Here is a 72089-nt window from a genome sequence, read left to right as displayed (position 1 = left end):
AAAATTTATTATGGGCGAGGACTTGGCATAGAGGAGCCGAGGCTAATACTGTAAAGTAGTTTGAAGGGCTTTTTAATTCTTTTAATTTTTTTCCCCAAATAAGTGTTTGAATTTGTTGTGTCCTATCTTCCTTTAGACGGAATTCAAAATAAAAGTCTGGTCAGATGAACTTGGCTCCCCCTTGGTCTGTATGTCAGAGGCAACGGAAAAGGGTCCGCTACCTACCCTAGGGTAAACTCTGTTAGGATGACTTGGAAAGGGAAAAAAAGCAATAAAGGAGTAAATGTTTCCTGTAAATGAAGGAGGCTGTTAGAATTGCATTTGTTGGAAAAGCTCCTCTAGGATAGGAAAGGGAGGTATGAAAAGGTATTCAAGATTGTTTTCTATAATTGGGTGATCTTCGGTGCCCCCCAACAGCTGGGCTTGTTGGCAAACAAGAGGCTGCATGTGGAAAACATGCTCCAATCTGTGTAAACTAAGCAAGGCATAAAAATTAGCATCATCCCCAGGTTAAAAACAAAACGAAACAGGCAGAACACAGACCCTGGGAGATTCAGGCAGGATGATGTGAGTACGCGTAAGTAAATCTATTTTTTTAATGTAGCGTGTATAAAATATGTAGTATGTACTATATACTTATATTTAATGAATACCTTATCAATCAATCCTCTCTTGCTATTGTCTTTTTGTTATTGCCTTTGACAGTCTGTGTCTCAGTGACAATTTTGAGACAGCACCTATCCAAAGCAAGAATAAATAGTTGAATCAGAATTGTTCAGTCTCATGGGAGAAAATTAATTAGAGCCGTATATAGTTCAATAAAGAATTTCAGAGTTAGAAGGAAATGTGGATCTTTGCTTAAGTAACCTCCCTGCTTCGCAAGTGAATAGGCCCAAAATGTCAACTTATTCGTGGTCAGAGCTAATCTCTAGTTAGAACATATACAGATTGTTTATGGACAGCATGTGTTCTAACCGGGCAGTGGTTCTTGGACATTTTTGAGCATCAACCCTACCTTGGGTCATATAGTGAGTTTGTGGCAAACAGCTAAGTCCTAGGTTTTTGTGCCAGTTATCCAAAATAGCTGACTCTAAAATTTATAGTTTGATAGGTCTACAGCAGAAGCTTGCTTAATGGCCCCCTTTTAACCACTTAGCCAAATTAGACCCACCAGATTAGCCAGCACTCTCTATTTGCAGCATTAAAACCACTGCAGGATGAATGCTGATGGCTTCTCACCATGGAACTGAATGCTCACTGAGAACTAAGCTCATTGTAGCTTGCTCCTGAACCTGCTTATGTCATTGTACTTTTTAGTAGAACCATGTCATTTAATATAATATCACATAATCAGACAAAATATGATTGTAGAAAGGATTACGTCTATGAAAAAACTAAGTGCTTTGGGAAGATGTGATATAGGTGAATTTTTTTTAAAGTATGCTGTTGAAATAGAAGTGGGTAAGACAACTGTAAAATATTAGAAAAAGCTGTAAAAAAAATGTAGACAAGTTTTTGGCAGTCAAATTGCTTTGCAAATATCCTTAAGTTTCATCAGAGAAACCCCAAAATGGGAAATTGCAGAAATGCATTGTGGGTATGGATTATACAAAAGAAAGATGATATGGAACTCCAAAGAGAATTCAGACAGAAGGAAACAGCCTTGCTTTTGAATCAATAAATATGATGTGAATGTGTGTTAAAATAAATTTTTAAGTGTAACATCATTTCAGATCACTCCCCACTTGAACTCATGTTGGATCAACTGATTAACAAGTGGTTTTATCATGTCATAAGAGAGCTCTTTCACTCCTCTTAAATCTGTCATCTTGGCAGGATCCCAGAGAGGACCTTGTGGGCTTTGATTCTGGGTAAGTATGGGGTTGAAGGGATGAAGGATGGAAGCAATGGAAGGTGGTGGAGCTTTTGAAGAGGAAACTATGATAAATCTGGGTAGATCCCTCACAAATGATGTAGATTTAGAAGACAGCTGGCAAAAGTTGGTCAATAGATGATAGCATTGGATAAAAGCAGATTCAAATACGAATGACTCACTCAGAATGACTCACTTGGAGAACAAATGACACGTGTTGTTCTTAAGGGGAGTTCATATAAACTCATACACAGATTCCTTACAGGCAGTCTGTTCCCTCGTACATCTGCCCTCTTCGAGAGTATTTTCGGACAGGAAAACGGAGACATGTCCGGGGAACGTTATTTGCAAGGTTGCTTTATGCCTCCTTTTTATCTGCCTTTGCAGCTACAGGATTGTTCTCTGTGTCGGATTTGCCAGAATCTGATTCTCCCAAGCCATTAACTCGGAGAGGTCCCTCCCATTACCCTCCCTTAGTGTGCTCATAAAAATACTTTTGAGTCCCTGCAATGGAAGCATGTAATGCTAGACATGGTTTTGACTGTCCTACGAAGTCACCACTATAGCTTTTAAAGATGTAATTTGATTGATTGGAGCACAGTTCTTCTGTTGAAACCATTTTGGCTTTAAAAAGCTTGAGTTAGGGATAGAGGGATAGTGTTCAGTTTACATCTTCTGGTTTATGTCAATTTATGTCAGACCTTAATGTAATCTTTCCTTTTCGTATAAATTATGTGGAAGTTCTCCCTTTTAAAACAATGAAAGAAATGGACTTTTATTTTTAAATCCCAGAAATGAATATCAGGAAGGAGAGCTTCTTTCCTTAATATCTTTTTTGAATTCCCAGTTTCAGTTCTTCTGTTATTTAAAGGGAATATTTAAGACTTTTTCTGAGGTATTTTTAATTTTTTGATATCTGGTATGTTGTTATTTAAATTTTTTTATTATTTTGAGGCAAGAAGAGGAAAAATATTCAGAAAAAAAACCAGAAGAAATCCTGATTTTATTTATGATCTCATTATGCATCACATATCACTGGTAGATTTTGTTTTAATTTAAATAACAATGTCATTATATCCAAGGGATTTAGACACTAGTACTGTAGTGCCAAAATAGACAGGATATTTGCTGCAGTATTGCTTAAAATAATGAAAAATTTGAAATAGCCTGAGTGTGTTAACAAGAAATTGGTTTAATAAAAATGCTGAAAAAGCAAGTCAGTAGTTTAAAAGATGTTGTTATCCATATTCATTGATATTAGATCTCCATGATATTTTAGAGTGAAAAAAAACCAGGTTAGAAAATAAGAAGTAGGGTATCACACTATTTGTATAAAATTAAATATATACCTCTGCATATATACAGTTATTCACACATATATGTGATATATATCTATACACACACACATCTATCTATAGAGAGAGAGAAAGAAAAAGAAAGAGAGAGATAAATTTGAGAGGCTACACACCAAAATGTTAATAGTACCTGCCTTTGAGTGGTAACATTTAGTTTATTAATGTTACTATTTTAGCTACAAAAGAAATGAAAGCTTCTTGGAAAAACACAATGGATACCAGTTGGGGTACACTTGGAACATATTGGGGTAATACTGTGGTTGGTGGACCCAGCATTCATTTCCAATCTCCATCTCCATTAGTACCTTCCACTATTGAGGCTGGCAAGGAAGAGGCTTTCCCAGCTTCCCTTGTAACATAATTCTGGTGAGAAGGCAAAAATAAAAATGTGTTGGGGCCCAGGGGAATCTAAGAAAAGTCTGACTTTGATGTCTAGTGACTCAGCAGCCATCACAGGCATAAGGGAAAGTCAGCATCATCCCAGAGATGCCAGTCCTGGCAGCAAGCCTAGAAATTAAGGCAAGCAGCGGTCTGCTCTAGCCTTCTCGAGAGGAAAAAACTAACCTCCTTTTGTTTGCAGTTTGTCAACTATTCAAGTCTTTGCAGCTGAAATCATTCCTAAATGGTAAAAAATAATGAAATCACCTTTCAATCCTTCCACCCATCCAACTGCCCAGAATTTACCATCCAAGGAAGCATGTTCAACCCTGCCTCAATCTCTCTGTGTATATGCACACATACACACACATGTGTTTATGTTTAAATATATTACATGGGTATGTATAGTTATAGACCTTGTTTTCTAAAACTGGAAGTATGTTCTATATTTAAACTGTTCTATAACTTGTTTTTATTTTAAATAAAATGTAATAATAGCATGGCTATCTTTTTTGTTGGCTCATATTGCTCTATCGTATTCTTTTTTAAATGTGTTATTGACATATAACTCCCACATCATACAATTCACCCTTTTAAAGGAGGCAACTCGGTGCTTTTTGGTATGTACCATCATGCCAATGATGTTGTGCAACCATCATGCCAATCGGTTTGGAAACATTTTTATCACCCTCCCACCCTCAAGAAAACCCTATAACCATTGGCAGTCACTTCCTATTTCCCCACATCCCTGCAGCTCTAGACAACCACTGTCTTATTTTTTAGTTTTCTGCAGTTAGACTTAACATAATTTAATCATTTCTTTACTGATAGCTATAGGTCATTTGCAGTTTTTCACCATTACAAATAATACTGTGATGAGTATCCTTATAAACAGCCTCCTTCACACTTTACTACATTGTTTAACCTCTCTAGCTGCCTGTATCCCACCTTTAAAAGCAGAGGAAGGAATCTATGTCTGCTAGGAAATGTAGGTCATAGCCCACAGAGAGGCTCTTAATGGATAGAGACCAAATTAAACTCCATACCAAAAAGGTATGTTTTCTGGCACAGGCTGCGTGAGCCCATTTTAGTTCAGTCACACTGATTCCTAATTTCTGGTCTTCAGAACTGTAAGATATTAAATTTATGTCATTTTAAGTACCAAGTTTGTGGTTGTTACAGCAGCCACAGGAAACTAATACGACTGCATATATGTGATACATGAATGCATTATATGGAAATGTTTGGGAGGCACTGGCTTATTATGCCACCCATCTCAGGGGAAATATTTGCATATTTTCCAAAGAACTTTTGGAAACTCAGTGCCTTGACTCCAAAGTGTAACCTTATTGGGAGGATTCCAAGGCCATGTCAGGTGAGGGGAAAGACATTTTGAGTAGGAGCAGGAAGCTAATTTAGTGCCATTAAAGTCATAACCTTAGGGACACTGCCTTTCTATCCAAGGCACCAGTGGATTCTGAGGGGTTTGGGCTCCATCTTAATCATGTGACCTTGAACAGGTCAGCTGAGGTTCTCCATCTCAAATATTCATCTTTAAAATGAAGAAACTAATTCTTAGTTCAAAAGTAGGATTTGAATATTAAAGAAGATAATATATGTGAATGCATTATGTAAATTGCAGCATGTTATGAATTCAGCAGCATTATTATTATTTTCTGCACATGAGACCTTGAAGGTTTCAGGTTGAGGAGACAAATGCCATCCCAGCTTGGATGTCTGCCTACTCACTGGTTTTTATGAAGATGAAACAAGGTCAAAGAAATTGCTGCCATCCATGAGGGCAGATCAGGTAACAAGTATTGTGTGAAGTAACTCACTTCCTCCTTAGTACAACTCTTGGAGGTAGGTATCGTCACCCGCATTTTACTGAAGAATGATTATATTTCAGAGGCTTACACAGTCCTGACACATAGTAGTTACTCAATAAATGGTAGCTGATACTAAATCTGGTCCGATCCACTGGGCCCTGCAATTTCTGTCTCCATTTTACATTAGGCTGTTTTACATTGCTTACAGCAAATTTAAAAGGACCCTGATTTGAATCAACTGATAATCTCTCTGTAGAACTCATTTAAAACAATAAGTTACTGCTTTGACTATATTGCTAACCAGGCACAAGCTTCCCCTGCTAACTACTGACTTCCTGAGGTGGGTGAAAGAACAGAAGCAAGGATCTCGGTATTGCAGTTGTTTGATCTTCCATGAAGGTTCTGGGGAAGGAAAGTATGCCTGCTCCAGCCTCCAGCAGCATTCCTCAAGCTCCCCTTTCTTTAAGCTGGGAGAGGAACGGCTGCAGGCTGGTGCTCCCGTCACCCACTTTGTTAGTTAATTATCATCTCAGCTAGCTGGCTGTCCTCGGCTTTCCTGCAGGGCCTCTCTAGACAGCATCTTGGAGCTGCATCAATTATCTCAGTAATCCCTCTTATTATTCATCTTCAAAATACCCACTTAGTGGAAGTAAAACTCCAACCTCATGTCATGTCAAGTGACCTGTGTATAGGAGAAAGGCTTGGATTTCCTGGTTTGTGAGTAAGTATGCTCGGTGATTTGGTGATCAGTGATTCTGAGGAGATGAGGCAAGCACATTTTGGCACAGTGGGTGGTTTTTTAGAGGTAGAACGCTGAAGGGGATGTTAGTGATGCACTGTCAGTTTATAAGGAAAAATACCCCACATTGATGCATATCAAGAGAAATACATTAACTATGTCCTTAACAGAGACCCTAAGAAGGAGTTCAGATTCTAAAACCAGGGGAATGCTAGATGCTTGTTGATTTGTGAGAGGTGAAAGGGGGTGAGAGAGAAAGTGAAGCAAATAAAGATGTACAGGCAAAGGTATATGATATTAGGGAAGGAGCAGCGATATTCAAAGATAATGGTACCCCAGGGATTAGAGATCATGCACAAGAGGTCTGTGTAGGGAGACACTGGGTATGACCAGGTATATACTGGCATTCTTTATGAAGGTTGTAGCATTTAAGTGTTGCCTTTGAAAGATGGGGAGGGTTATTTAGCTGACACTACAGAGAGCACATAATCAGTAAAGAGAACCTTACATTTGAAAGCAAGAGTGCACATAGGAAAATACAAGGCCTCCTAAGGGGTTTTTCAATTTTATGATTCAGGGATTAATATACAGATCATTATATATGGGCAATTATTAATTAAATTCAGGGTTAGGCATGCAGACCAGAACTTGCCCACGGGAAAGGCTTTAAAAATTCCTGTGTAGAGACACATGTGCATCAGGGATTCATTAAATGAAAAGGAAATTGTTTATGAGATTAAACCCAAATTTAAAGGTGGAGCCAATTGGCACAAACCCCACATGGGCATATACAAAGCGAAGTATATCATTCAGGCTCCAGCCCTGTCCCAGACTGCTCCAGCATGCAGGAACACTGCGGTAATAAACGCACAGACCCTAGAACTACAGAGGAGCTCCAGGCAACATTGTCAAAGAGATTTCCTGCTGTGGAGACTAAGGACCAGAAAGCGTTTGTCCAAATACCTACTGCTTATAGGTAGCAAAGCATAGATTATACCCAGAGTTCTTGGCTTCAGGCAGCAACCCAGCTGTGTCCTCATCAGTCACTTCCTCCTGCCTGTACTAAGTGAAGATTTGAGCCCATTTCACTGTATCTGAGAATAAATATCCTCACCCAGTCTGTTTCACCAATAGGTAGATACCCAAGAAGGGTTAGGAAGTGAGGTCTTTGTCTTGTCAGAAAACTCTCTCCTCCTGATCTGACCTAGGATTCTAGCCATTCCTATAGTTATTCTTAAAAACTCCGAAGAAATATTGTCTAAATGTTATCCTTCCATATACCTCTGGAATTATTAAAGTAATTATTGACTATTAGCTCCTAAGAATGGCTGAGCCCATCAGATATTTATGTAGTGGTAGCTAGCTAATAAACAGAGAGGTGGATTTGAAATATTTTAACAGCAAATATAAATATTTTTAACATTTGAAAAATGACTGTGACACCGTAATCTAATAGCATTTATTTACTATAAAGTCCATCAGTCAGATCAATGGAGTTGCTTCAAAAATTTTTTTAATTGGGGGTTGGCAAAGACAGCTGGGCTTTCAAGAAGGTGTAACATTTAAATTAGGTGTCTGTATACTCCCTGTGGTGTCACTGTATATGCAGTTCTAGAAGACTCAGATCAAAAACCAGTACTTAGACTGGTTTCTCCTAACTGGTTGAAACAACCAAAGGATGTTCGTATGATTGTCTGCTGGGGAGGGAGAAGACACTTGCAAAGCTTCAAATATTTATAGTTTATGTTTTAAAATTTCTATTTTTACATCTATTTTATGTGTAACTTATTTACATATGTAACTTAAAAATAAATAAATATTTAGGTATTGAGAGATTGCTCAAAATTTTTATTGTGGGGGTGCATAGAGAGAATTTGAGGCTTTGTCCAGGGCAAGGAGAGAACTGGACTAGTATATGTAAGCCCACCTTTATTTTACAGAAATAGAATTTTATCACTGATTCAAGTTAACAGGGACATCTTATGGGCAGTGCCATAACAAAAGGTTAAGCATAGAGGTTGGAGCTGGCAGCACCAGTTTCTATCCCAGGGTGGTCAGCAAGCGTGGTGTGCCTGGGACTGTCCCAGTTTAGCACTGAAAGCATCCCATCCTAGGCCATCACACTTCCCAGCTGGTCACCATTCCCATCCAGCTCTGCTACCTGGTAACCCTGAGACTGTGGACAAATTACCTATCTTGGAACCCTGTTTCCTCATCTATGGAATGGACATAACAGGAGTACCTATTGTACAGTTCTTTTAGCATTGAGTGAGATAACTCTCACTGAGGGATTCAGGAAAGCAAGGAGAGGCCGCCTAGGGCCTGATGGACATAGGCTGCTGGATTGCTTGGTGCCCTCAGCACTTTGCCGGCTCCTGTTCAATGTTCTGGGGCCTCAGGACCTCAAACCTTCCCCTGATTCTCAGCATGTGTTGGTTAGTTGAGACTGATTGCCTTTTTGCCCCTGAATTTTCCCATCACCTTGTATTTATGGGAGAGGAACACTTCTCCAAAGGCATCTCACCTTCAGGAAGGCCCCTCTCACTGCACGGCCCTGCCTCGTCCTTGGGGGAGAGCAGAGAGGAGGCTGTCAACTGCAAACCCCTCCAGGCCTTTCTGCCATTCACCCATCATCTGATGGTGACAGACATGCTTTCATGCTCATCAGAGGCCAGGAGAACAGAGCTTCTCTTTCTCTTTTTCTCTCTCTCTCTCTTTAGAAAGATGAAGGAAAAACCATCCAATTCAGAGATTAGGACTAGAGTTGAAGCAAATTATCCATTGGTATGTCCATGGAACAGTAAAAAAGGGCAAGAATTTATTTTTTTCGTTTACCTACTTCTGTATCCCAACTGCAAACTGGAATTCTGCTGCACATTCTGTGAGAGCTGTGTGACTTTGAACAACTTAAAACTTTCTAAGATTTTGTTTTTTTCCCATTCATAACATGGAAAAAAGGATGCCACCTCCATAAAGTTATTGGGAAAATTAAATAAATTGTGTGATACAAATAAAGCACTTAGCACCAGGTCTTCAAGTGTTTTTGTTTTGTTTCTTTTTTTTAAGAAAAGTAAAATACAAATACAGGAAATTCCAAGACCTTCTTAATAGAGCACTGAGTCAAAACTTGTCTTTTCTATGTAAACAAACATATAAGAAAGCCTACAAACCACTTTCTGAAATATGTGTTAAAAATTGAACTGAAGAGGAAGAACACACTCATGTACATCTCATTTCATTTACTAAAGGGACCCCTGGAAAGGAGACTGTGCAGAATATGGGTGGGAAAGAGACAGAACAAATCCCAAGGGGCATGTGCCTGTGTTCTGGTGTTCCTGGAGGCTGGGACGAAAGCTGAGGTGTCATGTACTGGGGAACATTGTAAAATGCTCTCTCCAAACTCCGACTGTGTTCTGCAGTAGGGCCATGGAAATGACAAGGTGGTAACAGGCAGGTAGTTCCAAGTATAAAGATTTCACGTGTGGGGACCCAAGTGTGAGCAGAATCCAGCCTTCTCAGCACCTTAAACCACTGGGTCAAGGAGAAAAAGCAGCTAGTAGAGACTGTACAGCCAGCTGTTGAATGCTTTCTCACTCCCCTTGAATTTTGTGCCCCTTGAGAAAACACTGGAATATGCATGCTGACCTGGAGGCTATAACACATCCTCCCAAAGATTGAAAGAAGTTGCAAAAGCACTGAAAAAAGGGCTCAGTGAAACTTTAGGACTTTATAGTTTCAAATGTAGCTTAGGCTGCATCAAAATGTAGCTTAGGCATTTTAGGAACCAAGGATTTTAAGGAAGATAGTACAAGTCAAAAACCCATTCTTTAGGTCTAAGTAGTAAGTGAATGTATAGTTTCCATGCATGTAGGTGGAATCAGGAGGCGAGGAAATATCAGGTGACAAAGAGGAATGTGAAGATTGCCTGATGTGACAGTCCCTGTGGTGAAGAGCAAATTGCCACTTTCCCTTTCATTGGTGCTATGCAAAATACAAACAAGTAACCCTCAAAACTGTAAAACATGGGACTCCTTCCCTCTGGTCTCTGAGGTGGAGTATATAATGGGGTGGGGTAGGGATGAGTGTAGAAAACAATGGAATGAAAAAAGGTGAGGGGAAGGAAGGTGGAGAAGAAGGGAGGAAAGAAGTGAATGTGGCAAGAATAGGGATTTCAGGTTTATGGTTTTGGATTTTTTAGTATACAAACTAGATAGTGTTTTTAGCTTCCATTAGTGTCTCAGGGAAATACATAAAATAGTCTTAATTCTGGAATACCTGAAATACTTTGCACGGGGAGCAAACATCAAATACTTTGGATCGATGTACAGATAAACTGGCTGACATGGGTGGCAAATACCACATGAAACCTGGACAGGCTGAGTGTGTCTAACATCTGCCTGATTTACAGGGCTTAAGCACTTCCTTTAAGCGTTCTCCATCCAACTGGACGCATGGGTCAGAGATAAAAACTCCCAATTATTTTTAAGGATGAGACAACTCAAGCCCTTTGATTACCTAATGTTATATATCCTTGATGTCCCACCAGCTTTTTTCCAACATACCATGCTCCAACAGTTTGGCTTAATTTATATATTAACATAAAATAAAATAGCCCTTCTTTTAAAGTAAACATCCTCATGCGGGTTACTGAAGTGTAGCGCAAGATAAGGATTTGGTTAATTGTGCTGATGAGTCTCAGACACAAAGGACAGTATACTTCAGATTCCTTTCAGCTCTGCCAGAACATAAACAGTTCCTTGTTCATAAAATACTTTACAATCAGAGTTTCCCTTTACATGACTCACTCAGTAATGGATATTCAGTTGCAGTAGAAAATTAAACAGAAAATAAGATCAGTAATAACCTAGCACTTTCCTCTTGAGATTTCTATCCAAATCTCCAAGGAAATGTTCTTGTCACAGAAGCATTCAGCCACTTTTCCGTCTGTCAACAGATTTGACCAGACTTAACATACAGTAGAACAATTAAAAAATCAACTTTAAAAATAAAATATAATTAATTAATTAATTAATACAGATGGTATAGACAGTAAATATTCAAGTGTTCTGTCTGTCTTGTGGAGACAATATTCAATCTTTGGGGTAAAAACTTTAATCATTCCATTGTTATTAACCAATGCAATCTTGAACTACCTGGGCAATAGGTAATAGCTTGGACTTAGGGTAAAATGCTAACTCCTTAGGCGGACATTCATGGTAACCGTGACCTTGCCCTATGCCTCTCTCCACCATAAACAATCCTGCAACCTGCAGGTATCACCTGCTCCAGGCAATCTGGCTTATATAGGGCCCCCATTTCTCTGAGCACACTTGGAACGTCCTTCCTTCTGTTCACTTGCTTAGGTGTTTACTTGCTTAGCATGCCCTTCTGTTTCCTTCCCTGCCTTCAAAAGTTGGCTCCTTCAGAGCCAGTGCTGATTTCACATCCCACAACTTCCCTGACCCACTCAACATAAAGTTAGCTTTCCTTCCCTCCAAGCTAGTGAATTTCTCATCAGTATATTCAGTTGGAAAAGAAGACAAGCAAGAAACATTTACTTCCTTGCCACGTCTTCCTAAATAACATCCTATGTGTAGCTATGCCTTGTCTAGCCAACTCCGCTCTAAGAGGTTCAGGATTAAGAAGCATGTTCCTCACTGGACTCAAGTCAATTGACTAGCTGTGTCTACACAGAACAGCAGATGAGTCTAAGAGATGTTCATGCAAGAGCTAGAGAAAGGACTCTGCCTTGGACTCAGGCTGCAGCCTTATCAGGAAATATTCAAACCTGGCAATCCATAAGACTGTAACTCACCAGCCAGCCAGCATGATCAATTAGACGGAGATTATGAAGGAACAGACCTTGAAACTCTCTTTCTACTTAACAAGCAGATACAGACTTTATAATTCTTTAAGAGTTTTTTTTTAAGACCAATAAAAATCTTCTTGGGAGGACATAAAATCCACTGTGGTTTCTAAACTTACAGTTTATTGTAAATCACCTATTAGAACTGTACAGATACGTTTGCTGTCTCATACTGCACTAAGCATTTCAAACCAAAGCTGTGATTGCAATTACTAGCTGGTGTTTGTAAAAGCAGACAAATAATAGTAATCGTAGTTTTGCTTTGGGCGTTTCTTGGAAAGATCCAAGAGATTGCTTGCCATATGCCATTCTAATCCAGCTCACTTTGGTTTACTAGGGTTTTGTTTGTTTTCTAAATTCATGGGTTTGTTTCAGTGGATTAACAAGAAAAGAGATTTTAAAATAAGCCAGGACCAGACTGGATAGCAATAGGCTTTATGAACAGATGCAAGCCTTGCCTCATCATTTGCTTCCTTTTCCAGCCCAGCATTTCCTCCATTCCTCTGCCTCCGTGCACTTCCCTTAGTTTCTTTATTCTGCAAGGGCACTTGATGCTCATCACTTTCCAAGTTAGGAGACATGGCCTTGGCCACAAAGGTCTCAATATATCACCAGGTCATTCTTCTGTCCTGGTTTCAGCTTTTCTTAATGGTACACTTTACCAGGCAGCCTTTTCATACATCATTAAACAGCAGCTATAACGTTTGTGCCCCCTTTCTGATTTACCATAGATAGTAATGTTTAAGATCACATTAAACACCAAACATGCCCTTCGCCACTTGAGCAACCTACTCGTAATGAATAGTCAATAGTGCCTCTAAATTAAGGCCCCACAGAGTTTGAACCATAAGTCTGGTCTTTCAGAGGAGGTACAGTGATAATGCCAGATAATGGATTTGCTAGTCAATCTGAGTTTGGGGTCTCCTTTTCTTTCTGCTGGTGACATCGCGTCTAAGCTGTAAGAACTGTCTAAAAAGCCAGTTATGCAGTGATAAAATTGTCAACCATAGATCTGGAGCCATTTCAATCAGCATTTATTGAGATTGTCATCTAGGAGAGAAATCGGGAAGTTGCAAACACATGGACATCGTCCTCAAGGGGTTTGAAAGCAATTGAGGAAAAGAGAAAACCATACAAGAACACGGATAACTGCACCTACCTGAAGCAGATATTTGTAGTTGCATACTCGAGAAACCACACCAGGCTCACCCCTCTCTCTTAGTACCAACTTACTATGTTGAAATCATCTGGGATATCGCTATTGCCCTGTTAGACTGGGAGATGCCATTAGACAGGGGTTGTTTTATGCATCTTTGTATCCCTTGTGCCTGGAACAGTATCTGAAACACTTTAGAAACTGAAAAGTGTGTGTTGAACTAATCCAATCATGGTGACAGGTAGAAGGGAAGGGAGAAAAGTTTGGAGGGTCTGAGGTGGGAAGGTTTGAAAAGCAAAAAGATCCACCCAGGAAACACTTGGTAAATACAAAGAAACTGGTATTTTCTTTTTATGTTTCTTGTTGACAAAGCACATCACCTAATTGAAAGCAGAGAGCACACCGGAGGATAAGCAACTATAACGCTGAATGTGAGGGAACCAGCGCAGGTACACATCCTTGCATCCTGGCTTCTCCATTGAAATGATGCTCATGTAAACTCAACTCTCTACTCATAAAGCATTTCCTTATCTCTTATATAAGGCTTTTCCGTCCCCCTATCCTAGGCTTCTGGAAACCTGAAAAGAGGCAGTTTCTGCACATAGCAAATGGCATTTGTCTTGATCATGCATGCCTAAGCAGTTCTGCCAGAATTATTTCGATAGATGGGGTTGTGCTTGAAATATCCAGATCACATCTTCCAAATTTTATCTTTCTCTTTATGTGTTATTTGTTCTGCTGAAGTGAAAGTGCCTAAAGATGGAAATTTTAAGAGCTTCAGAAGGTTTTGGGGAAAGGGCGATTTTCCCCCAAAGACCCATGAGTCTATCAAATAAGCCTCGAGCCCTCCCCAGCAGGGTGGATTCTTTGCTAAAGTAGACACCTTCCTACATTTCCTGTAAACTCTCCTAAAAAGCATTCTGAATGCAAAAATTGGGGATCTACAGGCAAGTAAAATTTCCCTGAAGTCTCAAGTTTTATTTTTTAATGATTTTGCATTTTACTCCACATTATAGCCACATGCATTCTGATATGTGCTTGCTCTCCTCTGATTTTTGATCATATGGAAATTGATGCTCCTATGATATCCTATACTTGCCTCACTTTGAGAACAGAATTCTGAGAGCAGAAATTTCTTTCCCATAACATTTAGTTACTAAAGACCTATGGCTTTCTTTCCTGAGGCTAGATAGCCTATAACAATGCCCAACAACTATGGACATTTATAAGCTTTACATTTCTGTTTTCTCAATTGAATGACTGCCACTTCTTCATGAATACAGCCAATATTTATTGAGCATCTACTAGATATTAGGTGCTCACTTCTGTTAGGTGAAGGACTAAATCACAGTGTGTAAAACAGTCATGGTTTGTCTGTCTCCCTCAGGCTCAGGACAGAGAATACCCTGGACTAAAGCTCTATTGTGCCACCCCAATCCCCTCAAGGGGTGACTGGGGGAGCGACCCAGCCTTAGCGGTAGAACCTACCCACTCCCACTCCTGACTGTGTCTGGAAAATCTAAAATGTAGACCTAATTTTCAAAGGAGACAGAGTTCATAGGGTTTTTTTTTTAGCATGTAATATGTTCATTCAAGCACAATTTCATTAATTTTCCCAGGTGATTAACTTTATAGAATGCTGATTGGTGGCATATTTTCTTTCCTGGCCCTCCTGGGAATATCTGAAATACAGTTCTTTTACCACAGATGTATAATAAGATGTTTGATTAACAGAAAATGCTGTATAGCAAATGTACCCAGCAGGATTCCATGGAGGAAGGGGTAAGAAATGGTGTCCATATTTTTAACTGTTTCTACCCCAGTGTCTTTCTGGCTCCATAAATATTTAAGCATCGTGTAGGGCCAACCCCTGGAAATGCCTGGCCTACCTATCTATAAAACCATTTAACTAACATACTTGGGAAGCCTGGGAGTGTGCTGCTTCATGTTTCAGGTTGTGTTTTGCAGTTCTTTCCCTTCCATGAGAAATCCCATAGGGGTGGCCTCTGGGGTCCTTCCTGTGACTGGCTGCCCAGCCTCACCATCTGGGTACTCACACCTCCCACTGGTCCTGTGGGACATCCTGTTGTTGTGGAGGAGGCTATGGGTCCTTCTCACCCAGATAGTCCAGCCCACGAGTCCTCTTCAGAAAACTATTCCCGAGCCTATTGAAAGACTGAAGAGAAACTCACTTTATTTTTTCAGAAGCTCATCATTTTCTTCTTTTTGTTCTCTCCTTTATTTTTTTCCCTCTTTGGAGAGTTGCTTTCTGTGTCTCTTGGGTCTTCCAAGGGTCTTACTGTTTTTGATCTCCCCATTCTCCTTGTAGTATATTTCTGTATTATGTTTTTTTAATATACCTGCATGATCATTGACAATACTTTTATCATATTCAATTTAATGTAACAAGCAATCATGGAGTATATGCAGCATGTCCGACCCTGCGGTAGGAAGGGTGGAAGATACAAGGGTAGAACCTTCTCTCAGGTTGCTGCCTCCTTAAAAGGGGAAACAACCACACACAGCACTAGCTGAAGCCTACTGTGCCAGGGGAGCAAAAGTGCCATAAAAGACTTGGTGGCACCAAAGTCAAGGGATTATGTCCATCTGCAAGGATTGCAGATTGTTTCATAAGTTAAAGATTTGCAATACATACATAGATCAAATCATCATGATACAGTGTTATATGTCAATTATATTTCCATTTAAGAAACATTTCAGCTGAACTGGATCAGCCTTAGACTAACAAAGATGCGTGGTTTAGAATAGTGAAAGGGAAGTGGTGGGGAGAGATTTCGGGTAAGAGAGCCCAGGATGTATTTTAGAAATAAATGGTCCCTTGGGAATGAAGAATATGTGAGAGCTTTAGTCAAAAATAAACTTGGGAAGTTAAGCACTTACAAGGGAATTAAGAATCACAGCTCTAGTAGGGGGAGGGCACGGAGAAGGCTGTACAACACAGAGAAGACAAGTAGTGATTCTATAGCACCTTACTATGCTGATGGACAGTGACTGTAATGGGGTATGTGGTGGGGACTTGATAAGGGGGGAATGTCTAGTAACCATAATGTTGCTCATGTAATTGTAGATTAATGATACCGAAAAAAAGAATCACAGCTAGAAAAGTCTTGAGCTGTGCTGTAGAACGTCCTACTAGCATGGTGCACATTCTGGAAGGCAACTTCACCTGATTAGTCTGCTACAGGGTATATATATCCAGCTGACTTAAAGGGACCAGAGATCTCTCTCCTCTCCTTTTAATCATTTAGCTAGCAGTGGCTATCAACATACAAAGAGATTCCTACGAATGTGCAGGACTCAGTGTAGCAGTAAGATTGGCCAGGGAACTGTAGAGGATTGTAGAGAATGGCCACATTCCTACTAGCACATGCTCTCATATGCACAGAGCTGAAGAAGAATGAGACTCTACTGTCTGTTTGGTCAGGCTGGCTTCAAAACATAAAAATTTTAAGATACTCAGAATAGCCTTTAATCTTCCTTTATGTCATAACACGTTAGGGATAATCTTTTTAAAAATCCATCTTTCTGCCCAGATTTTTCTGTTTTCCTCTTGGCTTTTTCATTTTCCCCCACCCAAAATATCTTCTTTTGAACAAAACAAAACTTGGAAAATACAGAACTTGGAGAGGATAATGAAGAAAAGAAGCAGCATTTCAAGACAGAAGAAGAAAATAGAAGGGATGCTGTAAGCTTCAAGAAAATGTAAACACTTGATGAAGGACAAGGAGTGGCCCCTTCCAACTAGATGTCGATTCTACTCCAGAAGAATCCTATTGAAACAAGCCTTCTTGGTTTAAAACTGGATGGGATGCTTTTGAAATGTTGGACCTTGAGATTTCATTTGGCTTTGACAATCATTATGTCTGGCCTCTGCACATTGTGTTATCTTATTCCCTTAGTTGTCCTAGAAGCAGAGACAATCACTTTCAACAAGAATTTTTATTGTTTTCCTCACACTCACTTTAGTCAAGCTACCAAAAAAATACTTTCTTTTATGAAATTTCTCTTAGAAAACAATGGATTATAAGATACGAGGAAATGACCTCAGGCAAGTGAAAAATACTAGTAAAGCTGTAAAAAAAAAAACAACCTGAAGTTTCTTTGGAATTTTGTGTTCAGTCAAACCTCAGTCACATTCAATCTTCTCTTCCTCTTCCTCCAGCCAGCAGAACTAGGATGGTTCGTTTCTTCTCTCCTACTTATTACCCTGAATGAGAGCAGTCTCTTCCTCCTTCCCCAGGTAACTGTTGCAACAGGGCTGGTTTGACCCCATCTTCTGCAAGCAACAACCCCTAGACAAAAATACTTGGCCTTTGAGAAGAAACTGGTACGTCTGTCATTTAGAAATCATACAGCAGTGCCTCTGTCCCAACTGGTGTCCAAACCATATGCAAATCTGCTGTGCTTTTTGGGGGGACTGCAGAGTTTGGCAGAAGACAGCAAAGAGATGGCGAGAGAGCCCAAATCGTTGGCTGAACTTTGTCCTCAGCAACTCTCGCCGCTTTTTTTCTCTGGAAAAGGAGCTGGCAGGTGGCAGACTCTGCAGAGACCCAACAGCAGTCTGTACAGCTGTGCATGTTTGGCAAACAAATGTTTAATTTTGGAATTGATCATGGGCCAGCTTGACTGAGGGGTTTGGGGAGAAGAACCCGTTTTTGGTGCTCTGAGGAAGCAAGGTGCCTACGGAGGCCTATAGCCCAGATCACCCCACGGAGACACACGAACAGTCAGCTCCAGGCCACGCTTGGTGACCTCCGACACACCAGCCCAAGCCCTGAAGGAGGAAGAGGCCAGAGGAGAGAAGACTCCCTTCTGGTGAGAAACAGTAGCCGTGAAGAGAAGGGAGTGCTGAACACCCGAATTCTCCCTCACTCTGCCTCCTTTACAGAGAATTGGCATTGTGGCACCAGATGGAGTCTGCAGGCATTGCATCACACCTTCGGGGGATTTCAACTTTTCTAGGACCTCACTTCCCCAGCCCAGCTGACAGAAGACCACATGATCCTGTGGAAGGAATTCTGAGTTCCGTCGCGGGCTGCGTGGTGTTGTTCATTCCCGCAGTTCCACGCAAGGGCGCACGGAACATCTGATGCATTGGTGCCTCAACTGCTCCTTCTATACAATTGTTTGAGCTGCCCCGCTCCATTCAGATTTCTGAGGGTGGGATTTAATAACAGGTATAAAGTGATATGAAGTAAAAGTCCTCTTCTTACCCGAGAGGACCCATATCTGAGGGGGAGTCAACTGAGAAAGGTCCAATAGTAGTATCATTGGAATTAGCGCAAACAACTTTAGCATTATTCCTGAGGAGGCTAAGTAAAGAGTGGAAATCCCATATATCTGAAATGTAAACAACTGGAAAGCACGAATAATTAATTGGCATGATGGGGTGCAGTGGTCTGAATGTCTGTATCCCCCAGAGATGATGGTCTTAGGAGTGGGGCCTTTGGAAGGTGCCTAAGTCATGAGCATGAATAGTATTAGTGTCACAAAGGAGGCTCCAGAGAGGTTCTCTCGGGCCCGTCCAACTGCGTGAAGACTCAGCAAGGAGGTGCATTCTCTGAACTAGAAACTGTCAGCCATGATCTCAGACTTCTCAGCCCCCAGAATGGTGAGAAATAAATTTCTGTGGTTTTTAAGCTACTCAGTTTGTGGTGTTTTGTGATAGCGGCCAAAAATGGACTAAGACTTGGGAAGAAAGAACAGACTCTTTCCTCTACTCCTCTGTTAGGAGAGACCTAGTCTGTAAGCTGCTGGGCGGATGCACAAGGCAAGCCCCTGCATGAGTCAGGTGGTGAGGGAGTGAGAGGAGCTGCTTCAGAATTCACCCAGTCTCCTTCCCTTTTACATCTCTTTTACAATCTGGTGATAATTGATGCCCTTAATGAGGACAGAATTTCAATAGAGATCTCAAGTAATATCTGTGCCATCAAATAATGAATTACTTTCAGGAGAGTGTCAGCATTTGGCATAAATTCAAATCTCAATTGGTATATATTTTGTCACTCCTTGAAATAACCAACATATCTAAACTAACCAGAAAACTCAATATTTTAGAGGAATGGACATAGATGTTTTCACATACCTGTAGGAAAATTACAAGTAGCTATCTTGGCATACTTCTGTATTATACCACAGAGCTGGAAGAGAGTTGAATAAGTTAATTCAGTAACCAGACAGAGTTACTATCCAAGATATTTGATGACAAAAGTTGAGTTTTTAAAACTATCTTTTTTCTTCTTTACTTTTTTATTCAGATATTCAGTTTAAATGATTGCCTGTGAATTTCTGCTGGTCTTACTATCATGCCAAGTGTCCATCAGAATTCTTATTTTAGCAATCTGTCCTCTCCTTACCATTCCAATTTTGTTGGCACACTGACCATAATAAGAGAACAGTCTAATGCTCCCTGTCCAATTGCTGGTTTTGCAGAATAACTAAAATATGATCAGAATAGTGAGTACAGATGAGAAGCAGCTGTCAGTATGATGGTCCCAGCCTCTTGGGAGACAATCTGTGAAATATCCCTGGGAGTGAATTCCTTAGGACCCCTCATCTGTAGCTTTCGCAAGACGAGTATAGCACAGTGGTTTCAAGCCCCATCAAGCAGTGATGAGCATGCTTTTGAAATTTTGGGTCACAAAATTACACTGAAAGGTTAGCATGTTTGTGAATTGTATCAACTCCCATGTCTTCACATATGTGTTTTGTGGGACTACACACGAGTAAATTGTTGGGTTGGACTAGTGTAGCCTGATGAATGCAAAAACAAAAAAGGTTTTCTTTCCTTTTCTTACCTCCTTGGTGAACCTTTATGATCACCTACTCTCAGTTAGCCAGCAGCCCGCTTTCTACTGGTCAGTGTCAAACACTCATGATCTGAAACTATCTTGTTCATTGTTTGCTTTTTGCCTGCTTCCTACCATGGTAATGTAAGCTTCCCAACAGGATTTGGTTTTGCTCACCATTATTTGCCATGCTTGCAAATAAGAGAAAAACAAATGAAGGTTTACACAACTTTTCTTGAATATACATTAAATCTCTCTCAGAGCATCATGCACACATGATAACATTAGTTGCTTTGAGTGTCAGTAGGAAAGGAGACTTTAAATGTATACCCATTTGTACCCCTTGTATTTTGAAGCATGTGATTATATTAAGTATTCAAAACCAAGGGAATAAAGTTTTTAAAAATGGAGTGCTCTATTCTCGCATAGTTTAGACACTTCTAAAGGGTGCAATTATTTTTCTGTTCTTGTCATTCCTATGAACCTTTATGCTCTTTGGTTGTCTAGGGGAGTCCCAATCACTCTACACACTTATGTATTTCACCTCATCATCTTCAAATATTAGTCAAATGTAAAAATATTGAAAGACTCTGACCCTCAATTCAGATTATTCTTTACCATGAGAGAAAAAAATTGAATGAACCAATTACACGGGAAGGATGGAATTGCATAATTAAGAACATTCACAATGGTTTTACTGAACAGCATTAAAACGGTCCATTTTCCAATCATTCATTGCTTTTATTGGACACCATCCTGACTTAATAGAATGGTTCTTCTTAACGCTGTTAATTTCTGGAAGGGCTCCAAGGCAAATGTAATCCTGATACTCATGTTCTGGGAATACCAGTTGCGAAATGTTGGAGATGGAGTGTGTTGGGGAGGTCTTGCTGAAGATCAGTTTTGCCCTGAAATGTGACAGGATGTTTAATACCGCATCATGACCTGGCCAGTTTATCTCAAGATTTCCTCCCAGCCTCTTGAATGATATTCTGTCATACTGACCAAGATTCAGGCAGCTAACTCTGAGAGAGTAAGGAGAGAGACTAAAACCATACTACAGATCAACTATTTCATACTTTTCACTGTCTTTTTCCCCTACACAAGGGAGCTGTGCATGAGTGACTTAGGCTCATGTAATTACATCAAATAACTATACTTACATCAAGGATAAGAATATTAATAACAATACCACTGGACTAAGCAAATATCTGACTTCAAGAGAGGTCAAGGTTTTTTAATAGTTATGGTTGGGGTCAACCTTGCCAGAGACCAGTGTGGTAGGCTGGGTAATAGCTCTTGATGTCACTACTTCTTAAATGTCCAAACAGAAATCCAAATGTGGCCTCAGAGCCTCCGTCTCTTGCCTGCCATCCAATTCTCTGCTGCATCTTGGAATGTTTAGGTATGATCCTCGCTAAAATACGATGGGGTAAAAATATCCAACAAGTTCATGAAAAACTCATCTTTGGAAACCTTAGACTAACTAATAATTAAGTAGATGCATGCTAATTAATCTGAAGGAATCAAACTAATTTTTACTGAGACACATTCAATTTAACCACAATATATCTCTGGGTTTGTAACTGTAAACTACACATACTGCCAACAGTTCTTAACAAAACAGTGTTGATTCAGACATTGCTTAATTCAAAGTTGTATGTCCTTCCAGGTAAGGTAGTAAGTTCCCTTTTTTCCCTAGTGGGGGAAGTTTGCTTCCCCAATTAGAAGAGTAAAAATAATTCTAAAAGCAGCATTTAGCCTAAGTGAATAAACTCCTTTCAAATACTTTCAAGTACCCATTTACTTACAAGCAACAAATATGCTTGCTTAGAAGACACTGATAAAGTAGAAAACATCTCACTCTGTTCACTTAAAAGAAGCAGCACTTCACTGCCCTCATTTTTAAGGATTCTATAATTAAAACTTTTCTAAGTTGTTACAACATAATAAGGTTTTCCCAGGTCTTAGATATGTAGTATAGTGGAACATGTACACAACTGTTCAGCTTTCAACTGAGGTCATTTTCAACCTCTGTCTCAAAATCTTCTTCATACCCTGACCACACTGAAATCCAATAATGAAAAGACAAAATACAAAATCTCATGTTTCTCTGAAAACATATCAAAAGATGACATTAAAATAAAAAAAGGAAAGTATGGTCATTAGATGTTTGTTTTACTAGACAAAGCATCTGATGCCCTAAAATTCTGGATAAAGGACCCTATCTCCAGGCTTGTCACTCAAGACATTTTCCAACCCAAAGAGTCCAGGTAACAAACAATCAGAACTGATCCCAGCTGCCCTGGAGCTGTTATGTCTGCGTTGGTGCCTACAGCAAAGAATCAGTTCTGTGTTTCTGGAAGGATGGCCATGCAGATACAGACTAGTTTCCTGACCTTGGAAAGGGACCATAGCAGTGGTACAGCTCCCTGGGACTCCCGAGAGGGCCATTCATTCCTCTGCTTCTCTTTATGTACCCAAGGTTAACAAATCACACACAGGAAAATTGACAAGACCAATGGGTACATAAATATTTGTTTATTAAAATGTGCACAGCAGCCATTCCATTTACGGGTACAGGTTAATTAAATTGTAGATGCATGTTCTAAGAATAAGATTGATTTCGAAGTGCTTCATGGCTGTGTCCACATGCCCAAACCACTTTGAAAAACCATCCTTTTGAGTTTAGTCAGTCAATCAATCATTTAATGACCATTTTTTTCCAGATTTCCTTTAAATTAATCTCCTAACTCTGGCTGTAATTTTGAAACATTTGGAGTAGTAAAAATTCACTTCAATAGACTACTAAAATCATTTTGTTAATTGTTTAAATCAGACAGTTGTCACAGAATTTCAGATTTGGAAGAGACCCTGAAATTATTGAACCCAATCTCCCATCCTCTATAGAAATCCTCTCTCTCAGATTCTTGAGTTATTCTCTGATGGCTTCCAGCTGTGAGGAGCTTACTATCGATCATGAATACTTTTGTAATTAAGTTATTTTACTCGTTCCAGCTGCATATTTCTTTTAATTTGGGAGATTCTGTTTGTTGGTTGAGTGTCTTCACTACACTTTGCTCTCATTATTTGTTGCTTGTAAAATGATGTCTATAGGTGGAAAATTACAATAAGTAACGGCAGCTCTCTAGCATGCTCCCAGTGGGAGGAATAAGAATAAAAATTCCTTCAGAACACATTCTTTCATGTTCTCTGGGGAAGTCCAAGTCTGAAGTATGTGGCAAAATTGTGAAAAGAAAGAGGAGAAAGTCAAAAGATCAACAAATCCATTATCAATGGATATTTATTAAACAACTATTAATGCTCACAGAATGTATTAGCTACTCAGTGGAAATTGGCCTTTACTATTTAGTGATGGGTCTAGAATGGTTCCATGGGATTGTTTAGGTCACCTGGAGCTCTGAAATGAGTCTTAAAAGCTGATGAAGGTTTGGAGAAATGTAAAGGAAGGAAAATAAATTTTTCTGGAGCCATGTGACTCAAGGGCATGACAAATTGAATATAGAACCTGTGGAGAACAGAGAGGAAACTAACCAGAAGAGAGAGCAGGTTGAAAAGCAGAGGGACAAGGTGGACTGCCCAGGATTATCAAAAGCTTTGGGTACAGAGATAGCCAAGGTCACTGAGGCTTCCAGGAGGTGGAGGGAAAAAGCCTTTAGTAAGTAAGCATTCTGACATCACTTGTTTTAGAGATGGGATAAAAAAAATAAGACATGACTCACCCTTCTTGGTAAATTCATGAAATCAAACACAGATGAAAATTATCTTTACATGCCCATTCTATTCCTTATAAAGAAAAAAAAATAAGATTCTAAACATGGCCTAGCCAAATAATGCAAAGACTGGAGATTTATGCCAATCAACCTTTCTCTCAAAGAAACAAACTACATATATCATTCATACATTTATGCTCCCAAACTAAAATTTTTTTTAGTAGCATTTCTAGTTTCAACTTCAACTTCAATGTGAAATAGAGTGTAGTTAGAGGATTCAGGGAATACAATATCCAACTGTGAAAAAAGTATGTTAATTAAAACACTGGGAAACTTGGGTATCGAACTGGTCATTTACTGTGTAACTCGATTTATACATTAATCTGATAGCATGAACTAACATCTCAAGCTTTTTTCCTGTTGTATTACAATATCCAGCCAGGGTCTGATTAGTCAAGCAAGCCACTTTTAATATGTAAACTAACCTGTTTCAAACCTTTACATGCATGCATGTTACCTGTGTTTTACAATAACTAGGACCACTTCTACAGAAGAATGGAATGCCTATGACACATTCATCAGCTAGGAACTCTTCTATTGTTATCACTCTTTGTCAAATATGACAACTTACGGGCATTTAGCAAAGCATCAAGATTTATCACCTGATTCCCCTATTCACGGTCACCTGGATATTTTGATTTTCGGTTTGATGCCAAGATGTCTTCTTTCATTATGTACCATGGATGAGGCATTTGTGCTATACCTTCTACACATGAGTTTTTTAGGTTTTAGGCCTTCTCTCTGCCATAAAATAAGAACTGTCATGGGCAGTTTTTGGTCTATTTATCTCTGAATTACTGCCCCTCCCATTAGCTTTTCCATTAGTTGAGTAGAGGGGTTGATGGCTGCCTGTTTGTCCTCAGGAAACAAATATCTGAAACTGAAATGCTCTTCCCAGGAAGGGCTGAAGCCAAGCAAGGGAACGGTATTGTGGTGGTAACGAAGTGAGCAGAAGCACTGGAGTTCTGCAGGGAACATGCTAGAGGCCAGTCCTCCTTCTTAGCTCAACCATGGCCCTGTGCTGGGATTCATGTCTCCTCCAGATAGACACAGGGTCAGGAGAAGAGGAGCATGCTGACCAGCCCAAGACCTACTTAGATAAAAACTGCCATTTTATAGCTTCACAAAGAGGAGACATTTTTACATTTGAAAATGTTGGTTAAAGTATAATCAAGGATCCATGTAGGGACTCTGAATGCATTCTGCCCCACTGGGAGCTTTAATCAACACGTCTCCCCAGTTATTGTTTAAGCTGAATTTTTAACCATTTAAGTAACTCTTCCAGGGGTGTTTATATACTGACTAAGGGAATATTTTGTCCCTGTGGTTAATACCTCACTTCAAATTGAGGTAAACCTGGCTAAAGAGAGAGCACAGTTTAATGCTGCCTGCCACATTTCCTGGCTGGGTAAGATTTTCAGTTAAAGTCATCCTTCCCTCACTTCCGTTTTGCCCCAGGGAAGGGAGATACATACGCATTCAGCCCTGACAGGTAAGTGCTTGCCACTTATAAAATCGAATAAATAAATTCTAAATAAATATATCTGCAAATCGAAACCATTTTGAGCTACTTAACTGAGTGCATATCTAGTCCTTTGTACACATATTTGTACAAAGTGTTGCCTGTAATTTTAAAGATGCTTGCCTCTGGGAGGTTTCGTTTTTCCATTGAAGTCCCCTTGATTTACTGTACGCAATATGTTACAGCTTCCTTATTTGCTCCTTTGGGACAGTTACTGACAGTAAATCTCTATTAAAATATTCTTCCATATGGTTGCATGAAAATTTTATTGCAGTGAGCCTGGGGCTGAAGGTCACAGCTGAGTAGCTGCAGTTAAGTATTGCAGTCTATGGACTCGGAGGTACATCTGTTCTGGGAGCTGGAGTAAAATTAGAATTTTACTGTCAATAGCATTTCTCCAAAACTAGTTACATTTGTTTACTGTGGCTGGCTGGGCCTTCTCCTCTATAGTACCTAAAATGCATGTCATCCAGCCTAACACCCCTGCCTGGAAGTTTTAATACAGAATTTGCTGAACCTGAAGGTCATCTGAGAAGTCCCTAATGGATATTTCATTTATGGTACATGAAAATTAAATTTTATCTCCTCTAATGTGGTCTCTTGCTTGCTCACATAGGTTTTAGCTATAACTCATTGTTTGTTCTGAATGCTTCTTGGAAAGCAGACCAGCAGATCATACAAACTTAATAAATACTACCAAGGATGAATTTTAATCTGCATCTCCAAAGTTAATGAGAGAGGACTGAGGCAAAAAGTTTTCACTACTTTGTATCTCTGATTGCAAAGGGTGGGATTGATTGGACTCCATTTGCCTGAGATTGGGGTGCCATTAGTTCAAGTGTTGATAGATAGTACTCACTCCTGAAAAGATCAGGAAAACCAAGGAACTTTAGAAATCACAGTTCCCTTCTACAGATGTGTCTACGTCTGTGTTTGGTGGCTCTAAACACCACATTTAATGCTTGGGAGCTAGGGCCAGCCAAATGTCAATATTCAGTTTGTATTTGTTAGTAAAACAAAGGAAACAACCAGCCATACTTCTAAGCCTATCTTTCTCAGCAATGTGACATCTAGCTTAATCCAGATCCACCCCAGCCTCCCCCAGGTCAGACAGAGCACTGTAAGTTACAAGGAGAGATCTAATCCAAGAAGTTCTAGGTCTATGGCCACATCTCCATACTGCTCACCAGAATTTCCACACCAGCCTTCATTCAGGGATTTGGTCAGTAGATTCAGAAATTTGAGTGACTCTGTATTAGATGTCTTCTTTGATGCTGATAATTTTCAACCTGATTTCTGAGACTCCATTTATTATCTTCTATTACTTTCAGAAGTTTGTGGAAATGTTCAATTTTTTTTTTAATTCATATTTCTAAGCATGACTTACCCTATCAAACTTTTGGGAGGCAGTAGAGGGAGTTCCAGGGAAAAGAAGTAGAATAGGCATTCGAGGACAGTAATTCACTGAGTGCCAACCATGGGCAAGTCTTGGTGCCTCTCAAAGTACTAACTCTTGTAAGTCTCACAAGGTCCCTGTGAGTTAGGCACAATTATCATCCCCATTTTACAGGTGGCAAAACTAAGATACAGAGAGATTAAGTAACTCAGTCATGCTGCTAGAAAATAGAGCTAGACTCAAGACAATGTGGTGCCAGTACCTGTGTTATTAACCATGGTGCTCTCTTGTCCCTTGTATGATAGTGCGCTGGGGAGTCGTCGTGGAGGTCCCAAAGGACTCCCCAACGGCAAATCAGCAATGAGAAAAATGCACAGAATGTGCTGTTTGTTCTCAGGATGTAGTCTTAAGTCCATTCCCTCTGTCATTTATGAAGACAAGGATTGTGCTCTTGATACCCAGCAGTGAGTACAGGAGCAAGCTAACCTTTAAAGGCTCTCATAGTATCTTCACAAAATAAACAGGGAAGCAGAGGAGTTCAAATTGATGGATCTGATGAACTAGGTAGATTGTCTCCCAGCAAGAAATTGTTCCTCATAAAATGAAATATCTTTCAGGAATGCAGGTTACCGCAGACTAAATCTCAACCTCACCCCTCACCACTTCCAGTCTGAACATCCCATCTCCCCTGCAAACACGCACACACGCTAGCCAGGCAGGAAGGAGACTGGGCCAACAGAAGGGGGGAACGCCAACAGGAAGGATGCACTGGGGGAAAGAGAGATATCTGGGAGGTAAGTCTAAGTCAGAATTCCTCATGGAGAGCTAGCAGCCAAACATTGGGGAAGATCAAATACAAGGAGTACATCCAGAGTGACCAGTGGTGGGACCAGAACCTAGCATGGAGCAGAGGGCTCGAAGCGGGAATGAGGTGCAAGAAGAAAAGAAGAAAGTGACTCAGGAGCAGCCCTAAGGCATCAGTGCCTCAAATCGGCAGCACACACGGCAGGCTTAAAAGATTAGATATTCACTCTCTTTTCAATAAATACCTTTTAAAACCTTACTTTGAAACAATTTTAGACCCACCTGAAAGTTTCAAAAAGAGAACAGAGGGCTCCCATGTAATTTTGGTCCACTTTCCCCCATGACAATGTCTTAGATAAGCATGATGATCAATACCAGGAAACTGACATTGGCACAAGCTAAGCTGGAGAACTTATGTGCATGTTATCAGAACAAATATTCTTTGGAGCATTATTTCTGTGCCTGACACACACCATGCTAGGGGTTGAGTGGCATCCATGGCCTTATAGAGTTCTCAGTTTATTGACAAATGCTTGCAGGCCAGCCACATACAGCTTAACTATACAATTCTGCAGCTAGTGTCTGGAAATCCTATTTCCTCACTGAATTGCCATGACACAGGAAAAGCACTAATCACATATCTCTGAGCATCTTTCATTTCACTTATGCACACAAAGACTGAATCTCAGTTCTTTGTCTCTCTAAGTTACAATAGTAAAGGATTCCCGGGGAGGTTTTTAGTGGAGGGCAGGTAGAAGAAAAAATTGTGGGGAGTTGGGGGTTTTTCTTCCTGACTTCAAAGGGCACAATTGGATCTTTGAACACTGTGAACTTTGGAAATACTATTTAGAGATCACCAGAGTGTTTCTGTGTATGTTGACAATTTAAATAGGATCCCTGAAAATGAAATTTTAGCTATTCTCTTATCAGTAATTACAAATACTTTTTATTTTTTATATTAAAAAGCAGTCACTATTAGAAACAGAGCTCATTCCTGCATTATTCAGTTTTGTCCCATTCTGAGAAAGTTAAAATGTATACTGCTATGTACATAAAGTCAGGATTTTGACAGTAATATATAACCAGATTCTTGGTAGAAAGAAGCGATGATTTTTTTTTTAGAATTGGTTTTAGGGTATCATTATGTAATACTCACAATTTTTTTTTCTAGAAGTCATTCAAATTATATATAAGAGCTTTAAAAGAATTGTGTAAAATGATTATAGCTAGTCCTGGAGAGTGAAAGTCAGTCTCTCTGTGTGTGTCCACTTTAAGTCCCATTATTTAGAAGTAGATGCAGTAATGCTAAGTAAATACATATTTACTAACCATCCACACCTCTATCCACACAGAGGCACCAGCTATGGAGATAACAAAAGGAACAGCAGGAAAACTCCCATTCCTCAGCTTGTGCTGCAAAGTTCCTTCTATTTGCTTATTTGAGAAGGGGGAAAAGATCATTTTAAAGTTAAATTGCCTAGTGAACCCATCTATCATTTGCAAAAAAGTAATGAGCTGGAGCCAGAAGCCTAAGTCGGCTTCCTTCCCCTTTCTCATGGCCGAGATGTAGGACATAAAAAGCAATTTTACTTGATGTGTGATCAAACGATGGATTAAGACTTGCAAGGAGTCGGTGATCAATTGTCTGATAATATGTGACAGATCTTGTCAGATTGACAAAAATGTACCCCAACCCAAAGGGAGAGGAGGCTCTGAGCTGTGAAGGTGCTTTCTCAAGCAATTGCCTGAGAAGTACAGGCCGCTGTGATATCAATTATCTTCTGTATCAACACCAAACAGGATTTCTGCTGTGAAAGCTGCCATCGTGGTTTGATGTGTGTAAGTTAATAACTAATTAGATGCATTTCAGTAATCACTTAACTTTAATTGGTTTTGTATCTTATTTTTCAAAGGAGGAAGGTATAGACTTGTCCTAATATTTTACCATAATAGTGTTCCACAACACATGAAATGAATTCCCCTCTTCTCTCCCCCACATTCTGACAGGCCAATAAAAATAGTATTAGGTGAGTAAATACAGAACATTTTTCAAAGAATCAGACAGTGATAAACAGCAATGAAGTCAAGCAACTAGCAGGCTCCTTGGTGAATCTGCCACCTGAAAGCTTTCTCTGGTGTCCAGGGAAAGCATCCAGCCTTCTCTTAGCAGGTGGGATCCACTCTTAGCATTAGCCCCTTTCCAGGGGAGAGGATGTAAAGGGAACGGTGAAGAGATGCATGGTTTATACCTCTCCCAGCCATTTCAAACTGGCACGTGAATACTGCTTCATCTCTGACTGGTTCCAGTTTAAGGAAACAAGAGAAAAAAATACATTTCAAAATCACCTGTACTTATTTTGGGAGTTCAGGAAAAGTATAAATCAGGATTAGATTTTTTTTACTGAGTCCCAAGCTTGGGAAGAAAAGCTTTGTTTTTACATAGAACCAGAGAAAGAACTGGAATAGGTTTTAACTTCTTCCCTAATGCAAAGGCAAGGAATTCTACTACTCAGCATTTTCTTTGGGTTTTGCTGTAAAGGAGGACACTGTGTTGAAGTAACTTTTCCTGTATAAACAAGCTGTGTCCCCATCTGGGAGACATTTACATTTGATGCTTTAGGTGCAATCCCAGGGAAGCTAAGGCTGAGCCTTAATATGTGTTCAGAGAGAAGATGTAGGGTAGATGGTTACAGGGTATGGTCAAAGGGGAGGTAAGTGCTGAAAACTCACCTCTACTGGTCACGGGGAGCTATATTCTGAAATAGATACATTGCATGGCATCTGAAAAATCTTGTATTCATACATTCATCCATTCCTACTGTGTGTGTGTGTGTTCTTACTATGTGCCAGAGCCATGCTAGGCCCTGAGGATTCAGGGATGGCCAAGGCAGACTCTTGCCTTCATGCAACTTGAAGACTAGAGAATATCTAGGCCAGAGATTTCGGTGTTTGTCAAACTGAATCCCATGGAGCTAAGTGGAGCTTTTTAAATGGGTGGAATAATGAGAGAAAGTTAAGCAGAAATGCTCCAGCCCATGTCCATCACCCACCCTCGATTTCATCCAAACAACTTCCACTTTGGTCTTTTTTCTATATTGGGATTCCCTATTAGATTCCCTTAAAAAAAAAAAAAAAGGTATTCTTTAAAATGAAAGCGAGAGACAATCATAATAAAAGCTGGTGATGGGGATGGAAGTGCAGCATGGAGAATACAGCCAATGGTTCTGTAACGTCTTCTAATGTTGGCAGATAATATCTACATTAGTTGGAGTGAGGATTTATAATGGGTGTAACTGCTGAAACACTGTGTTGCATATGTGAAACCAATATAATATTGTGTATCAACTATACTTCAATAAAAATATATAAATAAGTAAATAAAATAAATACTTAGTCGTCACAGAGGGGGTGAACTTCTGCCGCACACATACCACAGTGGACAGAGAATGGGCACTAGAGTCTGAAGACTCCAGGGTCTTTCTGACCAGCCCAGGCCTTCCTTATCAGTAAATGGTGCGTGGGGGTGGGGGAGAGAGAGAGAGAACCACAATCCAACTCTTTATTTTATGGAAAGAAAATTAAATTCTTGAGCCTGAGAAGCATTCCATGACATATTTGGTGACAGTCTGGAGAGTCCAGCCGGTCTGCTGTCAGGTTGTCATAACAGGTCACCCAGAGGGTCAGCTGCTGTCTCCCCCCTGCCGTGTGCTGCTCAGGATGGTAGGAACTTTTCCACCTGTGGAGACACAAAGGCTGGTGGCAGGTGCTGTGTGGCACAGAACTGCGGACAGGATGCCAAGCCGTACCCTTACTGTGCTTACCAGATGGACCTCAGGACAGCTTGCCAGCTGATTTCTGTGTTTCACCTTAGGTTTTGGGGATGTAAGAGGGCATCTTGGCCCTGAGCATGAGAAATGTTTGGGAGCTCTTGTGTTCACTCTCACAGCGTTCGCTGGCATTCTGAAGGGAGTAAACGCTTATGACCATGAAAGGCTGTTAGTTTTCCCCAGTGTATCCAAATTTTCCTCGAAGCAGGGTTTGAAACTTCTAGGATTCTGATGATGATCAGGGCCAGCATTAGAGTAGCCAAAATTACGGCAAAAAGCTGAGTCACTAGACTTGGGAGGAAAGGTCAAGATCTAAGATGAGGAGAACAGGTGAATCAATGGGTATAAATTTTCAGTTATGCAAAATTAGTAAGTTCTAGAGCTCTTCTGTACAACATTGTCCCTACAGATAACCATACTACCTTATACACTTTTAAAATCTGTAAAGATGGTAGATCTCAGGCTAAATGGTCTTACCAAAATAAAAACCTTCAGAAGCATGTAAGGTCATTTTCCTTTCCCTCTATCATGGAGGGTGGGCATGAGATGGTTTATAACTGAGAACTTTAGAGCCAGAGGGTGGCAAGTATTTGTTTATCTGGATTGAGAACAGAAGTCACCATGACCTTCAACGTTCTCTGCAGGCAACTGTGAGTGTCTATGTCAGCTGAGGCAGCTGGGCCACTGCCCATTGTCTTTGGCAGGCGGCTGCCAAGGTCCAGCCCCTTTTGTCCATTCCTAATGTTAACCATCCTTGTCTTCTCAAACTTGGGAATATGACACCCCTTCTTATGTCTACTCTGGAGTCAAAAAGCATAATGTCAAGGACAAAAATAAGATACTACTTTAGTGGGAACTTGGAGGAAAGAAGAGGAGGAGCCTGAAATATTGTGAAGCAAGGACAAAAAATCAAACTAAATATAAGAGGCCCCTTGCACAGGGCCTAAGAGGTTGTAACCATTCAATAAACATTTGTTGAATGAATGAGTGAAGGAATTCTGACCACGAGGTATCAGTCTGTATCAAAGTATGATTGGAAATGACTGATCTTCAAGCCCTATATCTCAGCAAGGTAGAACATTTCCTTGATGAAGGTAATGATGCAAATATATGTCTAGTGTCAGATGTATGGGCACAGAGGTAGAGAAATCTGAGATAGGTAGGAATGTAGTTCATATGGAATCCCCTCCTGGGTGTATCACATCAGGGGCACCAGGGTCTGGTGGAAAGGAACATTTGGAGAGCTTTCCAAATAAGATATCATAGAAAAGGATGAATGCTGAGAAGCTGTCTGACTGAAAGAGACTCTTGCCACAATTTCAATACAAATAGCTGTGGAAAAGATAGAGAATTTGGTGTTGAGCATTTGCCATCTTCCCAAGACAGAGTTCAAACAGGTTTGAATTACACTTATAAGAACATACCCTACTTGCAACCTTGAAATAGGCAAGATCAAATAAGATTATGAGTTTGACAGAAAAGAGGGTCTGATTTGCATTCAATTACTCTATTGGGAGCTACTGCGGGGATTCACTTAGGGTCAGAGGCAAGCTTGTGCCCTGCCTTCTGGGAGACCATAGCTGAAGTGGAAAAGAGGAGGAATTGGTAATTGCCTTTCATTTGGTGAGAAAAGCAGATTTTAGTGTTTGAGAAATAAGGATGAAGAACTGTTACATCCAGATACCAATATTCTCTGCAAGAATTAGTGGGCTAGAAGGTTCACAGACTCTTTGCCTTTGAAATAAGCAGTTTCTACTTCTGCAATAGGAAGTGACCTAGTTGGAGACTTCCAGAGAAAGCTCATGGGGGCTCTATCCAGGTTCAATATACGACACATTCCTAGGGGACCTCTAGCCAGTTGACCTAACTTTGTTCTTCAAATAAGAAAACATAGGCTTGAGTGACAAATGAACACATTCAAAATTAGTGGCATAACCATGGTATGAACCTGTAACTCATGATACTTGCTCCTTGGGTCCTTTTTCTTCATGGGATGACCTCCATAAAATTCAAGAAATATTTTTCATCTTACATATGCTAACCCTGATTTGAGCACTGTGGAATACCAAGAGACATATGATATTAACCTGCTCACAGGGAAGATGTTTGAACCTCATTAGGAAGAAAAGACACATGACGATTTTAGAACTAGAGAGCCTTGCAGTCTGATTCATGTGCCATGATTAGTGTCAGTGCTAGTCCCACTATACAGTAACTAATATTTGATTTTTGTAATAGCTATGTAAGCCAAAGAGCCCCATTTCAATAGAAATTGAAGCTTAGGTTAAACAGCTTGTTCATGGTCAAAGAGCTAGTATGTTGCAGAAATGGAATTTGAAAGTTGGGGCTTCTCATTTAAAACCAAGGTCTTTCCTGCTATATTTTGCTACCTCTCAATGTTATAAAACACTTGGTTTCTTATTAAGAGGCACAAGAGACATGAAACCTTGTCATCTCTAGGATCTAGCTGTTATAAAATTGATAAAATGAAAATTATTTTTTAAGCATTCAAAATCAGCAAAACCACCATTTAAGAAGTGAAATATCTCAGAAAAAAATTGTTGGTTTCCCTGACTTGGCATTCTTTGACAGGTGTCAAAATACCATGGAGTTGGAGCCTCAGTCTCTTTGCTGAATTTCTGCAGAATCAGAATATTCTGAGAACTGTTTGCTAGCAGTATTAAACCACAACATCATTGCAGAACTCATGGAAAATGAGTTGTGAATAGTGAATGTCCATTAACAGGGATGTTTTTTAGGTTCCAGATGTGTTCTGTAAAACAGCGAGGGGTCACTATAAAAAAGGGGAGAGGAAGCTCTACAAAAATGGGCAGAACCCATAAACAAAAACAATAATAAAGGAAATAAGTACATTAAATACAGCTCTGCAACTCTAAAGCTGCAATAGTAAAAGCCAGCCAGGCACAATTATCTACAATGAATAGCTTGGGCTAAAATCTAACCCCATGTATCTAGAAATACTGTAGTCAGACAAAGAAATTTATAGGAATACATTCTTTTTTAATTGAGGTGTAATAGACATACAGCATTATATTAGATTCAGGTGTATAAGATAATGATTTGATACTTGCATATATTGCAAAATGATCATCACACAGTAAGTCTAGTTAACATCTGTCACCACATTGTTACAGAATTTTTGTGTGTGAAGAGAACTTTTAAAATTTACTCTCTTAGCAACTTTCAAATATACAATAGAGTATTATGAACTATAGTCACCATGCTGTACATTATATCACCATAACTTATTTATTTTATAACTGGAAGTTTGTACCTTTTGACCCCTTTCACCCACTTTGCCCGCCTCTCACCCCCACCTCTGGCAACCACCAATCTGTTCTCTGTATCTATGAGCTTGGTTTATTTTATTATTATTATATTTTATTATTTTTCTTTAGATTCCACATATAAGTGAGATCACACAGTATTTGTCTTTCTCTGACTTATTTCACTGAGCATACTACCCTCAAGGTCCACCCATGTTGCAAATATCAGGATATCATTCTTTTTATGACAGAATAATATTCCATTGTGTGTATATGCCTCATTTTCTTTATCCATTCATCCATTGTTGAATACAGGTTGTTTCCATATCTTTGCTATTATAAATAATGCTGCACCGATATGGAGGTGCATATAACTTTTCAAGTCAGTGTTTTGTTTTACTTTGGCTAAATACCCAGAAGTGGAATTGTTAAATCACATGGTAGTTCTATTTAAAAATATTTTAGGAACCTCCATACTATTTTCCATAGGGGCTGTACCAATTTACATTCTCACCGACAGTGTACAATGGTTCCTTTTTTCCACATCCTCAACAACACTTGTTATTTCTTTTCTTTTTGATAATAGCCATTCTAATAGGTGTGAATTGATACCATATTGTAATTTTAATTTGCATTTCCCTGATGATTAGTGATGTGAAGCATTGTTTCATGTACTTTTTGGCCATCTGTACATTTTCCTTGTAAAAATGTCTATTCAGATCCTCTGCCTATTTTTCAACCAGATTGCTTGTTTGCTATTAAATTATACGAGTTTCTGATATATTTTGGATATTAACCCCTTATCAGATATATGATTTGCAAATATTTTCTCCCATTCAGTAGGTTGCCTTTTCATTTTGTTGATGGTTTTCTTTGCTGTGTAAAAGCTTTTTAGTTTGATGTAGTCTCACTTGTTTATTTTTGCTTCTGTCATCTTTGTTTTGGGTGCCAAATGAAAAAAATCATCACTGAGACCAATATCAAGAACCAGTGTTTTCTTCTAGAAGTTTAATGGTTTCAGGTTTTTACATTGAAATCTTTAATCCATTTTGAGTTAATTTTTGTGTATGGTATTAGATAGTGGTCCAGTTTCATTCTTTTGTGTGGGGTTGTCCAGTTTTCCCAACACCATTTATTGAAAAGACTCTCCTTTTCCCATTGTATATTCTTGGTTCCTTTGTCATAAATTAATTGACTATAGGACTACATTGTTATTTTAAATAATATTGTGTGATTTTACATTTTAAAATGAGGGTTAAAAATGTCTAAAAGAAGTGGAAATATCATGGTAGAACGGATAGTTGCATATACAAATATAATCCTTAATCACTTAGAAATTCATTACTTTTTAACTTGTTTTCCAAAATTACCCAAGAGATTTTCTTAGTCAGAACAAAACACATGGTTAAATCATAACATCTACCCACCAATTTATTATTGCTTTTGTTTGTGGGTGGTTGGAATATTTTTGGCCTCATGAAAAGCCAAAACTAATTGAACAAGCTCTCCAAAAATACTACACTGGAGCTGAAACCAAGCATGGAAAATGTTGCCTTGTAGAATGTGATTATGAATCACTAAAAGTGATACTAGAAATCCACATGAAATATTCACTCTAGCAACAAATGGGAGATATGAAATGCATGAACTGGAAGAGCATAAATAGTGTCAAAATTATCTGAGAGTCAGGCAACATCAAAGATAAAAGAAACAAGGGTAGAAATTGCTGCAGCTTCTGGATTATGGCACAATATGAAATGATATCCTCATAGTTACAGAATCCAAGAACCGTTATTTGTACATTCTGGGGCTTACCAGTTGGAGCACCTGAGCTGCACTGGATTTTACCCTCAGACTAGATTCCAGCTCCAACTTGCATTTTCACAGCAATAGTAACCCAAACAGGACATCTGGGTGCACTCCTTTTGACATGGGCCATGTCATTACCAACATTTTAAAGTAACTAAGTTAAAATAGTTATGTCTACAATAGGTATCCTTGACCACCATTTCATTCCTCAGCTCATCTATGAGATGACTCTCCAGACTTTTTTTTAACACCTTCTTAGTAAACATGTTGGGAAGACACCTGCTAAAAATTTCATTTATTTATTCAGTAATATAAAACTCTGGAGTTCAAAACCAAGTTTTTAAGCTTTATCAAAATATTCCAAGTCAAAAAGGTGTACTCAACTGTCTGGGTCAAAAAGTTATAAGCTTTCTAGGAGTATAAAAGCCAAATGTTATCTGAAAAAATATATATAAAATCTATATGAGGGAAGCTACAACTTTGATGAAAGAAGATGAGGTAAATAAATGGAGAGATATTTCACATTCATGGATAAGAAGACTCAATATCATCAAGATGTCAGTTCTTCTCAACTTCATCTACACATTCAATGCATTATGCAATTCCAGTCAAAAGCCCAGCAAGTTATTTTGTGGATATTGAGAAACTAATTCAGAAATTTAAATGGTAAAGTAAAAGACCCAGAATAGCTAATTCATTATTGAATGACAAGAACAAAATTGGAGGATTTACATATACTACTTGACATTGAGACTTACTATAAACTACAGCAATCAAGGCAGTGTGGAATTAGCAAAAGAATAGATAGATCAATGGAACAGAATGGAGAGCCTGGAATTAGACTCATATGAATATAGTCAACTAATCTTTGACAAAAGAACAAAGGCAACACAATGGAGCAAAGATAGTCTTTTCTACAAATGGTGTTAAAACAACCGGACATTCACATTCAAAAAAATGAGTCTAGACACAGACTTTACACCCTTCACAAAAAGTAACTCAAAATGGATCACAGACCTAAATGTAAAACACAGAACTATAAAGCTCCTAGAAACTAACATAGGAGAAAACCTCACTGGCTTTGGGTAGAGGGATAACTTTTTAAGTACCCCACCAAAGGCATGATCTGTGAAAGAAATAATTGATAAACTGGACTCCTTAAAATGTAAAACTTCTGCTCTGTGAAAGACAATGACAAGAGAATGAGAAGATAAGCTGTAGACTGGGAGAAAATATTTGCAAAAACACATCTGATAAAGGACTGCTACATAAAATATACAGAAAACTTTAAGAATCCAATAAGAAAATGAGCAGCCCAATTTTAAAAGAGGTGAAAAACCTAAAAGATAGTTTATCAAAAAAGATATACAGATGGCAAGTAAACATGTGAAAAGATGTTCAATATTTATTTGTCATAGGGAAATGCAAATTAAAACAACAATAGGACATGCCACTACACACCTGTTAGAATGACCACAATCTAAAATACTAACAACACCAAGTGCTAATGAGGATGTGGAGCAACAAGAATGCTCACTTATTGCTGGTGGAAATACAAAATGGTTCAGACACTTTGGAGGACAGTTCAGCGTTTTCTTTCAAAACCTAACATACTCTTATCATATGATTCAGCTGTCACACTCCTTGGTATTTACCCAAATGAAATGAAAATTTATAACCATACAAAAAACATGCACAAGGATGTGCATAACAGCTTATTCATAACTGCCAAGACTTGGAAGTCACGAAGATTTCCTTTAGATGGTGAATGGATTCATAAACTGATATATCTAGACAACGAAAGGCTCAAAATAAATGAGCTATCAAACCATGAAAAAATAGGGAGGAAACTTACATGCATATTAATAAGTGAAAGAAGCTAACCAGAAAAGGCTACATACTATACAATTTCAACTAAATGACATTCTTAAAGAGACAAAACTATAGAAACATGAAAGGATCGGCGATTGCCAAGGACCAGGGAGAAGGAAGAATGAATGGGCAGAGCACAATTTTAGAGCAGTGAAACTATTCTGTATGATATTACAATGGTGGATACGTGTTTTTATTATTTTTTTCAAAACCCACAGAGCATGCAACAAGAGTGAACCCTAATGCAAACTATGGATTTCAGGTGATAACAAGGTGTCAGTGTTAGTTCATCGACTGTGATATATGTACCACTGTGGTACAGAATGTCAATAGTGGGGGAGGTTGTTGTGTGTATGGACAGGGAGTATATGGGAACTATCTGTACTTCCCACTCAATTTTGTTGCGAACCTAAAAGTGCTCTAAAAATATTAAGCTTATTAATTTAAAAAAAGGCCAAATGCTTGTGTGACTTGGGGAAGGAGAAGGAAGTGGTAGTGTTTAGTAGCATTGCCACAGGAGAAAAGAGGGAACCCATTCAACAAGAGATCTGCTTTTTATACAACTAACAAAGGGTATGAGACACAAAATGTCTATTTGCAGCACAAGAACTTGACTTGTATTTTTCATTATTGGGACGTACATATATATTAAAAAGGTGTATATAATATAAATACAACTTCAAGTTCTTAAAGCTTGGGCTAGAGTTCCCTGAGACCCTTTCAGGGGTCCAAAACCACTTTCATAACAATACTGAGACAGTTTTTGCCTTTTTCATTGTGCTGACATTTGTGCCCATGATACAAGAAACAATGGTGGGTAGAAATAGTGGGGCCTGAACCCAAGCAGTGGCACCAAACGAATTTGTAGTCACTATATTCTCCATCAGTACACATGTTCAGATAGAAGAATGCCAGCTTCACTTAAGAATGTCCTTGATAAGGCTGTAAAAATTATTAACTTTACCAAATCTTGACTCAGGAACACATAATGAGATGGGACACAGGCACAAGCAGTTCTGCGACCCAGGGGAAGTATGACGGTTGTCTTGAGGGGAAGCACTGTGTAGCTGTTTGTGTTGTGAGCTGAACTAGCTGCTTTGCTCAAATAGCATGATTTGTACTGGAAAGAACGACTGACAGACGACTATGATTATTTAGGCATGGACATCTGGCAGACATTTTCTTAAGCAGGAACCAAGTGAGCCTGTCACTTCAAGAAAAACAACTGACAGTATTGGTTGCAAATTGCAGAACCTGAGCTTTCAAGCAAATAATTAGAATTTTGGAAGACCTGTATTCAACATTATGGGCTTGATGGTTCCCAATATTTAAAGACTTTTTTGATGACATTGGTGGTTATTGATGAATGTGACTTTTTTTTATGTAGAAAGAAATGTGGCAATGTTTAGATCTGCATAACTTAGTGAACCATTAGTTTCCAAATGACCAATGCATGATGTCATAAAATAGTTCATGGGTAAAAGATCCATTCAAAGTGCAAGACAACCAATGGATTTCACTGTAACACTGTATTAAAAGTTCAATGATATAGTTTCAGATACTATACTACAACTAACCTTTTAGAAATTACCACTTCTCAAGTTTGGATGTAGTATCAAAGAATATACACAGTTAAATTTTTTTAAAAAGCTACTAAAATACTCGTCCATTTTCTAACTGCATCAAATTGCTTCATATTCTTCAAATTGTATAATTCGATAGACTCACTAGAAAGACAGAGCAGATATAAGACTCTAGCTGTCTTTTATTTAATCAGCCATTAAAGAGATTTGGAAAATGAAAAGTGATTTCACTTTCCTCAGTTTTGTTTTGCTTTGTTTGGTGTTTGTTTTGGAAAATAGTTATTTTCATAAAAATCTATTATTTATGTTACCAGGTAATGAGCTTATTACTATACTTTTCAAATAAATAAACACAAAAGCTCAGTTTTCATTTTGAATACAGTAAATATCATTAGCTAAAACTCACATTAACAGAAGTCCTTTGAAATTTGCAATAATTTTTAAGGGTATACTGGATTCCTGAGACTAAAAAGTTGAGAACCAAAAATTTAAAAAGATAATGAAACAGGTGTATGTACCTAATACACAAATTAAAGAATAAAACATGACCAGCACCTTTGAAACCACTGTATGTCCTACCCAGAATATAGCTCTTTCTCTTCTCCCAGGGGTGAGCATATTACATTAATCGTATATTAACCATTCTCTTGGTTTTCTTCATAGTTTATCTCACATGCGTATCTCCCTATATGATACTTAATATTACCTGTTTTTGAATTGCACACAAATGGAACCACACTGTCACAGTTTGCGTTTTCTTGAAAGCAATGCCTGAGAAAAGGACTTGGATGCAGGTAGTCTATTTTGGAACTGAACCTGGGAAGCAGAAGTGTTGGAGGGAGAGTAGAGAGAAGGGAGAAAGCAAATAAAAGTACATTATGGAGCAGATTATTGCTGTGGGCAGATGAGGCACAGCCCTATTGTGTGCCCTCTGTGAAAATGTGTAAAACTATTCAAAATTGGTCCACCAGACCAAAGGGAAAGAGATGGGGCATTAGTCACTGACTTTATCTCCATTTGCCTAATAAGGGTTGCTGTCAGGGGCTTAACTCCCTTGTGTGGGCTGAGTGGCTTCCTGTGATTCTGAGAGAAGCGTGAGGCAGAAAAGCCAAGGCCCCTCATTGCAACCTGTTGATGGCCCACTGGCCACCGCTGGAGCCCAGCACAGCAGCCTACAGTCAGGAGAGCTAAAGGGACAGCAGGAGGGCACCGTGTCAGCTACACTGTGTACGTTCTTTATGACCTTCCTTGCCTTCAGAGTCTGTTATTGAGATATTTGGGGTTGATATGAGTAGTTTTAGCTAATTTATTTCCATTGGTGCATAGTATCCATCATCTGACTCTTCTACAACTTAATTTTCCCTCTATTGTTGGACATTTGATATATTTCTCGACATGGGGACATTTGCTGTATTTCTCGACATGGGGACATTTGCTGATGCTACTTCAGGAAAACAAACATATACAAACATTTCCATGTCTTTACATTCTAGAGAAAAATTTCATAGGCAGCAGAAATGAGGTCTCCACTTCACTTCCGCATTCCAAATCTTGCCTGGATCAGGTTGGCCAACGTTAAGTCACATTCTGGCTGCAATGGATTCTGGGAAGTGCAGGTTTTTGCCTTCTGGCTTCTGCAGTACAAGAAGGTACACGAAGGAGCACCACACCTCACACACTGGGCAACTGGGCAACAGCTATTAAAACAAAAAAACCCGTTGATCCTGTGATTTTACTCTGGTAATCTATTCCACAGAAATACAAGTACTAATGTAGAAGGGCATATGTGCAATGACATTTATTGCAGAGCTGTTTGTAGTGGACTGAAAGTGAATGTTCTTTAAGAAAGGAATGTTTAAATATAGCGAATATAGCCTCGTATTGGAATATTACATAGCAAAAGAATGAATTAGAGTAATACCAGATGACTCGGAGTGATTCCACAATGCATTATTAAGTAAAGCAAGATACAAGAAGGACATGCATATTGCATAATCTATTTTGGGGGGGGGATAAAACGATGACCAACGAAAGGTGTGTGTGTGTATTTACATAAATATAGAACTGTATAGAAGGCCACCCACTGGGCTGTTAACAGGGATTCATACAGTAAAGTAGTATAAAGCTAATGTGGGGCAAAGAAGAGTAGGGAAAAAATAGTACATATAAAAGTAGTTCCCCTCAATGTGATTATTTTAGGAGGTTTGATTTTAAGAAAACTTTATTTTTTTATATTTGAATTTGTTACAACTATTAATTTATACATAAATCTATACATTTCTATGTTGTATTTATTCATATTTGTATGAACTATTGAAATTATTTCCATTGAAGGTATATTATTTACATAATCAGTATAAAACAATGAACCCATTTTAATATGGAAAGTAGGAAAGTTATTCTTATCCTTTAGGTGAGAAGCAATATTGTAAAAGCAATATTGAATATATGTTCAGTGCTATGTCTTCATATAATTTTTTCTGCACTAAGCTGTAAATTAAAAAATTGTACATCTCAGAGCTCTAAGCATAACCACGGATTTGAAAGAGTACATCTTTTGTTTAACATTCTCAATTATATTATTACTCCTAATAATTTATGAATGCCTGGTTTTCATATGGAAATTTTAAGAAGGAAAACAGGGTCAAGCACATTAGGATTCTCATTCAAATAAATTCACAGTTTTAGTGGAGAGGGATTTCATCAGTAGCCATAAAAATTGTTATGAAGAAAAAAGGACAAATGCGCAGTTGAAGCAGGTGGGTTTGCCACTAAGCAGATGGGCTTTTATTCCCTCCTTTGCATTCAAATCTTGCCTGGATCAGAAAACAGATCTCAAAAACAGAATGCGGCATGAACTCCACTGGTCAGGACTTGGTTCTTGCACCTCCTAGCTGAGATGTCAATGGCGGCTTTGGAACTGGGGGCCCGCGTCCTCTCCTCACAGAGACACCTGCCCAGGAGCCGGGGGCCCGCGAGGGATTCACGCCGGTGAAGCTGGCGCTGGCGGCACCAGAGGGGCGCGGGGAGGACCGGGCGTCCCCCTGCCGCCCGCCCCGGAGCCACATGGCGCCCCGCCTGACGACTGCACTGGACCCTGAATCCATTTTAATATGAAAACATCCCTTCTTTCTAATAGAACGGGGATAGAGGATGGTAGAGGGGACTATTGTTTTACATCATCCACTACTGTACTATTAGATTTGATACTATATCTAGATAGATAGACATTATATATATGTATATTATATCTATAACTTTGATAAGAATTTTTTTAAGTTAGTCCTTGTTTGAGCTAACGTTGATTCTTGCACCTATGCTCTGGAGCTCACCCAGTTCTACCTCCTGACTCCATTAATTAAACTTCTCTCCTATAGAATCAACCATCCTTTGCTGCTGACTTCTTGTCTGGAGGTCAGAAGCATGCTCACTTATCTCCTATTTTAGATCTTCCCTTAATGTTATGGCCTCTTCTAACTACTGCCTGGTCTCATACTTTGCTTTGTTGCCATGAGAAAGCAACTTGAAAGAGTTATTTGGCTCCCTGTCTCACGTCTCATTTGCTCCCCATCACCTGCATTTTAGTTTTTACCCTGACAAATGCTTCCACAGAACTCTCCCCACCAGGGTCACTTGTGCAATTCTAATTGCCACCTCTGGTCATCCTGGTGTCTCAGGAGCACTAACAACCCTCTAAACAAACATTTTCTTAAAGCTTTTCCATCCATTTGCTTGCAGAACGCTATTCTCCCCAGTTCCCTTCCTGATTGTTTTGTATGAATTTTTCTGGGCCTTTTGCTAGCCCCTCATTTGCCTTCCTTCAAAATGTCAGTGTCTCTCAGGGTCCTATCTCCCTTCCTTCTCACTTCATTCATTGTCCTTGGAGATGACATGCTCATGGCTTTGGCAGGGATGACTCAAATCTGTGCTTATGGGATGGATATCTCCCCAGAGTTCCTGACCCACGTGTCAAACAGCCTCTTGGAAACCTAGATCTCTCACTTACTCACCAACTATATATATGAAGGGAAGAATGTATTGTTTTCTCTTCAAAATATGCCCACATCAGTTTCCCGTCTTTTTGAATGATATCATCATTCAACTGTCCACCAGCCCACAAGAGGGAAGTTGAACTTATGAAGTCTTCATAATCTTGAGTCTCATCATATCTAATAACCAGGCTCATTTGACTCTACCTCCTAAATACCTCTCAAACCTTTCCAATTGCTCCCTGGCATCCACCTCTGCCTTACTTCAGCCAATTGCTCCTCCTTTGAACTCTGACAGTCTCTTATCCTTACCTTCAAGCCATCTTTCTGTTGCCAGCAGTGTAAACTTTCTTGAATGTAAAACTAAATAGATCACCCCATGCTTAAAATTCTTGAATAACTTCCCATAGCGTGCATGTCCAAGTTTAAACTACTTAGAATGACATGTAGGACCTGCCCCACATACCTCACTGCAATCATACTGAATTATTTACATTTCTGAAGTTTAACTCCAAAACCAAACTATGTCTTTGGAAAAGCATCCTTTACCATGCACGTACTTCTCTGACACAGTGTAGTGCTTGCATAATTCCACTTTGCCATCTGCTCTCCCACTAGACTATAAGTGCCCCCAGGGACTGTATTCTACTCCCAGAGGTAGCGCTTGCTGGGTATTTGCTACAAATTGATTGAACATTGCATGATATCATATTTGCATGGTCACATATTGAGTATCAATAGGAGAAAGTGATTTTTGCTGGTCACACAACAAGAAATAAGGCCGCATCAAGTAAAACCCCATTCTGGCCTGGAATCTGTGTTGCGTGCTCTTCTCACCACGTTCCAAGTCCTTCCATGTTAGTTATATAAACCTAAGCAAGAAATTTCCACCTTGGGCCCCAATTTTCTCATCCTGGGGCAATTTTTTCCAAGAAATAACTCAGCTCTGATATTTGCTTTAGCATAATGGTGAGTTCAAATCTCCACTCTGTCACTAAGGCAGGTAATTTAAATTGTCTGTGTCTTAGTTTTCTCATCTGGAAAATGGGGATAGCAATACTAACTTAATTCATAGGCTTCTTATGATTAACTGGGAAAATAATTTGAAGGGCTTAGGAGAATGCCTAGTCCATGATAAGCATTCAACATGTGTTAGCTATTAGTATATTCTCCATAGGTATGGAGCCAAAACACTTGAGCTCTTCTGCAACAGAAGTGGATGCTCAAAGTTCAGCTAACTGGCTATTTAAAAACAGTAGCTTAGGAATTGATTTTTGGCTGGCAAACAAAAATCATTCTCAGCTTATGGTTAGCCTACCAAATAACCCATAGCTCAATATAATATAAAGGGAACCTCATAACCAAAAATCATGTATTAAAGATCATTGTCAAAAAATGACAAATAGATATTATAATTTGGAAGGATTTTTTCCAACTATTTTGGACAATTTTAAGCTCTAAGTGTATTGCTAAGTCTATCTTACTTAAATCAGTGGTAAGGCAATTTTGAAAGTTAAGGCAATGCCTGATATTTTTTTACATTACTTGGCTGGAAATTTCTGCCAACTTTAACATCAGCTTTTCCCCATGCCTACAATTTATGTTTCCAAGAAAATATTTTGGAAAAACAATTTTTAAGAAATTATATAGAAGCTGAGTTTTATAACCTCTAGACTCATGCTCTTGATTTTTCCCTTTGGTGTCTATAATAGAAGATGGTTAAATGCTTATCTTTGAAAATGTGATGAAAATACATAGAAACGAGCATCACTCCCACATCTAATCAAAAGAGTAACAGAAAAATGTGATTCACCATAATTATACCAGGATACATGCCAGCATATCTAGATATGCCCCATCTTCAGAGCTGGCAATCTGCATTTCAAGTGCCCCAGACAATACTAAATCAAGACTGGCTTTGCCAGTGTCATCCATGCCAATATGTATTCAGAAGAAAATATAATCTGTATGTGTCTCATTCATTTATAAATCATCAAATATTGATTTAACATAGTTGGTGGATCACCAAGAAACATCTAAGTTGTTTTATGATTCCTCTAACCAACCACTACCCCAAAACAGAAAGATATATTTTGCCTTCCAGAAAACAAAACAGAACATTAAATTTTGAATCAGAGTTAGAAACTGCCAGCTCAGTCAGCTCCGAGTGGTGTTCAGTTTTGAGGTCCCAGGTTTTCCTTGCTCCTGCTGACAGGAGGAGGAATACAAAGTCAAAATAAAACAGAATCGACAGTGTCTGCCTTGACTCTCTACCAGGGTTGCTGGGCATGGCTTGTCCTGGAAGAACAAGTAGGGCAAACAGTCTGTTCTCTGTGCCCCTGGATGTTGGATTTGGCAAGAGGGCAGAAGCAGGAGCTACAGGAAGATGAACAGAGATCCAGTGAACAGCTGCCTAGTTAGGATGCTGACTGTGGGTTCCCGATGGATAATCTGGGCTTAGATAAGCAGAAGAGGTGTCAGGTGGTAACCAAGTCAGAATGTGTCTCCTGCATTTTCTAAATGCCCGAGGCAGCTCAGGAAGCAACGGGATGCTGCCAAAAACAGCACCTTTTTCCTTGTCAATACAATCACAAACATGAAATGCAGCTGAGTAACTGGTTGCAAATGGGAGATGGTGCTCTGCTGGGGTATATGAGATGGGGCACAAAACAACCCCCGACTCTGCCTGCCACTCAGCAGGGGAGTGCCAGAACTACCTGTTTGTTGAGTGCCAGCTCACTAGCACCTCTCAGGTAAAGCAAACTGCAGCTACCTCTGCTTTTAAACACCAAAGAAAAACACTAAAGACTACAGAAAGCACAAAGCAGAAGAGCTCGTGAATGCCCCTAGGCTGCCTGTGATTATCATTTTGAAGGATTGTTATTACTATATTTTTACGCCAGTGGACATATTGAACTTCTTTCCTTAGTGCCATTGGTGTCAGCAGGATCAAAGATGTGTGTACGCATCTGTGTGTCTGCACAGGCGTGGCAGGAGGTGAGATGGATGAAACAGGAAGAGGGGAGAAAAAATGAGCAACTGAAGAAGGAATGAAAGATGAGAGTGGATGGGATCCCTGATTTGAGGTTATGTGGCTCACGGAAGATGAATCATTCTATAATATAGTTCAAAGTAGGACCAGCACACATATTTCCTTCAAAGGCATTCTGCCCCCAATGAGCCACATTCTCTGAGCTTACTGAGGGAACCAAGAATCCCGTCTATCATGGGCAAGACTGATCTCAGGTATAGAAAATGTAAGGCATTGGACAGACGCAAAGCTGCACTTGCACTTTCAAGTGAGCTACAAGAGTAGTAATTAAAGCAGATGAATCTTTACTCACTTCTCTGATGCACTTTTTTGGTAGCTGTTATATGCCAGACATTGTAATAAGTACTGGGAATATGAAGATGAATAACAAGGTATAGGACAGTACAAAGGGGATGTGGAACTAACCCCTTTATAATACAGTGGATGTGCCTTATAAAAGACTGAAGAACACAGAGCAAAGAAAGAGAGGATAAAGGGTTAGTACTCAACTCAACCCAGGGAAAAGGGATGCTTTCTGGTAGAGAGAGCTTAAATAAATCTCTCTAAAGGATGTTTGAAGGAGATGGGAAGTAGAAATTAGCCAGGTTGACAAGGACAGGGGAGTTTACAGAAGAGGGAATAGTCATACCTAACGCATATACAATCTGTACCAAGGACTGGCCTGAGCACATTACATATATTAACTCATTTACTGTACAACCACCATATCAGAGAAGCCATATCATCATCCATATTCCTGTTTTACAGATAAGGAGAGTGAGGCAGGAAGAGAGTACATCATTTGATCAAGATCAAACTCCTAGTAATGGGCAAAAACACAATTTTAACTCAGGTGGTCTGAGTTTGGAATACATGCTCTTAACTATGAACATATACTGCCTTTTCTTGCTAGTGAAAAAGAAAAAGATACAAAGGTGTGAAGTATTCAAGTAGTACCTTTGTTCAGTTCAAACAGTTTATCTACTGGGGCTCAGGTATCATACCAACTACTGATGTTACAAAGGTGAATAAGACTTAGCTCTTGCCCCAAAGGTACTTAAAATATAAGAGGGAGCAAGCCCCTTAAACATCTATTTCCAATATAATGTGGAATAATATTGATACATGTTAGCTGATTTTCTTTTCATTCCCTATATTCACCTTTCACTCAATGACCCTTCTCCCAACCAAACTGGGTTTCAGGGTTGTTAAAGCAGTAAAGAAGAAGTGAAGCTCTTTTTCTTTTGTACCATTAATGTACAATTACATGAGCAACATTATGGTTACTAGACTCCCCCCATCACCAAGTCCCCACCACATACCCCATTACAGTCACTGTCCATCAGTGTAGCAAGATGCTATAGAATCACTGCTTGTCTCCTCTGTGTGATACTGCCTTCCCCATGTCCCCCAACCCCTTTTTCCCCCTTATCCCTCCCTTCCCACCCATCCTCCCAGGTCCCTTTCCCTTTGGTAACTGTTAGTCCATGCTTGGGTTCTGTGAGACTGCTGCTGTTTTGCTCCTTCAGTTTTTTATTTGTTCTTATACTCCACAGATGAGTGAAATCATTTGATACCTGTCTTTCTCCACCTGGCTTATTTCACTGAGCATAATACCCTCTAGCTCCATCCATGTTGTTGCAAATGGTAGGATTTATTTTCTTCTCATGGCTGAATAATATTCCATAGTGTATATGTACCACTTTTTCTTTATCCATCCATCTACTAATAGACACTTAGGTTGCTTCCATTTCCTGGCTATTGTAAATAGTGCTGCTATAAACATAGGGGTGCATATGTCTTTTTCAAACTGGGCTCCTGCATTCTTAGGGTAAATTCCTAGAAGTGGAATTCCTGGGTCAAATGGTATTTCTACTTTAGTTTTTTTGAGGAACCTCCATACTGCTTTCTGCAATGGTTGAACTAATTTACATTCCCACCAGCAGTGTAGGAGGGTTCCCCTTTCTCCACAACCTTGCCAACATTTGCTGTTGTTTGTCTTTTGGATGGTGACCAACCTAACTGGTGTGAAGTGATATCTCATTGTGGTTTTAATTTGCATTTCTCTGATGATTAGCAATGTGGAGCATCTTTTCATGTGCCTGTTGGCCATCTGACTTTCTTCTTTGGAGAAGTGTCTGTAAAGATCCTCTGCCCATTCTTTAATTCGATTATTTGCTTTTTGTTTGTTGAGGTACATGAGCCCTTTATATATTTTGGATGTCAACCCCTTATTTGATATGTAATTTATGAATATATTCTACCATACTGTAGGATACCTTTTTATTCTACTGATGGTGTCCTTTGCTGTACAGAAGCCTTTTAGTTTGATATAGTCCCACTTGTTCATTTTTGCTTTTGTTTCCCTTGTCTGGGGAGATATGTTCATGAAGAAGTTGCTCATGTTTATGTCCAAGAGAATTTTGATAATGTTTTCTTCTAAGAGTTTTGTGGTTTCATGACTTACATTCAGATCTTTGATCCATTTTGAGTTTAATTTTGTGTATGGGATTAGACAATGATCCACTTTCATTCTCATACATGTAGCTGTCCAGTTTTGCCAACATCAGCTGTTGAAGAGGCTGTCATTCCCCCATTGAATGTCCATGGCTCCTTTATCATATATTGGTTGACCATATATACTCGGATTAATATCTGGACTCTCTATTCTGTCCTTGTCCCAGTACCAAATTGTCTTGATTACTGTGGCTTTGTAGTAGAGCTTGAAATTGGGAAGCAAGATCCCCCCTGCTTTATTCTTCCCTCTCAGGATTGTTTTGGCTATTTGGGGTCTTTGTGGTTCCATATGAATTTTAGAACTATTTGTTCCAGTTCGTTGAAGAATGCTGTTGGTATTTTGATAGGGATTGCATTGAATCTGTAGATTGCTTTAGGCAGGATGGCCATTTTGACAATATTAATTCTTCTTACCCAAGAGCCTGGGACAAATTTCCATTTGTTAGTGTCCTCTTTAATTTCTCTGAAGAGTGTCTTGTAGTTTTCAGGGTATAGGTCTTCCACTTCCTTGGTTAGGTTTATTCCTAGGTATTTTATTGTTTTTTAATCACTTGTGAATGTAATTGTTTTCCTGATTTCTCTTTCTGTTAGTTCATCATTAGTGTATAAGCAAGCCACAGATTTCTGTGTATTAATTTTGTATCCTGCAACTTTGCTGAATTCAGACATTAGTTCTAGTAGTTTTGGAGTGGATTCTTTACCTGTTTGTTATGTACAATATCATGTCATCTGCAAATAGTGACAGTTTGACTTCTTCTTTACCAATCTGGATGCCTTTTATTTGTTTGTGTTGTCTGATTGCCGTGTCTAGGACCTCCAGTAATATGTTGAATAACAGTGGGGAGAGTGGGCATCCCTGTCTTGTTTCTGATCTTAGGGGAAAAGCTTTCAGTTTCTCACTGTTAAGTATAATGTTGCCTGTGGCTTTGTTGTATATGGCCTTTATTATGTTGAGGTACTTGCCCTCTATACCCATTTTGTTGAGAGTTTTTATCCTGCATGGATGTTGAACTTTGTCAGATGCTTTTTCAGCATCTATGGAGATGATCATGTGGTTTTCATTCTTTTTGTTGATGTGGTGGATGATGTTGATGGATTTTTGAATGTTGTACTATTCTTGCATCCCTTAGATGAACCCCACTTGATTATGGTGTATGATCCTCTTAATGTATTTCTTCATTCGGTTTGATAATATTTTGTTGAGTATTTTTGCATCTATGTTCATCAGGGATATTGGTCTATAGTTTTCTTTTTTTGTGGTGTCTTTACCTGGTTTTGGTATTATAGTGATGCTGTCTTCATAGAATGAGTTTGACAGTATTACCTCTTCTTCTATTTTTTGAAAAACTTTAAGGAGAATGGGTATTATGTATTCTCTAAATGTCTGATAACATTTAGTGGTGAGTCCATCTGGTCTGTGGGTTTTGTTCTTGGTAGGTTTTTGATTACCAGTTCAATTTCAGTGCTGCTATTTGGTCTATTTATATTTTCTGTTTCTTCCTTGGTCAGTCTTGGAAGATTGCACTTTTCTAGAAAGTTGTCCATTTCTTCTAGGTTATCTAGTTTGTTAGCATACAGATATTCATAGTATTCTCTAATAATTATTTGTATTTCTGTGGTGTCCGTCATGATTTTTCCTTTCTCATTTCTGATTCTGTTGATGTGTGTTGATTCTCTTTTTCTCTTAATAAGGCAGGCTAGGGGTTTATCTATTTTGTTTATTTTCTTAAAGAACCAGCTCTTAGTTTCATTGATTTTTTTTCTATTGTTTAATTCTTCTCAATTTTATTTATTTATTCTCTGATCTTTATTATGTCCCTCCTTATGGTGACTTTGGGCCTCATTTGTTCTTCTTTTTCCAGTCTCAGTAATTTAGACTATTCATTTGGGATTGTTCTTCGTTCTTTAAATAGGCCTGGATTGCTATATACTTTACTCTTAGAACTGCCTTCGCTGCATCCCACCGAAGTTGGGGCTTTGTGCTGTTGCTGTCATTTGTATCCATATATTGCTTGATCTCTGTTTTAATTTGGTCATTTATCCATTGATTATTTAGGAGCATGTTGTTAAACCTCCATGTGTTTGTGAGCCTTTTTGCTTTCTTTGTACAATTTAGTTCTAGTTTTATACCTTTGTGATATGAAAAGTTGGTTGGTAGAATTTCAATCTTTTTAAATTTACTGAGGCTCTTTTTGTGGCCTAGTGTGTGGTCTATTCTGGAGAATGTTCTATGTGCACTTGATAAAAATGCATATCCTGCTGCTTTTGGGTGTAGGGTTCTGTAGATGTCTGTTAGGTCTTTAGATGTCTTCAGGTGAGAATGAGCCCCTTGGCTAACACCTTGATTACAGCCTTGTGAGAGACACTGAAGCAGAAAATCCAACTAAGCTGTATCTGGATTCCTGAAACATAAAAACTTAGACAATAAATGTGTGTTGTTTTAAGCTGCTGTATTTTGGCATAATTTGTTACACAGAAATCATAAATAATGCAAAGACATTCTAGCATATTCAAAACTCAGATCCCTTCACTTTATATACATAGACCAATGTTATGCAGCTCAACCTTACATGAACCCTTCTCATGAAACCAACAGTATAACTTAGTGACCCAAATGCTAAGAAGAATGCACACATGACTAAGACTTCGATACTGGTGGGTCTAGAAATTCACAGTCCTATCTTTACCACCACCACTTCCTGTGATGTTCCTTTAGGTTTTCAGGACTTCTCCCTTGATTCCAGATCGTTTGAGGTGGACTCTGATGAAGCTGGTGTTACCCCTGTGACATAAACAGGAAAGAAAAGATGCTAGACTGCTTCCTTAAGGGCACATCACAGAAAGGGAAAGCTGTCAGCACCTCCAGGGCCCCTGGATTTAACACAAGGACCCACAAGCAATGCAGGCAGTCTTACATGCAAACAAAGATATTGGAGTTGGGGAATACATTCAGTCAGTCCTGAGAGATAATGTCTTAAAGGGATCCTAATTTATTTGGGGGTGAGATGAGACACAATACTATAGGCTGAGATCTTTCTTTTCTTCTTATTCCAGGTGTTTTCAGACTACCTTCACTCAAAGTTGACAAGCCTGTATTTAATTAGCACTGACCTAGGAGATTTGAGAAGATAACAAAGAAGTAAAAATCAAAGTTTCTGCTCTTAGTGACACTCTAATGGTGAAAACAGGACACATATGAAAAAGATATACCAGTACTGAACAGAGAGTCCTAATTTCATAGGAAGCAGTAAACATAGAGTGTTCATCACTTACATGCATGCAGTAAGACTCTCAGCTCACTAATTCAGGTGTCCATGAAATAATCAATTGAAATTTTCTTTAATGAAAATTAACCCACTTGTGGCCTCTGCTGCCTGACCAGTGGGAAATTTGATAATTGCCATTATTTGGGCCCCTTCTCATTCAAGGATTGCTAACAAATTTCACTGGAAAGGTGGACAAAAAGCCTCTAACCTTGAATGCAGCATAGCTGTTGCCAGTTTCTCTCTGCCAAGGTATGCAGTAACCTTTTGAACATGGGCCAGGGGTAGTAATCTCAGGGTTCTTCAACTAAAGGAGCATAACAGGCATCCAGACCTTCTCTGTCCATCACTTACTGTGCTTCTTGGGAAAATCCCCCTATTAAAGGCTCTATTTCTCTTTCTGTAAAACTAAGGGCAAATACATTTGTATTCCAGCTGCCCCATCAAATCACATAGGGGTTTTTCTGTCACTTCCATACTTTTCAAAATGAGTTCTCATGTTTTCCTTCTGAGACGTAGGCTAGACAGGAATTCTAATGCCCATGTGATAGGTGAGGCAATTGGTATATCACCATAAGAGAGTCATCTAAACCCATATACAGCAGGTCTATAGTCATGTTAGGGTCAGAACAGAGAGTTCATGATACCTAATCCAGTGTTCTTTGTATTGTACTGTAGCTGCCATAGTAGTAGTCACTCATTGTTGTTACCCCAAGTGAATATTAAAACGTGCATACAGAAATAGCACTGATTATGGGTTACATTGTAACTCTATGTGGATCATCTCTAGCTGGAGAAGGGCTACATGTGTCTAAGTAAGGCATTGGAAATACAAGACAGAGCAGAGGTAAGCATTTGCATTTGGTTGATAGGGATGGCTTCCACTGTACCTTTGTTTTTAATATTGGATCTTTCTCCACAAATGTATGGATACAGCACAAAGGCACTATTACCTATCTCTGAAACATCATCAAAAGCCCCATGGGCAGCAGAGTATAATGCAATGTGCCAACATGACAAGTGTGAAGTGTGTCAAGTCAGGGAACACCATAAATCCTCTATTCAATTCTCAAAGAATATGATACACAAATATCCATTCATCTTACTCTCTCACACTTCCACCATTTTCAAAGAAAGCATCTGATAGGCTAGTGAGGGCCCCCTCTGTGCTGAGCTCCGGAGGGCAAGACTCATTAGCAATGTGGCCGTCTCTAAAATTATTATATCCAAACACCCAGGGAAAATAAGAACCTGAGGTAGCACACCACATCTTGCTGCTATCATTTGTCAAAAATTGGCACCAGTTAGAAATGACACAGGATAACAAGTCCAGAAGCATCTAGAACAAACAAGAATGATTCATCATTGAAGACAGGGTGAAAACACACTCTCATTCATCCACATATCAATTATACCAGCCATGAAAATAAGTACTGGTTCACATTCCCAAGGCCTGAAAAAAATATCATGTGGGCCACAAAGGAAATATAGTTAAAATAGGAACCAAATCTAAGAAAAAAATTAAATGTGCTGTACTCTCTCTGTTTGCTCATCATTAGGCCTGATTAAGTTTTGAGAGTAATATGTGTATTTGACTACAGAAAAATATATGCATCCCTCTCCCTTAGTTTGCTAACATCTGAAGTGGTGAAGAGAGGTGGCAAGGACATTCAAGGGAAGGGAAGGGGCCAACTCAGCAAGGGCTGGAAGGGTGACATATTGGAAGAGGTACTCTAAGAGTAAAGAATGGGCAAAATTTGAAAAATAGTAGCTAAAATCTATGAAGTGCTCACCAGGTATCAGGCCTTGCTAAACCTTTCCCATGTATTATCTCAATGTAATCTCACTACAATATGATGGTACTATTATTATCCCATTCATTGATGAGGAAAACTGAGGTACAGGGAGGTTACATAACTTGGAGGTTAAATATTTAAATTCAGGCAGTCTAAGCCAGAGTTTTACCATGAACAACCAAGCCAGTAGTTTTCAAACTTATTCCTGCATCAGCATTCCCTGGAGGGCATGTTAAAACCCAGATTGCAGGTCCCAGACGCAGATTTCCTGATTCAATGGGTGAAACCTCAAAACTTACCTTCTAACAAGTTCTCAGGTGATGCTGATGCCCCTGGTCCAGGGACCACACTTTGAGAATGACTGTATTAAGCTATGCTGCCTTCTTAACAGGTAAGTCTTCTAGTCTGAGGGGGAACTGTCACCAAAGCCATAGATTAAAAAGAGATCAAGTTGGGTGACAATGAAGAAACACACCTAATGACAGCAATCACAGCTGAGACTTGGAAACACTGGAGTGAATATTGCAGTACATAGACAGAGATGCTATCCTTTTCATGAAGAAATAGTAAAGCTTTGGGGACCTACACATAACATAAGAGCAAACAAACTTTTATAGGTGAAGCTAGGCAGACAGGTGTACCATAAGAGCTACTGGCCCACATTTACCCCTAATATGCTTAAGCCAAGAGGGAAAAGATGGAAAGAATACTTTGATGTATGTGTGGTCATAAAAACATATTTTATGTCATATTTATGTCCTGGCCAGTTTGCTAAAATAAATAAATACCAAGCAAGTGGACAGTCTTCTCCAACTCTGTGTCAAAATCTGAGAATTTCATTTAAGTTTAAGAATCCACAGTGGAATCCATTGTCTTTGGAATATATAGCAAAAGGCAACTGAGACCCTGAAGAAATCTATTACCTTGGATCACAAGAGACATCTTTAAGCAGAGATGTGTCTCTGGTATAGATATTGAGATTATTTTAAATGCAAAGTGTTCCCTGCAGTAACCAAAAATATCTCCCAAGCCGGGACACTACTTTTGTTTCACTATACTGGTAGTTTTGACATAGAAAAGAATGTGTAAAATAAAATCAGCCATATAATCATTCTTTGAACACCTTCTGTGATAAAGCTCAGAGGATACAAAGGGTTTGGGCATCATGACTGTCATGATAAGGCTCACAGCCTAACTGGAAAGACTTTGTATTTTTATTTATATGTGCGAACATATCTCTATCTTTCAGAGTGTTTCAGCCAATCACAATTATGCACTGAATCCAGAAGACAGTGCAAAGCATTTCTTTAACTTTCCATGGAATCCCATGTAGAGTCTACCACAGCATGGTGGTTTATGTCTCCTTTCCCTTGAGAGGAGGTGAAAGATATTAATGAAGGGAAAAGAAACATATATTTGTACAAGATCAAATATGGTAAGTACCATATACATTGTGCAATGATATACATATAAGCTTGGAAGATAGAGATAGCACTGGAAACATTGTAAACTTCCTGAGAGACAATGGGACTTAAGATTTGAAAGAAAATTGAGAGATAACAATGGAGAAGGAACATGCCAGACAGAAAGGTGCTCTGAGTGTTCAGAGCTCAGCAGGAAGACTGTTGATCTAGTAACTGCCATTATGATGAAGTGTGTACAGTAACATGATAGGGACAGCAAAGTTTAAGAAGAGGAAAGCCTGATGAAAGAAGCCAAGATAGAGGCATGAGTAGGGCAGCAGAAATCTCCTCTCAAAACCATATATATTTTTGAAAATACAACAAATACAATTATTCCTAAAAGAGAGACCAGAGGATACAATACAACAGCCAGGCTAGATCTACATCTGTGAGAACTTGGCAATTCACAAAGGGGTAAGATACAAGCTGCAGCCCGGCAATACCTGAGCTCTCCCCTCACCCCAGCCCACTGGCAGGAGGAAAGGAGTTGGAGCGGGGAGGGAGTGAAAGCCCAGGACTGCTAAACAACTGGCTCTAGTAATGTGCACCAGGAGCGCAGACACACATTGCATGGTGCACTGGATATTAGGGAAACGGAAAAGTAAAATCTGCTAGTGGGTCCCCGCAGCTGGTTCCACTGGAACAACAGAAAAGTGAGTGCTTTTTGAAAGTCTTAAAGGGAGAGTGGACTCACAACTGGACAGAATCATCCCGGCACACTCAGCCCAGCAGGCTGGAGATCCTGAGGAACTCCAGGTGCCCCAGCCCCCTGGGAGGCAGCACAGCTCTGAAGCCCCTCACAGCAATAAGCAACCTGCCTTTCATTCCCCCTCTGGTGTGGCCCTGCCACAGTGGCCGAGCAGCCTGAGAGCAGCCACACCCACAGCAGCTGCTCAGAGCCTCCTTCCGGCATGCAGCTGTCTGGGCCAGTCCCAGGGCCACCAATGGTGAGCAGCTGCCCAGCACAGAGGAAGCCAGGACAGGGCACAAAGGGGTGCCATTCTCACAGGAGAGCATACTTGGCATGCTGGCCACTCCCTGCAGGGCTCTGGGCTGCCCCAAGGGCTGCTCCTGGTGTGCAAGGAACTGACACAGGCAGAGGAGAGGGACAGGGGGATCAGCAAGCAGGAAGGACTTTGTTATCCCAGCTAACACATGCGTTACCTGCCTACGACTACCTCTATCACCATGAAAAGGCAGAAGAATTTGGTCCAGTCCAGAATCACCCAGACAAGCACTGAGAGAGGAGGGCCTGGGAAGACAGATATAACCAATCTTCCTGAAAAATAATTCAAAATAAAGGTCATAACCATGCTGAGGGACCTGCAGAGAAATATACGAGAGCTAAAGGATCAAGTTAGGAGGGAGAACACAGAAATACACAATCTCTGGAAGAACTTAGGAGCAGACTGGATGAGGTGCAAGAGACCATTAATGGTATAGAAATTAAAGAACAGGAATACAGAGAAGTTGAGGCAGAGAGAGATAAAAGGATCTCCAGGAATGAAAGAATATTAAGAGAACTGTGTGACCAATCCAAACGAACAATATTCACATTATAGGGGTACCAGAAGAAGAAGAGAGAGAAAAAGGGATAGAAAGTGTCTTTGAAGAAATAATTGCTGAAAAATTTACGAAACTTCGGGAAGAAATAGTCTCTCAGACCATGGAAGCCCACAGATCTCCCAACACAAGTAACCCAAGGAGGACAATACCAAGACATATAGTAATTAAAATGGCAAAGATCAAAGACAAGGACAGAGTATTAAAGGCAGCCAGAGAGAGAAAAAAGGTCACCTACAAAGGAAAACCCATCAGGCTATCATCAGAATTCTCAGCAGAAACCTTACAGGCCAGAAGAGAATGGCATGATATATTTAATGCAATGAAACAGAAGGGCCTTGAACCAAGAATACTGTATCCAGCACGATTATCATTTAAATATGAAGGAGGGATTAAAAAATTCCCAGACAAGCAAAAGTTGAGGGAATATGCTTCCCACAAACCACCTCTACAGGATATTTTAAAGGGACTGCTCTAGATGGAAGCACTCCTAAGGCTAAATAGATGTCACCAGAGAAAATAAAATCACACCAAAGAAAGCAGACCAACCAAATACTAACTAAAGGCAAAAAAATAAAATCAACTATTTACAAAAGCAGTCAAAGGAAACACAAAACAATACAGAATAAAACACCTAACATATAAAAAGTGGAGGAGGAGGATTAAGAAGGGAGAAAAATAAAGAACCATCAGACTTGTCTTAATAGCTTAATAAGCGAGTTAAGTTAGACAGTTATATAGTAAAAAAGCTACCCTTGAACATTTGGTAACCACGAATCTAAAGCCTGCAATGGCAATAAGTACATATCTTTCAATAATCACCCTAAATGTGAATGGACTGAATGCACAAATCAAAAGACACATAGTAATAGAATGGATAAAAAAAGCAGGAACCATCTATATGCTGCTTACAAGAGACTTACCTCAAACTCAAAGACATGCACAGACTAAAAGTCAAGGGATGGAAAATGATATTTCCTGAAAACAATAGGGAGAAAAAAGCAGGTGTTGCAGTACTAGTATCAGACAAAATAGACTTCAAAACAAAGAAAATAACAAGAGATAAAGAAGGACATTACATAATGATAAAGGGCTCAGTCCAACAAGAGGATATAACCATTATAAACATATATGCACCCAATACAAGAGCACCAACATATGTGAAACAAATACTAACAGAATTAAAGGAGAAAATAGACTTCAACACACCACTAACTCCAAAGGACAGATCCACCAGACAGAAAATAAGTAAGGACACAGAGGCACTGAGCAACACACTAGAACAGATGGACCTAATAGACATCTCTAGAACTCTACACCCAAAAGCAACAGGATACACATTCTTCTCAAGTGCGCATGGAACATTCTCCAGAATAGACCACATATTAGGCCACAAAAAGAGCCTCAGTAAATTCAAACAGATTGAAATCCTACCAACCAACTTTTCAGACCACAAAGGTAGAAAACTAGAAATAAATTGTACAAAGAAAACAAAAAGGCTCACAAACACGTGGAGGCTTAACAACATGCTCCTAAATAATCAATGGATCAATGATCAAATTAAAACAGAGATCAAGCAATAGATGGAGACAAATGACAGCAACAGCACAAAGCCACAACTTCAGTGGGACACAGCGAAGACAGTTCTAAGAGGAAAGTATATAGCAATCCAGGCCTATTTAAAGAAGGAAGAACAATCCCAAATGAATAGTCTAAATTCACAACTATTGAGACTGGAAAAAGAAGAACAAATGAGGCCCAAAGTCAGCAGAAGGAAGGACATAGTGAAGATCAGAAAAGAAATAAATAAAATTGAGAAGAATAAAACAATAGAAATAATCAGTGAAACCAAGAGCTGGTTCTTTGAGAAAATAAACAAAATGGATATTCCCCTAGCCAGATTTATTAAGAGAAAAAGAGAATCAACACACATCAACAGAATTAGAAGTGAGAAAGGAAACATCATGATAGACCCCAAAGAAATACAAAGAATCATTAGAGAGTACTATGAGAATCTATATGCTAACAAGCTGGAAAACCTAAAAGAAATGCACAACTTCCTAGAAAAATACAACGTTCCAAGACTGACCAAGGAAGAAACAGAAAATCTAAACAGACCAATTACCAGCAATGAGATTTAATTGGTAATGAAAAAACTACCAAGAACAAAACCCACTGACCAGATGGATTCACCTGTGAATTTTATCAGACATATAGAGGAGACATAACACTCATTCTCCTTGAAGTTTTCCAAAAAAGAGAAGAGGAGGGGATAATTCCAAACTCATTCTATGAAGCCAGCATCACTCTAATACCAAAACCAGGCAAAGACCCCACCAAAAAAGAAAATTACAGACCAATATCCCTGATGAACATAGACACAAACAAAATATTAGCAAACCGAATTCAAAAATACATCAAGAGGATCATACACTGTGATCAACTTGGATTCATCTCAGGGAAGCAAGGATAGTACAACATTTGAAAATCCATCAGCATCATCCACCACATCAACAAAAGAAGGACAAAAACCACATGATCATCTCCATAGTTGCTGAAAAAACATTCGACAAAATTCCACATCTATTCTGGATAAAAACTCTCAACAAAATGGGTAAAGCGGGCAAGTACCTCAACATAATAAAAGCCATATATGACAAACCTACAGCCAACATCATACTTAACAGCAACAAACTGAAAGCCTTTCCTCTAAGATTGGGAACAAGACAGGGATGCACACCCTCCCCACTTTTATTCAACTTAGTACTGGAGGTCCTAGCCACACCAATCAGACAAAATAAAGAAATACAAGGCACCCAGATTCATAAAGAAGAAGTCAAACTGTCATTATTTGCAGATGACATATTGTACATAAAAAAACCCTAAAGACTCCATTCCAAAACCACTAGAACAAATATCTGAATTCAGCAAAGTTGCAGGATACAAAATTAACACACAGAAATCTGTGGCATTCCAATACACTAATGATGAACTAACAGAAACAGAAATCAGGAAAACAATTACATTCACAATTGATTCAAAAAGAATAAAATACCTAGGAATAAACCTAACCAAAGAAGTGAAAGACCTATACCCTGAAAACTACAAGACACTCTTAAGAGAAATTAAAGAGGACACTAACAAATGGAAACTCTTCACATGCTCTTGGCTAGGAAGAATTAATATTGTCAAAATGGCCATCCTGCCTAAAGCAATCTACAGATTCAATGCAATCCCTATCAAAATACCAACAGCATTCTTAATGAACTGGAACAAATAGTTCAAAAATTCATATGGAACTACAAAAGACCCCGAACAGCCAAAGCAATCCTGAGAAGGAAGAATAAAGTAGGGGGGAATCTCGCTTCCCAACTTCAAACTCTACTATAAAGCCACAGTAATTAAGACAATTTGGTACTGGCACAAGAACAGAGCCACAGACCAGTGGAACAGAATAGGAAGTCCAGATATTAACCCAAACATATATGTTCAATTAATATATGATAAAGGAGCCATGGACATACAATGGGGAAATGACAGCCTCTTCAACAGCTGGTGTTGGCAAAACTGGACAGCTACATGTAAGAGAATGAAACTGGGTCATTGTCTAACCCCATACAAAAAAGTAAATTCGAAATGTATCAAAGACCTGAGTGTAAGTCATGAAACCATAAAACTCTTAGAAAAAAACATAGGCAAAAATCTCTTGGACATAAACATGAGCAACTTCTTCATGAATATATCTCCCCAGGCAAGGAAAACAAAAGCAAAAATGAACAAGTGGGACTATATCAAGCTGAAAAGCTTCTGTACAGCAAAGGACACCACCAATAGAACAAAAAGGTATCCTACAGTATGGGAGAATATATTCATAAATGGCAGATCCAATAAAGGGTTGACATCCAAAATATATAAAGAGCTCACCCACCTCAACAAACAGAAAGCAAATAATCCAATTAAAAAATGGTCAGAGGAACTGAACAGACAGTTCTCCAAAGAAGATGAAATTCAGATGGCCAACAGACACATGAAAAGATGCTCCACATCGCTTGTCATCAGAGAAATGCAAATTAAAACCACAATGAGATATCACCTCACACCATTAAGGATCACCACCATCCAAAAGACAAACAACAACAAATGTTGGCAAGGTTGTGGAGAAAGGGGAACCCTCCTGCACTGCTGGTGGGAATGTAAACTTGTTCAAACATTGTGGAAAACAGTATGGAGATTTCTCAGAAAACTCAAAATAGAAATACCACTTGACCCAGGAATTCCACTCCTAGGAATTTACCCTCAGAATGCAAGAGTCCAGTTTGAAAAAGACATATGTACCCCCATGTTTATTGCAGCACTATTTACAATAGCCAAGAAAGGGAAGCAACCTAAAGTGTCTATCAGTAGATGAATGGATAAAGAAGATGTGGTACATATACACAATGGGATATTATTCAGCCATAAGAAGAAAACAAATCCTACCATTTGCAACAACATGGATGGAGCTGGAGGATATTATGCTCAGTGAAATAAGTCAGGCGGAGAAAGACAAGTACCAAATGATTTCACTCATCTGTGGAGTATAAGAACAAAGAAAAAAACTGAAGGAACAAAACAGTAGCAGACTCACAGAACCCAAGAATGGACTAACAGTTACCAAAGGGAAAGGGACTAGGGAGGATGGGTGGGAAGGGAGGGATAAGGGGGGAGGAAAAAAAGGGGGGGCACCATGGTTTGCATGTATAATGTGGGGGGGTGCATGGGGAGGGCTGTACAACACAGAGAAGACAAATAGTGATTCTACAGCATCTTACTATGCTGATGGACAGTAACTATAGTGGGGTAAGTGGGGGGGACTTGGTGAAGGGGGGAGTCTAGTAAACATAATGTTCCTCATGTAATTGTAGATTAATGATACCAAAGTAAGAAAAAAAAAAAAAAGAAGAGGAAAGCCCTAGGACAAGTCATAGCAAAGTATCTTGAGCAGATCAGAGAGGGACGGGCTTCTCCCACCAAGGGTGACTTATTTTACAGTTATTGAAGAATTCAATAGGAGTGATATAAACCAAGGAATTGTTTAAACAGACAAGATGGTAGCATTTTGTAGGACACATTGAGGGGAGAACATCATCGAGGAAACTACTACAATGGGCCAGATGTGAAGTAAGAAGGACCCAAGCTCAAGGAGGGCCTGTGGGAATGAAAGGAAGGGATGGCTGTGAGCTGAGCAACTCCAGACAAAATGCCTGTTCTGGCTGTGACTCTGGCTGAAGGAGAAGGAACAGCCAAGGAGTGATTTCAGTCTTTTAGCCCCAATGTCTGGCCAGAAACAGCGACTGAGGCCAGTGTGGACCAGATCACTTGACTGGGCTCATACTTAGTCAATGGTGGGGTAGCCTGCACATATGTGGAATCTCAGCTTAGCCTTTCTTCCAATACATCATGCTGCCTCATGATGTTTCATGCAAAACTCCTGAGTCATGACACGCCAGCACACCACGATAACTCTAAAATCATGTGGCACATCTTATAACAACAGCAAAAATAAAGCAATTCTCCTTCTGGTTCCAAAGTTTTAATTGAAATAAGTGGCTTTATAAGAAATCTTTTATTCTTCAAATCCTAATATGATTATTTTTAATGTCATAATTTAGACATTTTTCTCAACAGAAAGTCTGTATATGGTGCCTCATTCCACAGATAGAGTAATTTCTCCCAAGTCCTCATTCTTCATTGATTCTAAAGGTTCTTTGGAGCAGGGTTCCTCAACCTTGGCTTTATTGACATTTGGGGCCAGATAATTCTTTCTTGTGGTGCTCTCCTGTGCACAGCAGACTTTAGCAGCACCCTGACCTCTACACACTAGATGCCAGCAGCACCCCCACCGAGTTGTTACCATCAAAAATGTTTCCAGACATTGCCAAAAGTCCCCTGGGGGACAAACTCATTCCTAGTGAAGAACCACTGCCTTAAGAGATATTTTTTTAAGTATATTAATGATATAATTTCCATTTAATAGTCCTCCTATTGGGAAAAAACAAGTTCTCTCTCAGGATGGGGGTTTTCTTGCACATGGGGGGAGTTGGGGAGAGTTGGAAAGATAAGATTCAGTCACCAGTTATTAGGTTTTACTTCAAAGTTCCCCTCAATGGGACATCACAACATCTGGAACCGAATGGAAGGTGGTTTGTTTACAAGTAGAACCCAAAGGTCTTCCAGGATCTTTAAGAAACATGACAACAAACTGCTTTCCATGAACCCACTCTTCATGTTATGCCAATTAAATTCTTTTTTAGCTGTTTAGAAGGGATGTCTCTCAGAACAAATAAAATTACAGCCACCTTCAGCAAATTTCAATGCCTGAGTTATAAGACCTCCAAAGGGTCTCACGGTGGAGGACAGAGCTGATCCCTGTAATAGCCCTGGTCTATTAAATAGGACCAAGGAAATGGCTCTTCATCTGAGAAAGACGTGGCTATTACTATACACTGATCTACTCCCCAAAATAGGCAGGCCTAGAAGGAAGTAAAATAACTGATGAGCCATAATGTGCCATCAACATCAACTTCTGTAACTTCATCTTTCAGATTCAGCAGGAATTGAGTAAAGAAAAAGGGACCTGTTACATTTAATCCTAAACTGACACGACATTTGTATTTATGCAGCAAGAACTTACATTTGCCAACCAGGCTCCTGCCTCCCTTAAGTAAAAGCTTCGTGTCAGCTCTTCTGTTTACTCAATCGCAGGCTGCTTTCTGGTCTCACTTGCTTTCCTATATATTTGTATTGAAAGAATACATTCTCAGCAGCTTTTAGGCCCTTAAATGCATTTCAAGAGGAGACCAACCCCAATCACTGTTACTTAATTAACACAATTGTGAAGACTTCAATCTAGCTACACAATAGCTTTCCTGACCTTGCAGAAGGAGGCACGACTTCATTATTGAGTATATTGTTTCCTATAAACATATAAAACCCCTACAATAACAATCCCATCAGCCGAAATGAAGTTATCTGAGAACAGAATTAAACTCTAAATGACCTTTTGCTCTACTCCGTAGCCCCCTATTAATAATTTCTAATCTAATCAGTGTGGATAAATGTACTAAGGCTGGTCATGCCAGGCACAGGGCCAGCCCGGCCAATTGCCGTCCATCTGATTCATTCCAGTCCAGAGCTCGTCTGGAAAAGATGCATCCCTCGCTGAGAGACCACTGCCTGATTTCCTCTTTTGTTATCTTTTAGCGGCAAAGTCATGTCCTTGTAACTGATAGACACGTTTCTTTGTAAATAACCCTGGAGTGACTGATAGAGCTTTTGCCAGACAAAGGCAGAAAATAGCAAGGCATTACTCATGCCAAGCTGGAGAACACTGTGTCACGGCTGACAAATTTATGGGAGATATGAGCTCACCTTTTGCACAAATATATACTTTCCTGGCAAATTCATCACATGCTTTAATGGCCCCGTACTGCATTTGTCAGCTGTCTGTCCCTGTGCCTTGTTGCCTCTGGTTTCCTGTCAAGGATTGTTTGTTGAAATCATCTAGCAGCTCCATTCTTCAGCAGTGAGACCCAAGAAAGATCAATGATGACACCTGTATTGATAATATTTTACCTTCAACTATTTGGCTGATAAATCATTTTAACAATGCTGATATGTTTATTGAGTGTCTACCGGCATCAAGATTATACGGAAAGCGGTGCCAACTTAAATCTTTGCTTTGTTGGTCTGGATTTTATTTCTTTCTTTTCATTTTCCCATAATTAAATGTGCCATGGAACAGATTTGACTTCCCCCTCTCAGTAGAGAACATGTGAAAACAGGAGAAGAGGTGACCTTGCACTTCCACACATTGGTTTGTTTAAGAAAAGAAAAAGAAATGGCAGCCTCATGGTGATCCTTGGTCAAGGTGGTAGTCATCAGAAGGGAGAATAAGGGGGTTTCTGGGGTCCCAGTGATGCTCTGTTTCCTGACCTGGGTGTTAGGGACAAAGATGTGTTCGTTTGTAAATATTCTTTGAGCTCTTCCCTACAGTATGGGCACCCTGTCTCTATGTTACACTTCAGAAAAACTTACACAAAAAATTAGCAAACATATCGCACACACATACATGCACACACATATAAATATACAGGCTTCAATTCAGGGTTTGCTACCCTGAAACTCTATATTACCTATAATCCCTTCAGTTTCTCTCTATTAATATCATTTGTCTAACGTGGAAATTATGTCCAAGTATCTTGGAGGGTGATCATTCCACCGCCACCACCCACAGAATTTCAAAGAAAACATTAGGGCTCTCAGATTCCTTAACCTTTACCTGCTCTGTAGGACACTTCTGTCATAGACGCCGAGGTCTCTATGAGGGACCAGAAAGAACTAAGGTATGGCTAAGAAGAGATCAAATTCTCCCTTAATTTCCCACTGAAATTACTTTTGATTCAAATCATGAGCTCAATCTGTCTCCAGAAACATTGAGATAAACACACACATTCAGATGAAAAGTGAAAAAGCCAAATACCTGAATTGACTAAGTTACTATTGGAAACACCTGGATAATTGGGTGGCTCACATAGACACTTCTTGCCATTGACCACAAACTGTATCATGAGCAGCTCCTCCACCTTCAAGGGAGTCTGGGAGAGAGACCATTTAAATTCTTCAGCTTCCATAGTAGAGGCCGATGATGAGGTGACATTTGGGAATGAGTGCCAAACCGGCTGGACGAGTGAAAGCTGGAGCAGGCCACCGGTGAAATGGATATACAGGAAACGTCCGTGAAAGAATGACTTAAATTAGTGGTTTCCGCCTCGGATGCTCACTGCAGTCACCTTGTTATCACCCATAGAGATTCGGATTTAACTGGTCTTGGGTGTGGTCTCAGCATCAGGATCTTTAAGAGCTCCCTTAAGTGATTCTAATGCTCAGCCAAGACTGAGAGCTTCTGATTTAAACAGATACCTACAAAGATTTGTATGTCCAAAGAAAAGAGCAAAGTATTAGATGGATCATCCGCAGCCATTGCTTTTGTGGATTTGAAGTTGAAGACTACACAAAGGTTCAAAAAAGAGCTCAGAGGTAGAAAAAGAGTAAGAGTCTGGAAAAACTATCCCCTGATTTTGCCAACACCTAAGTGACAAATGGGCATTAGATAGAACGTGAACAAGTTTATTTTTAAAGTGCTATGTTGATTAGTAAGCACTTAATTTAATACTGGGATCTATTGGCGTAAGAGGGGGTCAATCTCATTTCTATAATTAATTGGAAAATTTTGTCACTGTCCTGTACTCACATTCTAGCTCCCCCACTTCCTGCCTGTGGTCTCATGCAAAACACAGACTTCTCTGAAAGCCTCAGTTTTCCCATTTATAAAATGGGAGAAATGATTGAACCTACTTCAAAAGGACTCTACCTCATAGAGACCTTGGAGTCCATGACAAGAGTATCCTGCAGAGTAGGTAAAGGCCAAGAAATTTGAGAACCTTAAGATTTTCTTTGAAATTCTGTAAGCAGTGACAGATAATCAGGAAATGTCCAGCCTATAATTCCAATGTGACCATTGTCCCTGGCATCACACCAGCGTGCTCATTTACAAGCATCAGCATTACCGAGAAAGAATTAGGAGGAACTGGATCTGAAAGCACTGAGGTGACAGTGAAGTAACTGTTATCATATGTGGCTTATGATCAACCACTATTCAATTATCCAGAAGCAAAATATTTTAAAATAATTATAAAATGTTACTGGAGGGACTTAAGTGAAATATGATAAAAATGGGTAACTCTGAAGGCAACAAAACATGACAATATGTTAGTACAGGAAGCGATGGCCTCTCCTTCTCAAAAGATCTGCTTTAACAGGAGATATTTTTGTATTTTTAGAATAGTGTAAGCCAGGAGTGTGGTGAGTACACTAACTTTCAACATCCTTTTTAGCTTAATGAATGAACAGTTGCTACCCGAGGATAGTAACTCAGGGAAATGAAGCTCAGATTGCAGTTTGAAAGTGATGCTTCTTCACTTGCTGAGACCACTGACTTGTTTGTGAAATACTATCGCAAACTCTGCATTTCCTCCGAAATGAGAGCGGCCTTGGCCTGAACAAGTGAAAGTAGAAAACTCACCCTGTAAACGCGGCCCCCCTAGGTGTCTGGCTGGAATGGGGGCCGCATATTCTGTTTATCGGGCCTGGGCTCTTCCTTCCCGTCTGGGTGCCGTGCACAGTTAGGTCCACACCATCCAGGGTCACTAGGGGTTTTGCTCCCACATTTCAAGTGCTCTTTAAATAAGAGACCTTATCGGACTCTACCGTGTCTGGCAGAGAGTAGGCGCTCAATAAATACTTGTCGAATGAGCCTCAGCATTCTGATGAAAAAAGACTCCTTTGTTCTGTGGACCACTGGTTTTACCATTTACTAAACAGCCTGTGGCTTCCTAGTCTGACACATGTATAGCGCCTTTCTCACCCACAGGTTTCAGCAAAATACCTGTGGCAATACTCACAGGAGGTGGTCAGAAGGACCCATCCATTCCAGCAAGTGCCTCTGGTCTGAAAGGTACAAATCGGAACTTTCACCACCTTCCGTCTGGCGCTCACTAGTGGCACCAACACCTCAAAAGCCCTGCTTGGGCCATTTGTCACCTGTGGACACACAGACCACTGACAGAAAGTGGCATTTCTGAACCAGCTTGAATGACCTGCCTATATGTGTAGACAGCCATGGTCTTTTTCTCCATATTGGATATGCTGATTTCAATGTGGTTCCTATTATGCTGTTATTTTCCCTTTAAAAGTAAAATTTCTTTCCTAAAGCTGAAAATTTCTGAAATGATTTCACATCTGTTCTTTCCCTTGGCCATCCAAAAGGGCTGCTCACAATCTGAATATTACTCAGCACATAATTAAAGAAAAAAAATCTTTATTATTATTATTACTGTTCATTTTCCTTAGACTCCCAAGGAATATTTTATATAATTTAGAATAAGCCATTAGAAGGAAATCATTACTTTCAATGCGGTTCTTCCTACAGATGTATAGATTGAGAGATCCTGCTCTGTCTGTCCTGGAAATGGGTGCTAGACTTTAAGAACAGTGAATTTTCTTTAAACCACATGAAATTATCACTAAGATATAATCAGTTATAGGCATAAAGCTGTGAGACTCTTGTCATTTTTCCCTACAGTATTTTTCCAGGTCCTTCCTGATGGTATTCCCCAGTGACACAAACATGGACCCAACAAACACCCCACACAACAGAAGAAAAAAACAGAAAATAATTATCCCATTATAGCTCCTTCTCAAAAACATCAGGTTCTTAACATACCTTACAAACATTATACCCCATGTTAGTTATCTTTCTTATGTATGAATCTTATCTTCTCATATAATAATCTTCCTGAGAAGGGACCCCATTTATTGAGAAAAAAACATAGCCCATTATGTATTTTATTACGTGTATTACCAACAGCCCTGTGGTCTTTACAGATGAGGAAAGCGTGGGAGGTGTGAGTCATTCTTCCAAATGCACACAGTGACTGTGTAATGCTTCCCCACCCTCAGCCTGAGCTTGTCCAGACACCCGTGAAGGTTTGCTAAGCGACACAGTCCAGCGTCAATAATCGTCATCAAGAGATTAGGGCTATGAGCCTGGTATTACCAGAATGTCTGTTACTTGAGTATGCCTGAGACTTCTGGAGTCATCTTTGACCTTAAGAACAGCCTTAGCTTTAAATGTCAACATTGGCTCTGGCTTCCATCCCACAAATTTTTAAAAACTCAGTGTCCTCTGCCCCACCCCAATATTCATTATTCATTTAAATTCAGTGCTTATTGAGTGCCTCTGTGTGCTAGACATTATTCTACCTGCTTGAGAAAGCGTGCCCAACAAGACAGAAAAAGTCCCTTTCTCCACTGAGTTTATACTCCAGTGATGTTAATTGTCAATTGCTGCATAACAAATTACCCTCAAACCTAGTGACTTCAAACAATACACATCTATTGTCTCATGGTTTCTGAGGGTTAGCTTGCAGCCTCTGACTCTGGGGGTGGTTTAGCTGGAGGGCCTCTGACTGAGAGTCACAGGCTACAAAGTGTCAGTGGAGACTAGGTCATCTCAGGGCCCACGTAGTTGAGGACCCAGTTCCAGGCTCACTCATGTGGCTGTTTATAGGCCTCAGCTCCTTGCTGGCTGTTGGCCAGAGACACTAGTGCCTTGCGACACGGGCCGCTACATGGGCCTCTTCATAGGTGACTCACAACATGGCAATTAGCTGCCTCTGGAGCAATGACTCCCAAACAAGAAATGAAATAGGGCAAGGGCAGGTAAGATGGAAGCCACAGTCTTTTTGTAACCTAGTCTCATCACTTTTGCTGAATTGTATTCATTAGAAAGGAGTTACTAGAGCAGCTGACATTCAACATGGCAGGAATTTACACAAGGGCATAAGTAAATGCCAGAAGACAGGGATCACTGAGGGCCATTTAGGAAGCTGTCGACCACAGAGAAACAGACAGAAAATAAATAAATAAATGAATGAAAATTGAAGGTGATTATGAATAAAAAAGAAGCAAGGTATAGACTGGAAAGTAAAGGGTTGAGGGACAAGTATTTAAAATAGGATAGTCAAGGAAGGTCTCTTTGTAAAGTTGACATATAAACTAAGTTCTGAATGATGTTTGGAAACCAGCTATGTCAGAATCTGGGCAAAGAGCATACCAGGCTGAGGCATTGCAAAGTGTAAAACTGAGAGATGGTAAGGAGCATGGCATGTTGCAGAAATGACAAGGTGGCCCATGTGGGCAGATCAGAAGGATGGAGATGAAGAGGGGAAGAAAGGAGGTCAGAGGGTCAGCCGTGAGTCAGAGCACAGAAGATCTTTTTGATTGACCAAGGCCAAGAATTTGGACTTTGTTCTCAAAGGGATGGGAAGCCATCACAACCTGGATGCTCTCTTATATTCCATTGGTCTATGTGTCTGTGTTTATGGCAATACCAAACTGTTTCAATTACTACAGCTTTGTAACATAATTTGAAATCAGGAAATAGGATGCCTCGAGCTCTGTTCTTCTTGCTCAAGATTGTTTTAGCTATTCAGGGTCTTTTGTGGTTTTATAAGAATTTCAGGACATTTTTTTCCACTTTAGGGAAAATGCCATAAAATTTTGAAGGGATTGCTTTGAATCTGTAGATTGCTTTGGGTAGTATGGACATTTTAACATTGTTAATTCTTCCAATCCATGAACACAAGATATCTTTCCATTTATTTTGCATCGTTCTTCTAGATCCTGACTTAGGGTTTAACTTTTCACAGCCAAAATACCCCTCTGATGTATTTTGCCAAACATCATCAAGAGGAATTATAATTTCCTAATTGGGACACTTAGATTCTGTTTTTTGCACCTATCTGATATTTGGTGGGAAGGTTATAAGATAAGGGAAGGGATAGGCTGGAAAGGACTTCAGAAGCACTGACTGAGGCATCACTCCTTAGAGAAGGAAAAAGTTGAAAGAAGCTTTATGCAAAACAGTTCCAGCAACAATATTTTCTTGTCAATATATACTTTTAGTGTTTGGTATTTTTTATCACCCAGAGAGCACAAAGCCCCTATCTACATGAAAGTCATAATTATTCCACTTCTCCCACCCCCTAACTCCCACACATTTTGGCAGCCTAATACATTCTAGTCACTGTAAACTCAATTCTCTAGAAAATTTCAAGAAAACTAATTTACTTCCCTCTTCAACCATTTATACGCATTTTGGCTTACTGTATTAAGAGTTTAGGTAGAGTGTTTGTTCAGATTCTGTTAATGATGTCACAGTTCAGAAGAATAAAATGATTGAAGAGGAATTAATTTCTGATTCATGCAGCAATAAATTGAGGCATGTTGACTTGGTCATTAGTTTTGCCAAGAACTTTTGCTGCCAGATTTTATTTACAGAATGTCATCATTTTCCAAAACATGATCATTTCCCTTTTCAGATTGTGCCTTCTGACTAGTGCAGGTAATTTGGGGAAGATTTACACATAATGATAGTCTAAATCCCTTCATTTATAAAAATTGCATATTACTTGGCTCATTAATGGTTGTTGAAAATGCAAGTCTAGTAAAATCATAAGAGCTTTTACCTGGTGAATTTAATTGCCGAAACAAAGTTGGACCTATTCCTAAACATTATCTGGAGACAATCAATCCTGGGGCTGGGTATTCCTCAAGGCAAATATTGGAAAGGCTCTGCCCTGACTGGACAGGAATCTGATGTTATGAATTTACCATCTCAGGGCTCTACATCACTCACTGGACTTGGGTGCAGTCACCAACTAGTTTATTCACCTCCATTTGGGCAATTGAGAAATTCCATTGAGGGCTTTGACTAGATTCCAAAAGGCAATAAAATGTACATAATATAATCCTGGTTTAAAGGATTTAAGTGTCTGTCAATGCACCAGTGATGACACTGGGCTTTCATCATTAAGCACATAGTAAAGTTGTGAGCTGGAAGTAAAAGATTAAAACAATGCCAGGTAAACACTTCTCCATAATTTTAGATCTTAATAGCCATCTCTG

The 72089-nt window shown here is 39.4% G+C and overlaps 1 long non-coding RNA gene across 4 annotated transcripts; it reads right to left on the bottom strand.

The window, feature by feature from the left end:
- Nucleotides 1-39151: 39151 nt before the first annotated feature.
- LOC130682579 (uncharacterized) lies at nucleotides 39152-66635 on the bottom strand. Of its 4 annotated transcripts, none has more exons than XR_008995822.1 (6): nucleotides 66043-66635; nucleotides 53951-54038; nucleotides 52911-53107; nucleotides 52071-52218; nucleotides 41386-41596; nucleotides 39152-40715 (listed from the first exon to the last, which is right to left on the bottom strand). It is a non-coding gene; the product is annotated as an uncharacterized LOC130682579 (long non-coding RNA). The 4 variants fall into 4 exon arrangements; XR_008995821.1 differs by lacking the exon at nucleotides 66043-66635 and adding an exon at nucleotides 54795-54910; XR_008995820.1 differs by having other exon boundaries at nucleotides 52911-54038.
- Between the last annotated feature and the right edge of the window lie 5454 nt (nucleotides 66636-72089).

Source organism: Manis pentadactyla, chromosome 2, assembly GCF_030020395.1.
Source record: "Manis pentadactyla isolate mManPen7 chromosome 2, mManPen7.hap1, whole genome shotgun sequence".
NCBI classification, from domain to species: Eukaryota; Metazoa; Chordata; class Mammalia; order Pholidota; family Manidae; genus Manis; species Manis pentadactyla.
This window is presented reverse-complemented; position numbering and strand designations above follow the sequence as displayed.